Here is a 72,089-nt window from a genome sequence, read left to right as displayed (position 1 = left end):
TTGATATCTTGGGTATCAGCGAGCTCAAGTGGACCGGAATGGGAGAATTTAACTCCGGCGACCATTATGTCTTTTATTGTGGGCACGAATCCAAGAGAAGGAATGGGGTCGCTCTCATAGTAAATGGGCAAAGCAGTGCTAGGGTACAACCCCAAAAACGACCGAATGATTTCACTTCGGATCCAAGGTCACCCTTTCAACATAACAGTTATCCAAGTCTATGCACCGACCACTACTGCTGAAGAAGCTGACGTTGAGAGATTTTATGCGGACCTACAATGCCTTTTAGACCGCACCCCATCATCAGACGTCGTTTTTCTCATAGGAGACTGGAATGCTAAGGCCCGGAGTGAGGAAATATCCGGAATTACAGGCAAGTTCGGTCTTGGTGAGCCAAATGAAGCTGGGCAGAGGGTAGTAGAGTTTTGTCAAGAAAACAACCGGACCATAGCGAATACTCATTTTCACAAGCACGAGAGCGCCTGTACACATGGACTTCACCGGACGGTCTGTACAGGAATCAGATCGATTATATTCTTTGCCGGCAGAGATGGAGAAGCGCTATACAAGCAGTAAAAACAAGGCCTGGGGCCGATTGTGGCACCGATCATCAGCTTCTTGTTGCCAAAATTAAGCTTCGATTGAGGAAAACACAGAAAACTAGAAGGCCTTTCAGGTATGATCTGGATCAAATTCCATTAGAATATGCTGTGGAAGTGAGGAATCGATTTCAAGAATTAGATCTAGAAGACAGAGCCCGAAGAGATGTGGACTGATGTTCGTGATATAATACAAGAAGTTGCTACTAAGGTAGTTCCAAAGCAAAAGAAATGCAAGAAAGCAAACTGGTTATCTGAAGAGGCTTTGGAAATAGCTGAGGAAAGGAGGATGGCAAAAGTTATGGGGGAAAGAGAAAGATACAAGGTTCTCAATGCGGATTTTCAGAAAATAGCAAGGAGAGATAAGAATGCCTTCCTGACCATACAGTGCCAAGCAGTTGAGGACAACCGCCAATTAAGAAACACAAGAGTCTGTATAAGACAATCAAATATATCAAAGGAAGCTTCTGTGCTAAGCTGGGCGTGATAAAGGACAAACGAGGCAAGGACCTCACTGAAGCCTCAGAGATAAAGAGGTGGAAGGAATACACAGAAGAACTGTACAAGAAGGACCCGAATGTGCAAACCCAAAATAAGACGATTGTGATTACTGATCTCGAGCCGGGCATCCTGAAGAGTGAAGTTGAATGGGCCTTAGCCAGCCTTGCTAAGAACAAAGCTAGCGGAATTGATGGCATTCCAGCTGAGTTGCTTCAAAACCTCAACCATGACGCTGCTAACATTCTGCATACATTATGTCAGAGAAATGGACAACCCTGCAGTGGCCACAGGATTGGAGGAGGTCAGTGTACATCGCCATTCCAAAGAAAGGCAGTGCCAAAGATTGTTCCAACTACCGCACGATCGCGCTTATTTCGCATGCTAGCAAGGTGATGTTGAAAATCCTCCAAGGTAGGCAGCAGCAGTATGTGGATCGGGAGCTTCCGGGCGTGCAAGCTGGGTTTCGCAAGGGCAGAGGAACTAGAGACCAAATTGCCAACCTTCGCTGGATCATGGAAAAAGCAAGAGAGTTCTAGAAACCCATTTACTTCTGCTTTATTGATTATGCGAAAGCGTTTGACTGCGTAGATCACAGTTGATTGTGGCAAGCTCTCTAAGAGATGGGAGTTCCAATTCACCTCATCTGTCTCCTCAGGAACCTGCATGAAGGGCAAGAGGCCACAGTTAGAACTGGGCATGGTCTTACTGGTTGGTTTCCGATTGAGAAAGGAGTGAGGCAAGGCTGCATACTGTCGCCCTGCCTATTTAACCTATATGCAGAGTGCATCATGAGGAAGGCCGGTCTGGTCGAGTCTTCAGCTGGAGTGAAGATTGCTGGAAAACGTATCAACAACCTTAGATATGCGGATGATACCACTTTAATGGCAGAAAGTGAAGTGGAACTCAAGAGACTGCTGATGCGCGTACAAGAAGAGAGTTAGAAGTTTGGGCTTAAACTGAACATTAAAAATACAAAGATCATGACATCTTGCCCTATCAAGTCCTGGAGCATGAAGGGACAAGAAGTGGAAGTTGTGACAGATTTGCTCTTCTTGGGCTCCAAGATTACCTCGGAAGGAGACTGCAGCCATGAAATTAGGCGACGCCTGCTTCTGGGAAAGAGAGCAATGGTTAGCCTTGACCGCCTAGTAAAGAGCCGAGACATTAGTCTGCCAACCAAGATCCGTATAACTCGTGCTATGGTATTTCCAGTTGTAATGTATGGATGCGAGAGTTGGACTGTGAAAAAGGCTGAGCGCCGAAGAATTGACGCGTTTGAATTGTGGTGCTGGCGAAGACTCTTGAGAGTTCCTTGGACTGCCAGAAGATCAAATCAAACGGTATTGTTAAACCCTGACTGCTCATTGGAGGGTCAAATTCTAAAGTTAAAGCTCAGCTACTTTGGTCATCTGATGAGAAGAGAGGAGTCGCTGGAGAAAGATTTGATGTTGGGAAAGGTTGAGGGTCGCCGGAGAAGGGGTAGGCAGCGAACGCGATGGTTAGATGGCATCCTCGAGGCGCTGCAGATGAAGTTATGTGATGTTAGGAAGATAGTGAGAGACCGGAAAGCGTGGCGTGATATGGTCCGTAGGGTCACGAAGAGTCGGACACGACTGAACGACTGAACTAATTGGTCAGGTAAGTATAGTGTCAATCCATTGCGCCACTGAAGCAAATAGTGCCGCAGGCTTTACATGCACTCTTATAAATTCGTATAGTCAGAGGGAGTAGAAGGAAGAATAAACTTTTGTTTTTCCAACAGAAATGATGCGCAGCTCCTCCACCCCTCGACTCTATGCCTTAGGGGGGTTAAGGAGACTTTTATTTAAAAAATACAGACGGTTCAAGTCAGTTAATCGCGGACTACCATGCAGCCGCTGGGCGTTTTGACGGGATTGTGTTTGCTGTGTCTCAATTGTTAAACTTTATCTTGCTGTGTTAGTAAAGCAGCCATGCTTCCAGATCACACATCATTGCATGTTCTTCTTGCGATCTTCTTGAAGGGATTTTATTAGCAATGATGTTGGATACGAATCACTCTTTGTACTAAAGCATGAGCGCTTGCACACGATACATTACGCGCCTCTCGTCGAGCACAACCAGCGTTCAATCGAAAACATCAAAGTTCACCGCGGCGCGGAGGAGACCCCTCCGCTGCATAGCGAGCGGACGCATGGAACATCGGCTGCGGCGATTTTCGACCGTAGCGGTGGAACAAAGCGTCGAATCCCAAAACTATTGGACCTTGAAGGGCCATCAAGTCATCCGGAACGAAGGGAGACCACTATAAACCCGGTGGACCGAGGTTTCGACTTTTTGGAGCACTTTTGCTCCCATCCGTTGTGGAGCCATGGCGTCCCACGGCGGGAAGGCTGCTCCTGGCGAACATGGCAAACGCCAACCAGCAACGCGGCTACGACCCGGAAGGCATGACATGGACAACCTTGCCGCAGACCAGCCGAGAGCAAGCCTGCAGTGAAAATGTGATCCGGGCTTTTGAAAAGCGAGCCCAGAAACTCCAAGCCAGCGCGAAAAGGAAGGCCACGTCAGCACACGGAGGCCGCCATGCGCAACCCGACTCAGAACCCGGTGAGTGCGCAACCGGAGGCCCAACGCAAGTCAGAGCTGCATGGAAGCCCAAGTTTCTGTGCAGAATCAGACCAGACGACGTGGTGCTAATCATCAAACCACTAACGGCCACAAACTTGAAGAACTTGCAACACGGCGAGTTGGGCCTAGCCCTACGACAGCGAGTCGAGGAGGCCGAAGCAGGCAATTTTTACTTCGCTGTGTCCCCGGACCAAAACCTGATCATCGTGGGCACGTCGAGCATCCATGCGGCAGACGGACTGGTCTGCGACTTTGCAATCCGAACGCAAGGGCAAGACCTCTATCTGCGTGGACACGTAAAACAAAGTGAGGACAACGTGGAACACGGAGTCATCACTGTGGCCAATCCGGAGACCACCGAATCCCTGCGAGGGAAGGTGAGCAGCTTTCGCGGAGAGAGCAAAATCCTGGAGATCCGAAATTTCGGCGCTTCGAACAAAGCAAGGGTCACCTTCGAAGGGAAGTACAAGCCCAGAGCTGTGCTGTACAACGCGCAAGTTATACCGGTAGCCACTTACCGTCGCACCATACCAGCGTGTAACCTGTGTGGCACGGTGGGACATAGGGCAGACGCCTGCCCGACACCGAGGCAAGAAAACTGCGGACTCTGCGGAGCGCAAGCTCAGTTTGTGGAGGGGGTACGGGCCCCTCACGAGTGCAATCCAAAATGTGCGGTATGTGGCGGCGAACACGCCACGAACCCTAAAGACTGCACTGCGAAATTCCGAAGGAACGAGCAGCAACAATCCAGTAACAAGAACAAGAAAAAGAAGAAAAACAAGAAAAAGAAAACAGGGAGCGAGAATCTCCCGTCCCCTTCGATTAACATGGAGCCAAATTCTAAACAAAACAATCAAGAGAGGAACTAGGCCAGCATGGTCATGAACGGGAAGCAGCAGGTGAGTGAGGTCGCCCCTCCTTCTCCCAATACTACCTCTTCACCTACACCAAATTTGGTAGGGATTGAATTAAGAAAATAGATAGCAGCCCTAAAAGCTCAAATAGAGCTGCTAACCAGCAAACTAGAAACTGCACTAGCTAAATCTCAGCCGCCTCAGCAAGAGGAGGCGATGGAAAGCGACGCAGAGCCTAGCATGGAAAACAAACTAGAAGCTATGATGAGGAAGATACAGGAATCCATTCCCTCCATAGTATCACGGCAGATAGCGAACGCGATGACGATTCGCAAGTATGCCAACACAAGGAGACACACGAATCCCATAACTCACAAGATGCGTAGGGTGATCAGTGAGGGTGAGAAGCTGCAGCAGCTCCCCCTCCAGAATAACAATCTCCAGGCACAACATGGCGGGACGAACTAAGGAGAGTCCTATAATTTTAACACAGTGAAATAGTCGAGGCTTTAAATTAAAGACTAAAAGAGCGGACCTTAGGATGCACCTTACCACGTACGAGCATACTCCGGCAGTGGTGGCCGTACAGGAGCCAGGCGGGTACGCGAGCCTCACAAACTACAAAACGTTCCAACTCGACCCCCTAACATGCATCTTCGTGCACAAATATTTCACAGCAAATTTGATAGATCTGGAATTACAAGCCAACTTTTCATACGTGATGGTGACTCTTCCCATAAAAAAGGATGATCCGCCGCTCCACATCCTGAACGTGTACTGCCCACCTAAAGCAAAAAATGTAACCTTCTCCACATTCCTGAGTAGGGCTATCAGGGAAGCGGGACGAGATCCGTTACTAGTGTTAGGGGATTTTAATGCGCAGAGCCTCTCATGGGGCTACAACCGAGAGGACATACGAGGACGGAAGCTAGCGGAGGCAGCGTCCACATTAGGCCTAACCCTACACACCGACCCGGCGTACCCCACGCGAATTGGGAACTCGGCGCAGAGGGACACTTGTCCGGACTTGACTTTTTCAAAAAACGCGAGGCGAGTGGAGTGGACGAATACGGAGGAAACATTCGGTAGCGACCACTGTCTGATCAACATAACGATCCGCACTAAACCCCTTACCAGACCAACGGGGCAGACTAGGATGCCGGACTGGGCAAAATTCAGAAAAGAATATAATGTTAGTTCTATCCAGGAGCAGGGATACCAAGCCTGGACCAAACAGCTGCTGACCAGTCTCCGTTCGACGGAAACGCGGGTAAAGCTCTCCGAGGCGGTGACGGATGCGGAGACCCACCTCCACCACTTCTGGGAAGCCAGACGCAGCATGGTTAAAAGATGGCGCAGGCAGAAACATGACCACAAGCTAAAAACCCGGATCGCCACGATAACAAAAGAGACGGCAGAATACGCGGCGCAACTCACGGACGCTAACTGGGTAGAGAGGTGCAACGCGGCAGCTAGGCAGATGTCTGGCAAAAACTCATGGCGTCTCATCCGAGCTCTCATAGATCCAAACCAGACTCGCACCGAGTCGCAGAAACACCTGCAGAGAGCAATACACGCATTTCAAGGAAATGCGGCCCAGCTAGCGCTGAAGCTCTGAGACCAGTACTTGAGCACGACCCAAGACCCAAGGGGAGAAGCTTACAGGTACAGTGGAGACGAAAATGTTGAGCTAGATGAACCTTTCAAACTATACGAGCTCAAGGCAGCCCTTGCGAGAATGAAACGCGGGACCACGCCAGGAAGGGATGGGATCACGGTAAAACTCCTAGCAAACCTACCAGAGCACGCGTACCAATCCCTTCTAGAACACTTCAATTCGATCTGGACGGGTGAAGTTCCTCTTCCCACCGAATGGAAGACGGCACTCATAACTTTCATCCCAAAGGCAGGCAAAGCCATAGATGCGGACAACCTCAGGCCCATTTCTCTCACGCCGTGCGTGGGCAAATTGGTGGAAACAATGGTCAGAGACAGACTTTCCGAGTATCTTGAAAATAAGCGAGTCTTCGCCGACTCGATGTATGGCTTCAGGCCAAATAAATCGGCTCAGGGCGTCCTGCTACAGCTTAGCAGAGAAATATTAAAATTCGATAGAACATCCGAACGGGGATAAGGTAGTGCTGGCCTTAGATCTGAAGGGAGCCTTCGATAATGTGACGCACGAGGCCATCCTGACATACATTTCGGTGACGGGGTGTGGAAAGAACGTTTCGAGTATACAAAACGATTCCTCTCAGACAGGCAGGCCTACGTGAAGATCCAGAACGCAGACCACGGTCCCTTTCTATTAGGCACAAGAGGTACACCACAGGGTGCGGTGCTATCTCCGCTGCTTTTCAACATGGCAATGAAAAACCCTCCCGGTCCACCTGGACAAAACTCGGGTGTGCAGTACGCGCTGTACACGAACGACATCTCCATATGGGCCACGCGGGGCTCTCTCGGAGAAATGGAGGCCAGCTTGCAGGAGGCAGCCACCGCTGTGAATGAGTACGCGAAAAAATGCGGCCTTCAGTGCTCACCAACAAAATCCGAATTCGTCCATATTCTTCCCTCCAAAAAATGCACAGACAAGATAGAATTGCGACTTGGATCAGAACCAATACCCGAGAGAGATGAAATTAGAGTACTGGGCCTTTTCATTCACTAGCGTAAGCTAGCGACGACCACGCTCGACAAGCTAAAAAAAGTGGGAGACCAGGTGGGCCGAATGGTCCGCAGAGTCTGAAACAAGAAAGGGGGCCTGAGAAGCAAAGCTGCTTTACGACTGGCCAAAGCCTTTGTAACAAGCAGAATCCTGTACTCGACCCCCTATCTCCACCTCAAGAAACACGACGAGAACATCCTCGAGGTGATCACGCGCAAAATAGCGAAGAAGGCCCTCGACCTCCCTATAACCACGTCGAACCTGAGACTCCAAGGTCTGGGTATGACGAACTCGATCAAGGAGCTGAGAGAAGCCCACCTCACGAGCCAATACACGCGACTATCGCAGACACCGTCGGGGCGTCGCCTATTAACCCGTCTACAGATACAACACACGACTGTAACCGAGGAGAGAGTAAGGCTTCCCCACTAATATGTCCAAGGACGACCACGAGGGTAGGCGCATTACTAGGGCAGAGGCCTTAGCTAATCACTACGAAGGGAAACCCGGAGTATACTATGTGGACACGTCCGGCCCGAATCAAGGCGGGTGGTACACGGCGGCAGTGATCCACGAGTCCAAAACGGTAAACGGGCTCACATTTAAAGCCCGAAGCGTAACACAGGTAGAGGAGGTCGCCATCGCGCTAGCAGCAACACACTCTGATTCCAAAACAATCATAACGGACTCGCGAGGGGCGTGTAGGAACTTTCAACAGGGCTGGGTCCCGTACCTGGCCTACCGGCTACTAAAAAAGCAGCTTGGACCTGGCCTACCGACTACCGCAAAACAGCTCGTACGTGGAAAGTCTATCCCGCCACTTTATAGTATGGGCTCCGGCCCATTCTGGGCTAGGAGGAAACGAGGCAGCAGATGCCGCCGCCCGCGCGCTTTCTAACCGGACAACCTCGTCTCCTTCCTCCTCAGAAGAGAAAAGATTCCCGCTAGGGGGCCAACCGAGCCGGTCACGACTCGCATGGGGCTCCGCTTTCTGCCCCTTCTTGTGCCATTCCTCCACCGATCTGCACAATTCCTGTCACCAGGCAAGCAACGTGAGTGTTTCCGCTTCACTCTGAGCCATAGTTCATCGCCATCAGAGCAGAAGTAGTCTCACAAAAGCAACAACAAGCCGGCGCCGTGAGGCGGCCGCGCTAAATCTACCATCAGGCCTAGCTCGGCGTAGTCGAAGAATAGAAATAGAGCCCCCATCATGGCATACAGTGTGCAAGGAGAAGCCGTTAGCAAGGATATTTTCGAAGAACCGGACTGGAAAGAAGTAATTCGTTACCGGAAGTCGAAAAACGCTGGCGTCCAAAATCAAACCACGAAGAACGCGGATCCAGGACAACAACAGGAGACGGCGGACATGAAGACGCAGCGTCCCCTTTCTCTGTACCCCAGACGTCCTCTCCCACGACTACCGGAGAGCGATTATAAAATCATCTATAGGCCAATGGGAGGCGTCGACATTGGCAAATACTCCGAAAGGACTATCAAGCATGCAATCATCACAACTGCAGGCATACCTACGCAAGATATTGACAAAGATTCGGCAAGAACGCATCAAGTCAAGAACATCTTCACGATCTCCACACCGAGTCAGGACAACGCACTGAAGTACGTGCAAGTTAAGAAAATCCAGATCGAAGACAAAGAAATCAACATGTCCTCGTACATCGCCCCACCTGATCGTGCGGTGCAGGGCATAATATACAGAGCCTACGAGAACGAATCTCCGCGAGAAATGATCGCTGAACTGAGGAAACGAAACCCGAACGTACCCATAGTTCAAGCCAGAAACATGGGTAAAACATCGAAATCAATTTTAATCCATTTTGACTCAGAAGAATTACCCGAAAGCATCATTTACTTCGGAATACTGTTCCCAGTGATTCCGTTTGTACCCAAAGTCGAAGCATGTACTAACTGCAGAAGGGTCGGACACCGTAGAGACGTATGCCCGGAGCCCTGGAAGAATATCTGCCCCTACTGCGGAGAACCGCATTCGATGGAAACAAAATGCACCCCGGTCTGCATCATCTGCGGCGGAAAACATCAAACCGGAGATCGCGAGTGTAAGAAAAAAATTCGAAAGGAATCCAAGACATTATTGGAACAGGAAAGAAAGGCAATCCAGATCCACTGCCAAGAGCGACACGAAGTCACCGAGGGACCGTTCAGATTCGTTCCCACCTCTGGACCGAAACGGATCAACTAGCCACAGAGGCCGCAGCAACAGCAGCAGCAGCAGCCACCGCGAAAGGACGCCTAGCCCGGGGGCAAGCATCCTCAAACAGGTGAGCTGGGCAAATACGGCCTCCCACAGTCAGTCAAACCAAAACCTAGCGCAAGAGCTGCAGGTCCTCCATTCTAAATTTAATGAACTTTCAAAGAAAATGAGCATAATTGAAAAAGAAAATAAACGACTCAAAAAAGAAAATGACGATCTTAGGAACGCTATGCAACAAAAAGGAAAGGCGTATCAAAACACAAACGCGTCAGAGGAAACGATCACTCCAGTTCCCACTACGGAACAAGAGGGTCCAAACCCTAGAAAGAAACGAGCAGTAGCTGGTCACCAGCCCACTCTCGCGGAAACTGTTGAACAACCCACACTTCAGAGTAGTCAGCGCTCTGAGAAACTAGAGGCAGTAACAAATAACCGCTTTGAAAAGTTAGAAGTAATACTCGAGTCCATAATAACCACGCAAAAAGACTTCAACCAAAAATTCGCCATTATAGACAACATCCTGCAAGATATTCTCCAAAGAATTCCCCCAAAAGTTCAGGGGCAAACACCAGAGCTACAACAACCTCATGGCCCCGCCTAAGTATATAAGGGTATGGCAGTGGAACTGCCGATCATTTCTCAAAAAGAAAGGCGAGTTACTTCTTCACATGCAAAAGACAGAGAAAACGCCAGATATTATCGCACTACAAGAATGCAGGTGCGATCGACCGAAGTTGCCGGGCTTTAGGGTCTTCAAGCCGCTCCACGTCCAAAAGGACCCGTATACTGCCACGCTAGTCCACAGAAATTTAACGGTCATAAACCACGAGCTCGAAAACGTCGATATTGACTGCATACTGCTAGAAATTATCCCTTCGAAAAGGAACAAGGCGCCTTTATTCGTGCTTAATCTATACAGTAACCCAAGAGCTGGCTATCCACCAATTCAAAGAGTCATCGTTCAAGCCCTAAACATAGCCAAACACAACCCCTTAATCGTGGTGGGAGACTTTAATGCTCCCCATGTAGAATGGGGGCATGCGAAGACCACAGCTAAAGGGAGATCCTTAATGAACCTCCTCCAGCAACGAGGTTTCACACAATATACAGATCCCCTACAGCCTACTAGGATTGGAAACAGCGTCAACAGAGACACGTGTCCGGACATTACGGCCGGAAAAAACCTACCGAATGTTAGATGGTCTAACACTAGGCAAAATTTAGGAAGTGACCACTACATCATCGAATCCGAAATTCAGATTGGAAATTTCAAAGGTCGACCTAAAAAGCATAAAATCACAGATTGGGACAAATTCAGAGAGCATAGGAATAACTACGATTTTGATTCTATAAGTGACATCCAGGAATGGACATCCAATCTCCTAAAGGATGTAGGTACGGCCACGACAGAAATAGAAAATGAACTCGAAGTAAGCAACATTGACAATCGCTTACTTCACATGTGGGAAGCTAGGCACAGTATGGAAAAGAGATGGGCTATGCAAAAACACAACAAAAGGCTTAGGGTCAAAATCGCCAACCTAAACAAGGAAATTCAAGATCACGCGTCCCAGTTGGCTCAGCAACAGTGGCATCAAATATGCGACAACTTTAATGGAAACATGGGTACGCGAGATGCGTGGAATTTACTGCGACATCTTCTCGATCCCGAATCCAGCAAAGGAGTTAAGAAGCAGGAAATACAAAGAATCCTTCACGTTAATGACCTCACGAACGAAGAAATCGTTAACGCTCTTAAGGCTCGCTATTTCAACATCTCTCGTGACAAAGAACCCCTTCCGGAATATAAAGGCAACCCGAATCCTCAAATAGACTCCAACATTACGGAAGCGGAAGTTCGAGCAGCTATTCATAAAATCCGCACGCCCTCAGCACCCGGCGCGGATGGGGTCACAAATACTATGCTGAGAAACCTAGATGAAAAATCCATTTCCCAACTTACCAACTTCGCCAACGAATGTTGGAATAAAGGATCCTTACCGGAAACTTGGAAGCACGCCAAGGTAACCTTTATTCCGAAACCAGGGAAAAAACTTTCAATAGAAAACCTGAGACCGATATCTCTCACCTCGTGCCTAGGTAAATTATTCGAACACGTAGCCCTGGCAAGGCTTCAGTCGTACATGGACGAGTGGGATCTGTACCCTCATACTATGTTGGGATTCAGACCCCTTTTATCCACACAGGACACAATGTTAAGGATTAAGCACGAAATCTTGGCACCTGAGATGAATAACAGGTTGAGAGCCATATTAGCTCTTGACCTTACAAAAGCCTTCGATAATGTGAACCACAAAGCTATTATGGGTGCCCTATCCGAGCTGCAGGTGGGCGCCAGGATGTATAATTATATCAAAGCCTTCTTAACAGATAGGACAGCAGAAATTCAATTAGGATCTATACATTCCAACAAATTCCAACTAGGGGACAGGGGCACGCCGCAAGGCTCAGTACTGTCCCCATTTCTCTTTAATATCACTTTAATAAATTTGGCACGCAAATTGGAACAAATCCCAGATCTAGAACACTCTTTCTATGCCGACGATATTACTCTGTGGACAACGAAGGGTCACGCGGCACAATTGAGGACACGCTGCAGCAAGCAGCAGATGCGGTAGTGGAGGAGACGGAGAAAATTGGCTTGGAATGCTCATCTCAAAAATCGGAACTTTTAGTCATTAAACCAAAACGATATACAAAAAACATTAACACAAACATCAATATATACATTGATGGTTTCACTATCCCGAGAGTAGAAAAGTTACGCATACTGGGTATGCACATTCAATCAAATGGCAAAAACACGGATTTAATCCAAAAACTCCGAACGATAAGTAATCAAACATCTCGCCTTATTCGGAGGATATCAAACAAAGAAAGAGGGATGAAAGAAAAAGAGACACTAAAACTTGTGCAAGCATTCGTTCTCAGCCGCAATATATATTCCACGCCCTACTTATTCCTACAGGCCAAGGAAAGAGAAGCGATCGATTCCATTATTCGGCAGTCCTTCAAAACAGCACTCGGTCTTCCCATTTGCACGGCTACCGAGAAACTCATGCAATTGGGGATACATAACACACTAGAAGAAATGATCGAAGCACACCTCACGGCGCAGTACGAGCGGTTGACCGCAACATCGACCGGAAGACAGATACTGCAAAAGACCGACATACACTACGAGGGCAGACACTCACAGGTAACGTCGGTTCCCCGTCCAATACACAAAATACTGGTAGTCCCTCCACTACCTAAGAACATGCACCCTGAGTTTCACCTGCAGCGTCGGGTAGCAAGAGCCCAATCATTAGAGAAATACTATTCGAGTCTACCAAATACGACATATGTGGACGCAGCAGAATACGGGAATAAGAGAGCCTATGCCCTGGCACTAGTCGATCACAAGTATCGCTTACAAAATTCAGCGACGATAAACGAAGTACGAACGCCAGAGGAGGCAGAAGAGGCGGCTGTAGCTCTGGCGATTGTCACGACGGACTCTAAATACATTTTTAGCGACTCAAAAACAGCCATTAGAAATTTCGCAAAAGGTAGAATCCATCAACCAGCAGCCAAAATTTTGAATTTTTTTGATTACTCTAAAAACGCACGTTCGATTAAAATTTTGTGGGTCCCCGCACACGCGGGTCATCCTGGAAACGAGGCGGCGCACCAGTATGCCCGAGGATTCGTCGTAGGCCGGGAGGTGCGTTACCCCGAACTAAGATCTGCTCGCGAGAGAGACCCTACGTACAGAGGAATTACGACTTGGTATAAAAACAACAGACTGAAATATCCGGAGCCCCACTATACACTCAACAAATCACAACAAACACTACTTAGAAAACTTCAAACAAATACGTGCTTTAATCCGTATAAGCTAGCACAATGGTATCCAGGCGAATACAGCCCTTCATGTTCACTTTGCGGTGACCAGAGGGCAGATCTCGAACACATCATGTTTAAATGTGAAAGCATGCATCCGCCGGAGGGCCTGCAGATTACCAATTCGGAACAGTGGGAGGCCGCATTGCTTAGCTCTGATCCAAGCCGGCAAAACGCAATCACGGCTTGGGCCAAGGAGGTCGTCGAGCGCCATCGAGCGATGACCACCCCTGGGGCGGCTTGAGGAGAAGCGAACTCCCACGAAGAAAGAACTCTCCAAATTCTCCTCAATAAAGTTTTCTCCTCCTCCTCCTCCTCCTCCTCCTCAGAAGAATTCACACCAGCCTACACGTTCAGAGAAATTACGCAGCTGTACCAAAACAGACACAATATTTACCCCCACCCGTGTAAATGGTTAACAAGAGCGGAGGAACGTGTGTTTCTTCGCCTCCTTACGAATACCATGATGTGCCCGGCGTCACTTAAACACTTTGACAGTGCCTTCTCCGGGGAGTGCCCGCACTGCGGGGAAATGTCCTCGAACCTTTTCCACATGGTGTGGGCGTGCGCCTCCAACCCTGCCTTTGCACATAACCAAAACGCCACCCGGGAGGACTGGGAGGCGACCCTACTCGCCTACTCCGACCTGAAAGCCCAAAAGGTCTTGGTCAAACGAGCAATGGCGGCAGCGGAAGCCACTGGGATCCCGTACTAGGGACTCCACCTAGTGTTTGTGATGGGAACGGCACAAAGCTAGACCCCAGAGCAACCTTCACGTAACTATATTTTATTAAACGTTTTCACTACCACCACCACTCCCGCGGCGCTCTATAAATTACAGAAAAGGAAAGGCGCAGGATCTGTCACACTTGTTTCTGTGGACACCTGAAGTCCCTCGGAAAGGTCAAAGGTGAAATCAGCTTCAGACCTTTTTAGGAAGTATCGATCAACAGAAACGGCCCTTTTAACGCAAAAAGAAAATTTAAGAAATCATCATAGAAGCATTGAGTAAGAAACATATGATACTAGGGATCTACATAGATTTTTCAAAAGCATTTGACCTGGTAAATCATAATATCCTTCTTTTAAAATTATATAGATACGGTGTCCGCGGAACACCCGACGCGCTACTGAAGTCATATCTTAGAATCGAAAGCAGTACGTAGAAATAAATAACATTAAATTCTGTTTGCAAACTATTCACATTGGAGTTCCGCAGGGAAGCATACTAGGGCCGCTTTTATTTCTCATTTATGTTAATGATATGGCGCATTGTACGCCCTGTGGGCGTAATTTTTAACCCCTATCTTGACGACACAACTATCTTATTATCTGGGATCACGGAAACCGACATTGAAGAACGAGCAAATAGCGCGTTAATTGACATGGACAGTTGGGTCAAAGCAAACTCCTTGACAATTAACACTAGGAAAACAAAAGTTGCGTGTTGCTCACCGAAAGGCAAACAATTATCAGGTAACATAAACATATGACCAGGAACCGAACAAATTGGACTTGTAGTTTCGGTCAAAGTACTGGGAGTGGTATTTTCGAGCCACCTGACTTGGAATGAATATATTGACTATGTTCGATCGAAAGTATCATCAGCTGTAGGCGCCATGACTCGAATAAGACATCTCCTGCCTCCTAAAGTCAAATTGCTATTATATAATGCTCTCGTGTTATCCCTTTTTCCAGTACTGTAGCCTAGTTTGGTGTACCACAGGACTAACCAATTTATCAAAACTACATCTATTACAAAAAAGGGCAGTCAGGTATATCGATGGCGTAACCTATATTTCCATTCCATCAAAGAGCTTTTTTCGAAGTATGGTCTACTTTCGGTGTTCCAATTATTTTATTACAGATTAATATTGACTTATATATCTCACATAAAATTAAAGAGCAGTGCTATCATTTCACTTGCATACTTAAAACAACATCCTGGTAGCAGAAAAACTCGACATAAACAAAAATACCTTGTTCCAGTACCTCGCACATACTCATATACATAGTCACTGCATTATACAGTACCCAAATTGTTGAAAAAGCCACATCATGCCAGATTCGATCCAGTCTGCGTATCGAACCACGAAATCAGCCACTATTGTCGAGAAGAGCTGTTATGAATTTGTAATTTTTTGCATGTATCAGCAGAGCTTTCCTACTTCTTTCCTTATGTTCTTGCGCTGTATTTTATATCAATCCCTGGTTTGTACAGAAGGAACGGCACGTAGGCTTACCTGTTTTTTTATTTGTATAAACGTGTTCAGCTAAAATCTTCTTTTTTCACCTATCTGCTGCTCTTGCAATTTTGTAAGGGGGCCAGGACCCAGTCAAACTGTTTTTACAGCTTTTAGTCACTGGCCCCTCCTTTTCTTGCTAAAAGTAAAATAAACTTGAACATAGGGTTTTTACGAGAATGCGGGTAGTAGTGCTGCAGCACTAAAATAATAATTACAGGGTATCTTAGATGTCTCTTAAGAGGAGAATGGCGAAAGCCTACCCTTCCTATCCTATAATTTGCTGCCCATCGTTAGCCTCTTGTCGGCATTCATTGCAGTGCTACATATAATTATTGGTTTACAAGAAAGGAAAGGCGCAGTTTCTATCACACTTTCTCCGGCAAGTGTGTTTGTGTAGTTTGGACGGTACACCATCGCTCCTATCGTGTGGCGTTCCTTGGCGCGCGTTCAAGTGTGGCATTGCATATGGCAGGGACGCATCCCGCCTCGGCCAATCAGAACGCCGCAAAAGCGGGACACACTTTGTCCACGACAGCACGAGCCATTAAAGGCTTCGCCTTAATAATTAGGTTTGGTTTGGTTTGGGGGGTTTAACGTCCCAAAGCAACTCAGGCTATGAGAGACGCCGTAGTGGAGGACTCCGGAAATTTCGACCACCTGGGGTTCTTTAACGTGCACTAACATCGAGGGGCTAGATGGTCGATACCTGTTGTGGGCGCCACTGACGACAGCGCCCCAAGCGGCAAGCTAACCAGGCGGACCACCGGAAGACCCCGGCATGGGCGACCGCGCTAAGCAGAGCGAAAACGGGCGCCATTACCTGATGTATAAATAAACAGTTTTGCTTGTTATACCGGCTACGTCTACCACATGGTGGCAGTGGCGGGATAACCAACGCAGCGTGACATCCAGAAGGACAGCCAGCCCAACGTAAGCGGCCGCAGCGTCATGCCAGACACTCGCGGCGCGAACGAAGAGCGCGCGAGCGGCACTCCGAGAATGACGTTCAACCCGCTCGCCGTGGAACTGCCGACAAAGCTCGATTTCCGCAAGCCCGAAGATTGGACACAATGGAACCGCAGGTTGGAACGCTACCGACTCATCTCCGGTCTGACAGGACAGGACGAGACGACGCAAATCAACACATTACTCTACGCCATGGGCGAAGAAGCGGAGGACGTGCTCGCTGCTTTGAAACTGAAAGACGAACAGATGGCATCATACTCCGCCGCGGTGAGTGCTTTTGAAAAGCATTTCTACCTCGAAAGAATGTCATCTATGAGAGAGCGCGATTAAACTCTCGGAAACAAGAGCAGCATAAAAACGTCGACGCATTTGCGACTAAACTGTTCAAGATGGCCGAAAGATGCGATTACGGAACTCTCAAAGACGAACTAATTCGGGACAGGCTCGTGGTCTGCTTGCGAGACGTAAAACTCAGTGAGAGCCTGCAGCTTGACGCAGAACTCACTCTCGAAAAAGCAATCACAGCTACCCGCAGTTCAGAGAGCGTGAAACTTCAACACAACGAAATTCGCTTCATCGAACAGCCAGCTCTCGACATGGAAGAAGTTCGCGGCCAGACAAACGTCAAAACTCGCCGGAACGAAGCGAAGGTGCCTTTCAAGTCGCGCCCTCAACGTACACACAAGACGGGGGACGAACGCTGCAAGTGGTGTGATGGTGTGCGTGACCACACGAAGACAGTGTCCCGCGATACACAAGAAGTGCAACCAGTGTGGGAAAAAAGGCCACTACGCCCGCGTCTGCATGTCTAAGCCGAAGGACGAGACCTCGAGTATCCGACAACGACCAAAAGATCAAGGAGAGCTATATCTAGGCGAAATCAAAGTGGGAGTGAACACGCCGTGAAGGATTACTGCTACGTGAACAACTTGCCTTTTACCTTCAAGGTCGACACCGGCGCGGATGTGACTGCAACCGCACAATTGCAGCGGCCGTGCGCTGGAGCGTCTAGACGCCCACTAACTGAAATTAAGATCCTAGGTCCCTGGCCACGGCGATCGTCTGCGATGAAGGCCTCCCAGGCACTCCTCCGCTTTATGAAAAGCACAGGACTGATCGAAAGGCTATGATTTTTTATGCTACGTGATATGTGACGTGACATGTCTGTGATGTAACTGTACTGTCATCACCCATCCCTCTCTCATCCACAACATGTATACCCATATACCCCTCTCCCCCAGTGCAGGGTAGCAAACCAGTTCTTTTACCGGCTAACCTCCCTGCCTTTCCTCATCTTCCTCCTCCTCTTCCTCCTCCTGCAATCGCACACGACCAGTACGACAGAACCGTCATTGGACCCATCAAGTCAACGCAACAGCTGTTGATAGGCCCAGGCCAGACAACGATAGCCACTGTTGGCTACATCGATGCAAGAGTCACCTGGCGCAACACTGAAGTCCAAGAGGCAGTCTTCATCATCAAATGGATTAAAAGAACCGCTGTTCAGTCGACCAGCTATAGAATCACTTGGTATTCTACAGCGCCCTCTTGAGCTAGACGAAACCCTCGCACGATCAACTGATGCCCCCAACTTCTTGGCGTCATACCCAAAGCTAACGTCTGGGTTTGGAGTCATGAAGACTGAGTACTGCATCAAAGTCAAAAAGGATGCTGAGCCATACGCAGTCAGTTATCCTAGGCGCGTGCCTCTTCCACTGCTTCCACTTGTGAAGAAAGAACTAGAAAGGATGGAAGACTTGGGAGTCATTTAGAAGATCGAGCGAGCAACCGAGTGGTGTTTTCCAATGGTTGTCGCACGAAAAAAAAGAACAACGAGCTGCGCATCTGCGTGAACTATGGTCAACTCAACTAACAAATAATACGCGAACGTGTGCTCATGCCTACGGTGGACGAGTGTCTCGCAAAATTAGCAGGTGCAACAGTTTTCAGCCGCCTAGATGCACGAGCAGGATACTGGCAGGTGCCACTGTCCAAGGACTCTCGCGAATACACAATCTTCATTACACCAGTTGGCAGGTTCCAGTTCCTGAGGCTTCCCTTCGGAATCTCCACAGCGCCAGAGTTCTACCAACGAGAAATGCTCCGTGTGCTAGAACTAGATGGTGTGAGTTGTCTACAAGATGACATCATTGTCTCAGGGAAGACAACTGAGGAACACGACACCAACCTACTTATGGTGCTGAGGAAGCTGGAAGATGCCGGTGTTACTTACCCTCAACATGAACAAGTGCTCCTTTCGACAAACAGAAATAACATTCTTATGACACGTCGTAAACTCAACAGGAGTCAGCGCCGACCCGGAAAAGGTCAGGGCCATAGTCCAGCTCGACTCACCATGTGATGTGTCAGAACTCAGGTCTTTGTTGGGTTCTGCAAACCACCTAGCGAAATTTCTTCCAGAGCTAGCAGACTTTACGAAGCCTCTCAGAGACTTGCTCCACCAAGACGCCGACTGGCACTGGGGCCCAGCTCAGCAGCACAGTTTTGACAAACTCAAGCAAGCTTTAGGCAGGACGCCGATTCTCACTCACTACGATGCTCAGTCGCCTCACACAGTGTCTGTGGATGCTTCCTCATACGGTCTTGGGGCTGTACTTCTACATCAGTCGCACGAAAAGCTCCTATCTGTGGAATATGCATCACGCTCACTTGCGGATACAGAACAAAGATATGCCCAAATCGAAAAGGAGGCACTGGCAATCACATGGGCTTGCGAACATTTCCGCAAATACCTGCTGGGATTAACCTTTCAAGTGGAAACGGACCATAAGCCGTTAATACCGCTGCTGACGACTAAACGACTTGACGAGTTGAGTCCTCGCCTTCAACGTTTCGGGATGCGCCTTTTGGAGTACGACTACACCATGTCCCACACTCCCGGCAAAAGGCTGTACACAGCTGACCTTCTGTCCCGGAAGCCATCTGGGAAACCAGCAGACAAAGAAAGAATTCTCGAGAGTGCAGTGCGTGAGTTTGAAATATTAGCACTTGAACAGCTCCCTGCTTCAAACCAAATGTTGGACAGAATCAGGGCAAGCATCCAATCAGACGAAACACTTTCCAGGGTGGCTACCTTCTGCACTACATCATGGGCAACTGTGCATGGGCTGTCACCTGACCTGAAAAGGTACGTCGAGGTGGCTAGTGAGATTTCGCTCGTTGATGGTCTGCTATTCAAAGGCGACAGAATAATCATCCCGCCAGACATCAGAGTAGAGGTTCTGGAAAAACTCCATGCAGGCCACTTGAGCATAACGAGGTTCCGAGCGAGGGCAAAATAATGCATATGGTGGCCAGGCATAGGCAAGCACATTGAAGACTACGTGGAAAAGTGTCCAACTTGCAGAGAGCACAGAAAGCCAGAAACAGAACCCCTGCTTCAAACCCGATTGCCAGCACACCCTTGGGACACAGTCGGCATGGATCTCTTCACGCTGGAGAGGAAAGAGTATGTTGTAGTAGTAGACTACTCTCGATTTTTCGAGCTAGAACAGCTGCCGAGGACAGCTACAAAAAATGTAGCCCTAGTCTTGGAGCCAATGTTTGCACGGTACGGTGTTCCACGGACAATACGCACAGACAACGGGCCGCAGTTCACTTCCACAGAGTTCAAAGAACTAGTGCATCACTGGGGAGCCTCACACACAACCTCAAGCTCTTACTACCCGCAGAGCAACGGTATGGCTGAGAGGGCTGTGCAGACAGCAAAGCAGCTTTTGAGGAAGTCTTCAAACATACACGAAGCGCTACTTGCCTACAGGGCCACACCCAGCGTGGAAGGATTTTCACCAGAACTCTTAATGGGTCGTCGGCTGAACACCACAGTACCAACCACTTCGAAGCTGCTAGCCCCGAAGTGGGACGACAGCGAATTCAGACAAAATAATGACGCCTACAGAGCTCGTGCAAAACGATCATACGACACCCGGCACAAGGTACGGAGCCGAGAGCGCTTACCACCAAGCATAGCGGTGCGTATCCTCGCTGGAGCTGCATCACACGGCGTGGTAACACAGCCAACATCAGAACCAAGGTCCTACGTTGTACAAACCGACAGAGGAGAAGCAAGACGTACAGCAAGACACCTGCAACCGTTGCAGGACGCGAGCACCACAAGAAGTGGACGTGTTTGTAAGCGAACAGAACGCCTGGACCTGTGAGATCAAACCTTTCAAGAAGGGGGGTGTTGTGGGCGCCACTGACGACAGCGCCCAAAGCGGCAAGCTAACCAGGCGGACCGCCGGGAGACCCCGGCATGGGCGACCGCGCCAAGCAGAGCGAAAACGGGCGCCATTACCTGACGTATAAATAAACTATTTTGCTTGTTATGCCGGCTACGTCTATCACGGTACCATTTCCAGGGCTCCGCGGGTGGCAGCTGTCTTGCGGCCTAGCTGGGTGATCCAGCCTTGCTGGTCCATAGTTGTCGCTGGTCAGCGCCGCCTCCGATTGCTTGTGATGTGTGTGACACTATTCATTTTTGTTAGGTAAAGTAACATTCAGTCTTCTAGGTTGGACAAATGGAACGGCTAATGCTTTCTTAGGGTGGCGCCAACTCAAAAAAGAATAGCGCGAGCGGGCTCCAAATTAGATGGGCCAGACACACTGCGCCGTCAGCCACACTTAAATTTAGTGGGCGCGGCCATTTAGACCCAGAAAACTATAGATTGATTTACAGGAAAAATAAAGGCGCAGTATCTGTCACACTTCTGCGTGGATACTTGATCCGCGAGCCGTAAGGGAAGGGAGGAAGGCGGGAGTGTACGTACGAAGAAAGAGGTGTCCACAGTGAAATTGGAACATACTCTGCGTTTCCTGTCCTCTAAACCAACAGGGGAGGGCAGGGTGGCTGTTCCTGGCCTTAGGGGCTGTAAATGGTAGGCCCCCGCAGTTTGCGGCGGAGGCTCGCCTGCCACCGGCAGTTGTACCTGTTGTAGGCCGTCATCACATTCGCCATCGACCCGCCGGGGTGGCGCAGTGGTTACGGCGCTAGACAACTGTTCCCAAGGACGCGGGATCAAATCCCGGCCTCGGCGGCCGCTTTTCGATGGAGGCGAAAAGCAAGGTGCCCGTGTGCTGTGCGATGTCAGTGCCCGTTAAAGAATCCCAGGTGGTAAAAATTTCCGGAGTCCTCCACTACGGCGTCTCTCATAGCCTGAGTCGCTTTGGGACTTTAAACCCCCCAAACTAACCAACCAACAATCGCCACCGCTTCGGTGGCAGACAACGGCTGTTACGACGCGCGTCTTACTCTCTTCGTTTTCCTTTTCTCCTTTTATTCTCTTTTGTGTCATTTTTCTGCTAGAGGCAGCATAGGTGGCTCAGCTACGCAGCCAGTAGCAGCCCGTTCATTTTCTTTTCCTTCTTCCTACAGTCGCAACGACAACAGAAGCAGCCATCCCGCTGGCCGTCGCTTCTACCGAAGTAGATGTTATAGTCAATGACTCCAAAACAGCCATACGGAATTTCGAGCGGCCGCTGCCGCCGCGATCCGGCTGTCGCCAGTAATATCCTGAAAAGCTACCGTCCATTCCCTGGTATAGGACGATAGAACTGGTATGGGCTCCGGCTCACTCGGGTAGTCCCGAGAACGAGAAGGCTCAGGAATATGCCCGAGGTTTCGTCGGCCTGGCCTTGAGTACCTCGTCTCCCCCGATCGCGAGGGAAAAAGGCTTGCTCTCGTTCCATGATATAACTCGCCATTTTAGCCCGAGAAGGCGCATCTTTACTTCCCCACATAATTCATGAAGCAAGGCCCAGGAGATACTCTGGCGCCAGCTACAAACCCGCTCCCTCTCCTGCCCCAAAGTATATTCGTATAAGGTCGACCCCAAATGCAAGTAGTGGTCGACGCCACTTTAGACCACATTACATGGGGGTGCGTGGCCTATCCGCCACCCGCTGATTCGCTGCCAGCTCCATCTCTGGATGACTGGGAGGCCGTGCTGCGCTGCTCGGACCCGGACATCCAGGCTAGGGTCACTGAGTGGGCCGAAGAGAACGCAGCTGTTTCTTTTCTGTTAGGTTTCCAAAGAGTCCTGAGGCGCGAACACTTCGGAAACGAGCTGTTAGCAGCGAGAGCTGACAAGCGAAAGGCGAAGCCTGCTTGTCTTCGGTTAATTTTACTCCAGAATTCTTTGACGACTAGACAAACGCCACGGTTGCCCATCTACGCTCTGTGCCGGTTCTGTTATTCCCGGAGCGGCTGCAGGCGCCGCTGTTCATCATACAGTCAGGGCTTAAATTCAGGAGGGTCTTAAGGGGGAGGGGGGGGGGGGGGGGGGGGGGGTCTTACACCCTTCTTCAATATTTAAGAGGGGTCTGAGACCCCCCGCTCTAGAACGTGACTGTAGGAATACGAAACAGGCAACCCTTTTTTATTTTTGTCAGTATATAATAACTGGATGATTTCTTCTCTGTCGTTTCTTCTCTACAAGAACAGTTAACACGTTTTCTGTGACGAAAAAAAAAAGATTGCTCTTTGTGTACAACTATATATTTGAAAAACAGACCACTAGCCCCTTTCTCTCCAACTTTATTTCCCTTTCCATCAGTGCTCAAATCACTACGGACCCCCATAGGATGTAGCCAGATTTTAAGCAATGATTGCAGTCATATTGACATCGTCGCAGATTCCTTACCCGCCATCCGCAGTCTGCGGAGTGTTATAGATTGTGAAGTTTCAGCACGATATTCAGATCAGGACATGAGGTATTCCTTAAACAGTCTATGTGCGCTGGATTCGTAGGAATAGAAACCCTACTCTAGCGTTGGCGGACGGAGCAAGCTGGAATGCAACACTTAATCGTCCCCTTAATTGGCCCCCTCATTTCCGGCGACTAGATTTAACCTAGAAAAAAAAATTGGCAGTGGCTTAGCTTGGTTAAGGCTGGTAATTGCGAAAGCAATAGCTATGGCTACGCCTAGGTTCAGCTGGTGGTGTAGCTGGTTGTGGTGCTTGGGTTATGCTTATGGTTATGCAGTGATTCACTCTGGCCACGGCATATGGTTCAACTAATATTGTTTATTGCGGGGTGCTACCTGGTTATTCTACGTATAACTAGTAGCGAGGCAAGGAGTGCCGTGGCTGCAACGATATACTTGGTTGTGGGTGAGGTTAAGGCAGAATGTACAACTGCCGCTCCGGCACCGGCTGCAACGGCATTCTTTACGCCAGCAGAAATTAAAGCATCCCTGGAGACTGTGTTGGTTCCACCTGCCGCTAGGCCACCTCCTATAGTATCCAACGTTGCACCCCCGGTGGTAGCTGCGGCTGCAGCCCCATAATTCTTCTTAGCTTTAGGAGCATGTGGCACAACTGCAGCTCCGCCCGGCCGTAGATCAACATTGGGCTTAACTCTCGGTGTGTAAGAGCGTACCCGAACCGGCGCCCCAAACGTCGTTCTAAACTGTAGTGTGAAGATTCGGACCATTTTTTATTTTTCACAAACATGGGGGATACTTTCTGGTCAATCCTATAGACACTTTGGTGGTGCCAATAGTTGGCACGCCGCTTAGAAAGTCGCTCTTCTCGTTCTTCCGTCTCGGTAGCTCGCTGTTCCTTCCTCTTTGCATTCTGACGAACTGCCTTGGCCGTAGGCGACATAGCAACATCTGTTTGATACCGCGAGCCGGGGCCCGAATTTATCCTACTGTATGACGTCACCCCCGACCGCGGCTCTCCCCCACGAAGAGAGAGCCGGAGTTAGGCCGCGGTTAGTAGCTACCGCCTCGCGAGCCGACGGCGCGAGTTGGGGCCACCGTTTTTGCCGCAGATGGGATGACGTCACTCCGGCTGTAGCGCCTCTCGTGGAAGGAGCGGGAGTTAGGCCGCGGTTGGTAGCTACCGCCTCGCAAGTTGACGGCACGAGTTGGGGCCCCTGTTTTTGCGGCAGATGGGATCCGGCTGTTTTTGTGCAGCTGTGCTTGGCGGTGCGCCAAAGGTCACGCTAAAGGTCAATGGTGTAGCTACCGCCTCGCTACGCGAAGGGCTGAAAAATGATAGTATTGCTTTCGCAATAAAAAAATCCGGCGCTTTACGCGAGCTCTTTTCCCACCGCTTGGCACCGACCTCTCTAGCGGTCTAGTGCGCTGGGAAGAGGTTGCGCCTTCGGTTACTTCGAAGGTAGCGCCTTCGTGTCACCCTGATCGCCGCAGTAGCCTGGAATTGTGGCCGTCACAATATGTCAATCGACAACACCTGCTCCTTTTCTCCTGCTCTTGCCCCCAAGGCAGACACCGCACATCTTCGCTGGATATACCTTGTCTACATAAGAAACACCTGCTCCTATGCGGGTGTCCCCCAGGTCGACCGACATATAAGCATGCCTGGATACTAGGTCCACACCACCGGCATTTACTAGATTTCCTGAATCAGGCCTGTACCTATATTTGTGAACAAAAATTCTGCTGCAAGGCCCGGTATCGCAATAAAAAAAAAAACGTAGTCGAAGTACCCGGCCTCAAACCCGGTCATAACGGCCACGTTTTGATGGAGGCAAAACGAAAAAGGCGCCCTTGAGTAGATTAGAAGCGCAAAGAGGACGAAGAGGAGGAAGTGCGATATCAGCGCATGTTAAGAAGCAACGGATGGTCGAAATTATTTCTGAATCCTTCAGAACAACAACTTTCCATCCACACCCATTTTCCTCCCTGCTCCCCGAGCTCGGCTGACGTGTCGACAGAGACGAGTTACACCTCTCATTCTCGAAAAGCAAAACATTCAGTCTCATTTTCGGTCGCCCTGAGATAATTACCCGTGTGCGCAGCAACGGACTGAAACTTGCGGAAATGGCAAAGCAAAATTACACACACATTTCATGTCTGTAGACACGGGCAAGGAGACGCCATACACAAGCATTTATTCGTTGTGAACATGTCCGCCTTCAAGCATACCTCAAGGGCATTTCGACCCTCAGGAACCCTTCAGGCGGCGTCGTGGGCCCGACGCACCTTGTGGCCTCCCCGTGGCATTGGTTGCAGCGTGAGGCCCAGAGGTTCGCACAGCAGCTGCACATAGTCTATCTCCTCCGGCGGATGTTCTGAGCCAAGGTCCAGCTCTGTGCCAGCTTCCGCATGAACCAGCGCCTCCAGCGCGCTGCGGATCAGGCTTCGGATTTCCGGATGCACGCTGTCTTCGATTCTCAGGCGACGCTGACGCGCTGCTCGATCCTCGTCCGGGACCTCGCCCTCCTTTCGGTTTTCGGTAGTGCCCAGTCCCCGCATCATGTTCCTGCTCGCCACGTCGCCAGAATCGGAGGAGGCAAGGAACAGCCATCATTAATAAGGCCACTGTGGAGGTATCCCTTTTACCCATTAACTTTATCTACTCCCCTAATTTTGCTTTTGTAACAGTGCATGATGCCAACACACATTCTTCCATTCCCTTCACCCCTACTCCAACCCCGATAGTTTTTCTCACCACCAGAATATTTCCTTCCTGTGAAATGCGAAAAGCTTTGAGGGAAGGCGGCTTTACAGCAGAAGAAAATTTAATTTCGTACAGCTTCCTTGTGCCTTGTATTTTGTAGCAGGAGTTTGATAACTGACAAAATAACTCCAAATGCAGTTTCTTTTTTTTCTGATTGCCAACTCAAGACTCTGGCCAGTTGTCTTAAGCCCACTACGTGAGTGCATTTATTTTAAAGGACAAATTCCCGTTTTATAAAGAAAATGAATGAAACTTCACATTAACAAAAGCGCAAATATTTCTGCGTAAATGCTGTTCAGTTCAGTCGTTTTTCATTCAAGTCCCTTTTGCCGACCTTAAAGCTTAAATATAGCCTGAAGTATTAACACATTTCACCAGCACGAAGCGTTAAAATATTCACAATCACTACGTCAAACTTCAGATCCGTTATTTGAGTTCATTCAAGAAAAATTACGGCCTCTCCTGCAGTCCAGAGTATATGCAGGCATGAAATGGCTACTCTAAGTCGAAAAAAAAGTACAGAAACGTAACGTTGTCACAGCAGAATTTTGTGCAATGTTTGACTGGTAATATGTTATGACAACAAATTTCTGTAGAAAGATCGGAAGTTTGAGCAGTTACAACATGAAAGTACTGTAGAACTACAGACTACCGAAAAGTACTAGTGAAAACGTTGCAGGAACGTCTGATGTTAGGACAGATCTGCAGAATATTTTGACATATTTGACACTGTTCTGAAGGTTTATTCGGCTAGGCGAGCGGGGAACCGTGCACCATTGGGTAAGGAGCTGATGCCGTTGTTCCGTGCAGCGCCCCTCTCGGGAAAGGAGCGATCCAGCAGGCTTTTCTCAAAGGTCCAGCCAGTTGACGATAGGTGCATGGTGCTATGTATCTGTGTTATGTAGGACGTTACTAGAAATGCAAAATAAATATTCAGAGTAGCTTAAATGCAGAGCTTGAGTGATATTTCTACGAACACTAAGAAATTGACTAGTTTAGGTAGCATCTAGAATTTGAATGCTGGTCCTGTACGAGGGTGGAGAACTCGCTCGTTAAATCTCGATCAGCGCCCGAATGTTCTCGTTGCGGTTCCTGGATGACGGCTTTCGATTGTGGCTCGACGTCAGCTCAAGGTCGCCGACAATAGGAGCTAAAAGCATTTCGTGCTTAAAATGGGCAGGTAGCTGCGTTGCATGTTGGCGTTCTCAAAAGCTATGTCAAGTTAAAAAAAGAATTCGGTTAAGAACAGCCAGAATGAAAGAATAAAGGTGATACCGGGCAAAGGACCACTGTGTGATCAGCGCAGCCATTTAGGAAGACTGCAGCAGTAAGTCATGCCGCAGGAGGTGTCATGTCGCTGCTGAACACAGGTTTCTATAGGAGTCAAACATTGTCGCTGCTCTCACGACGAACCGGGGCTAGCGCAGTCCTATTTGCTTCCACTGTTGAAGATGGCGTTGCCGGGCTGTGGAGGTTTTTACCACGAGTATCTTTAACGTGCTCTGAAAACTAACACCGCGCAATACATACATGTGCTGCCTTGCTCTTCACGTCCATCGAAAAGCCGAAAAGCGGCGCGGCCGCCGCAGCCGAGATTTATCCCGCGTCTTCGGATTCAGCCGTCGAACGCCCTAACCGCGGTGATTGAGCTTCCCACAGCCGAGCTGTCAGCTCGTTCAAAAGCTGTCTCGTGGTGTTTAATTTGTATAACACGGGACGGTGCTGCCCAAGAGCTCCATAAATCTAGCTGGACCCCAGTGTAGCGTACTACTTACTTGAGCCACTTAAGAAGCGGTTTTTGCTTTGTATATGCAATCCGCAGCCTCTCATATGAGGCATTGTGGGTAGCTCAATGGAATAAGTTAAAAAACAAAAAAAAAAGAAAAAGAACGCAAGCCGTGTAATGATAATGAAACGCGACGGGGTCGCACTCGATCTCTACCTTACCCCTCATACGCAGCTATGGCGAAGTAACCAGCCCTGACAGTGCACGTTATGTAGCAACCTCGTCCTCTGTGCATTTTCCTCGGCTCTATGTTGCTAGAACACTATTTTGGCGCAGTTTCACCAGGAACGACCTGTTTCCACAAGCATGTAGGTGGTGTAATGCAACGGCGCATAACAACACAATCGACTCAGCACTCCGTGCAACCGCTGACGTTTGGAACGCCTGCGATGAGTAACGAGTCGCACAGAATGGCCTTTCAAGGAGGCCTCGCCAGGCTCATCTAGGGCACTCGGTGAGAACTGCGAACCACAAATAAAAGTACCCGGATTCGATCCCGATCACCGGCGGCTGTGTTTCGATGGAGGCGAAACGAAGTGGCTTCCGTGTGCTGTGCTATGTCAGTGCACGTTAAAGATCCGCAGGTGGTCGAAATTACTTCGGAGCCCTCTACTACAGCACCCCTTTCTCTCTTTCCGCTTTTACTTCCTCCCTTCGGCGCGGTTAAGGTGTCCACACAAGTGTGACAGATACTGCGCCTTTCCAGTGAACCAATTGTTATTAACAATACCCTTCTAGGTGCGCCTGACTATAACACAGAAAAAATCTACAGATGACAATTGTGTTATGAGGTGTCATGACGTATAGACATTGCACATTGCTGCCTTAATTTGTTGCAAGTATAGCTAATCAGCAGTGACTATGCGTTGCTGTAATGCAAATGTGTAGCTGGCGTCTATGCTCCACTAAGCGGCAGCCGCATAAGGCCACTAAACCATCGCGCTGAACGAACGCTCCTCTGTATCCCCCGTGGTAGCACGATCGCTTTGCGACTTAGAGCGACGGTCCGATTATGCTTCAGCGATTTTTTTTTTTTATTTTAGAGAAAATATTTTCCTTCCCTCATAGGCATTTTGCAATGCTGTATGGCTGAGGCTGCGACACAGCAGACGACGCCAAAGCCGTGGAGAACCTCTTGTTACAGTACCTGGCCATGCCACTTCAAGAGTTTTTTAAACGTACGAGGTCGGAAACTGCACCTCAGAAAGTTGCATACATTTTTTGGGTCCCTCTGGAGGCTATTTAAAAAAGCTAATAAAAGCTAAATGCTATTGTCGTCATTGTATTCTGAAAATCGCGCCATTTTCCTTTTACCTCTACGGCTGTCACATCTAAATTATTTAAGTATTTTAATGCTTGAAATTTGGACGCAGTTTTCTTTATTGACCGCGAGCGCCGCCACTATTCGTAAGCACCCAATGTTCGACGAATTTTGATCGCATTTCTTTTTACATATGGGCTCTGTAGAAGCTTGTCCGCTAAATCGTACACATGTCCTTGTCCACATAGGTAATTTCAAAGCTATCTCGAAATACGCCGTATACCGCTGCGTAAATTGCTGGCATGTTTCGCATGTTTCTGAGTTATGGGATGTTCAATAAATCGGCCGGTGCCGTTACTACACACTTACAGACTAACATTTACCGAAGCTCGAGCTTGACATTACATCAAGCTTCTGGAGAGGATTCATGACCAGTAAAGGAATCGAAGAAATATTCTATAACGTACCGACACAGACTGACTTCCGAGTTCCTCCTCGCCTGCAGGTGCTCCTCAACGAGGACCAGCTCGTTCTGCACGGCGCGTGACGAAGGCGCCAAAGCAAGTGCACGCCGCAGCATGTCAGCCGCCTCTTCCATGTCGCCCAGGTTGCGCATACCGACGCTGCAGCGGTACAGCGATTTCACGCACCCCGGGTTGATCTTGAGGGCTTCTCGGGAACACTGAACGGCCTGCGGAAGAGAGACGCAGCAGTCGCACTGGCTGTTTCATTGCCCCGCTGTCGGCTCATGGGCTCAGTGACAGCCGCGGTTTATTGGGAGCTCTCCGAGTCGCAGCTTTGAAGGTCACGAAAGATGCCGTTTGACCTCTAAACCGAAGGAATGACCTGACGTCATACAACATGACTCGTTACAGCCGCGCCGCTTTTGCTACGTATATCCTGACCTAACTGAGCGCCCAAGTCGGAAGCAGCAATGCTGGTGGTGGTTGGACAAATACGAGACCGTCATATTATGGTGCTTAAAGACAGCGGAGCCAATACAGTTTCGGTTCGATGAAGCCTAGTGAGGACCTCACATGAGCAGCCTTTGCAGTCGTCGTTGTGGCCAGCATGGTCAGAAATATCTGAGGGCAACCTCAGGCGAAATCGAAATTAATCAGAGAATATCCGTGCTTGTAAGCTTGATTCGAGAAAGTATAGGGGAAATGAAGAAAAGGAGACTCAGTGTTACATCATTTAAGTTTCATTTCGTAGGTGGTCTTAATAGAAAATTCATATTTAACTCGGAAATGTAAGTCCAACAGGCCAGGCAACCATTGATATGTTAAAACGCTTTTTTTTTTTTTTTTTTTTTTTGTCGTGCGACGTATGTCAGCACACATTTTCAAAGGGCAGAGTTAGTCCCATACCACTGGTCGAAATGCCAACCATCAACCTACCATTTCGAAAAGTGGCTACAGACACTGATATTGTGGTTCCAATCTCTCGTATCCCTCAAAAGCAATAGATATGTTCCAGTCTTTCTAGTATCCATTAAAAGCAATATATATGGCCTTTGCCTGGTCGCCGTGGCCTCCCGTTATTCCGAAGTTGTTCCATTAAAACTATCGACAGTGTCCAAGTGGCGGAAGGTCTATTGAAGATGTTTCCTCACTATGTAATTTCAAAAGAGATCTAACTCATTGTGATTTGAACTACACGTCGGAACTAATGAAAGCTAACCGCCTTCTGTCAAGGGACTTTGCTAACAACGCCATATCATCCCTTATGTAATCTGGTAGAACGGTTCAATGGTACCCAATATGTAATCAAGAAAATGAGCCAGAAGAGACCACCCGATTGGGATAGATACCTTCCAGCTTGCGTACCGCGAAGTACCGCAGACGAGCGTTGGTTTTTCTTCGAGATTTTGTATAGAACAGTCCCTTCACAATACTCAGGGAACTGTAGGCAAATAAACTGCTTGCAGATCTCAAAACAACACACATTTGCGTGCTTGAGTTACGGAGGAAGCTAGAGAATATCAAGGTCTTGAGAGGTCGCGAAAACGATGTAAAGTCTACTACGACAAGGAAGCCACTCATATGGACCTCCAACCAGGCGACAGGGTTCTCATCCAATTGCCCACTAATACAGTGAAAAGAACCTTACCTAGTGAGACTAAGAAATATGATTTGAAATGAGTTGAAAAAATAGGAAGAAATAATTCCAGCTAAGGATGGTCCCAAGGTAGTACGCACTGTAGTGACAGAACCATACGATATTGCCGAGGAAAGTCCTTACAGTTGGAGGAAATGTACTGGATGAACAACGGTTTTAAGAAACTCATATTTGAATGCAGACGGTTCTACTAAAAAGCAAGGCGCACATTTTTTGGATGTCCCGGGAAAGAATTATGTGATATGCTACAAATAGGCCTCTCTACAACATCCCAATCAGTGTGAAGAAATACCAATACCCGTCAATTAAAGAGCGCATGCAGGAGATGGCAGAGCTTCTTATAATTAGGAGAGCATAGTCTGCAAACAACGCCCCTCTTATGGTTGTCAAAAAAAGCCCGATGGCACTAACAGAATGTGCGTGAATTTTCGTCGGCTAAATTATATCTTGGTACCCGATGCTGAACCTATTCCAAGAGCGTATGTGGTGTTCGTTAAGGTAGCCAACGAACAGTATTTCTCTAAACTGGATATAGCTAGAGGGTATTGGCAAATACTAATGGTGGAATCTTCGAAAGAGAACGCTGCCTTCTGTGTGGCGGGCCTATTTTTGTTTTGAGTTCATCCTTTTGGGTTCGAAGACAGCGTATACTTTCATGAAGCTGGAAGGTTTTGAATAGGCTTCAACATATGGAACACCATATTGATGACATCCTTGTAACGATAGATACACGCGGGAAGAGCACGTAATTACACTAGAGGAGCTCTTTTACAGAAGTCAGCAATCCATATTGACTGTAAAACCAACAAAATATAAGATCAGATTTGAAGCCATTTCTTCCCTCGGACACAAGCCAAGCGTTGGTCGCGTGGCGACAAAAAACGATACCTTGCTAAAAATATTAACAGCCAAGACTGACAACCAAGAAAGAAGTGCAATCGTTTTTTGGTTTAATGGGATACTATAGAGTTTATTCCCGACTATTCGCACATAGCCTATCCGCTTATCGAACCCACTGGGAAGGCTTCCAGCAATACGCTGAATTGAAAAGTTGAACACGAAAGCGCTTTAGTGACTTTAAAGCAGCACATGGTGAAACCACCCTGTCTGCTTGCTCCGAATTCGCACAGAAAATTTGTTCTTCGCACTGATGCATCGGACAGAGCATTGGGAGTAGTATGTTACATCTAGTATTCTCCGATAGCACAGGAGATGAACTACTAGTAAACGCTATTCCATCATTGAAAAGGAAAGTTTGGTTGTGGTATGAGCAGTGAAGTAATCTTTCATATATGTCTACGTGAGACATTTCGAATTCAAAGTGACTATCAACCGCTTGAATATCTGATCAAGGCCAAAATGGAAAATAACAAAGTAATGAGATGGAGTTTGGCCTTGCAAGAGTACGTGTTTAATGTGCAGTATATTAAAGGCACAGACAATGCTGGAGCAGACTTCATGAGTAGAGGCGACTAAACAGCTGTATATGCATTTCTTTGTCTTGGTTGTGTGCTTGTACAATAAAATTTTGTGTGTGTGCCAGTATGTTCGAGGACATCGTAAGAACAACGGCAGTGTCCTAATAGCGTTATGTAAAGGCAATTTCAGTGTATGGTGTCACTTGTGTGACTGCGTTCATGACAACTGCGGTGTTCCGAGTGCTGGTTCCAGACTGGCCGAAGACATTTGGCATGTGGGAAATCGTGACGGCGTCGAAGGGATCGGCAGTTTTGTATAAATTATTTTTTTTAAGAATAAATTATATTAAATCAGCTATCGTAATGGTACAGCTGGTACCTGATCCATTCTTCCGGCCCGAGCGTTCTCCCGAGTTCCGCAGCACACCACATGGTGTCATGTTTGAAATTAATGATTTGGTACCAATTTGAGAGCGAGGCCTTTATTCGCGCCTTGAGGTAAGGCTGCACCAGAAAGAAATAAAAATATAGAGGGACCTAATAGTATAAAGACCCAGTTTAAGCAAGTCCTATGAACGTGCCTGCGTGCGACGTAGGGATAACATGCCTGCCTCGGCATACATGATAGCTGCAGGATGGTTGCTTCTGATTCTATCTTCCAACCTCAAATGACCAACAACAGTTGGCAGCTCCTCTCTAATTTCCGATGCCATCTGGTCTCTTTTAGTGGCACAAACCGCCGAGGAATCAGTGCTCGTCCACATCAGCTGCCGGCTATCACATGCCATTGCCATGCCTGCGAATTTTCGCTCACAGCGCCGGCGTCTACACAGACGCCACAGGGACGCCGACGCCGGATTTTCGGCAAGTCTCCTTCTTTTACGCTACTGTGTTGAAACTTTAGCGTCATACTACAGTTCACCCTAACTGTACGAGGCTACGGCGCTAAATGATCCCTACAATATCGTGGTTTCTTGTGGCGTATCCCACCGCAGATATCGACGCACTTGTTACCCCATTTTGCTTTTTACCCTAACCGAACGAAGTGAATTGATGGCGTTGGGACGACTATTTGGATCGCTACCGAAAGTCGGAAGGTTTTTCACTTTAAGCGGAGTCAGTACGCTTACGTCATGACAGCTTCACGACCCTTTTCGATCGATCCGAATTATCTAGCGAAGCTGACTCTCCTTTTTCTACCGAACGCGCTCTCACATTAAAAGCTGCTACAAAGGAGGCATGCATGCATGTACTTGTACATTTGTCGCGCTAAACCTTACAAACTGACCGAGACCACATCGAAAACTTACGGCTGGCGGATGCGCAGTGTAGTAATTGTGAATATAAATTTTGAACAACCAGTGCTTGAAAACAAAATATTGACAGTGGCGTACATTTAGGTCATCGCGCACAAATGCGGCAACCTAAAGGTTCTTTCTGTCAAACGCACCCGCTTGTAGTCATGTGTACGTAGTGCGCACTGGGCCTCGTTGGCAAGCAGTGTGGTGAGCATGTTCTTGCGCCGGTCGCGCCCCTCTTGGTCCCCGGGTTCGACGGTCCAGCCCATGGCTCGCTTCGCTAGCGCGTAGCACCGCATGGCGGATGAGAACTCTCCAGCCTCGTAGTACCGGTTGCCATTTCTGTGCTTCAGTGCACACATCTGCGAACAGGACAAAAAGGCGGTGAATTAAGGGAAACCACAGAGTTACAAAGCTACACGACTAAAAGAAGGCATCAAAGTGTAAGTTTTATAAATACAGCATTATCCGCAATGGGAATGACGTGTGTGCAGAGGAATACAGCGCACAAGCTCGGACAAGACGGATGCGAACCTAACTCAGTTTGCCCCTGTTAGCGTCCGTCTTGTCTCTACTAAAGCGAAAGCCTTTATAGGCTCGTGACTAGCCAGCATGTCCGTGCGTTAGCGAGAAGTCTCCGCGAGATTCCGCGTGATACCGCGTGACTAACAGCATGGCCATTCGTGGCGTCATGACGATGCCACATCCGGTTATGTCTTAACACCCAGAACTGACGTCATGATGACGTCACGACAGGTCATGACATCACCATGCGTTCACGCATAGACAATTACTTAGTGTCTTATCCGGTGGTGGCAGTAGTTCTCTGTTTATAATTCTTGGAGTCGAAGAAAATATCAATAGCAGAGAGAGCTGGGAAGCCCTGCTGCGGAGCGAAGACCCCGCTCGGCAGCAATAAGCCATCCGCCTGGGGGCCGAGGCCGCGAAGAGACAAAATCTCTTTGTTAGCCTTTAGTCGCGGAGGCTCCAGCCCTCATCCCCTAGGCCTCCGTGCCAGGGGTGGGGAGTACGGGGCCTCCATTTAAGGTGGACAATAAAAGTTGTTATTCATCCATTCATCCACGCATAGACAAAGCTGACCCCGCCGGGCGTCCGATCCAGGCGTCCGTGCGGCGCCTTTCATTTGCCGCGTCCTCGAACGCCGCACCATACAGCATACAAATTTCGCAGGATTCTATTTCGCAATCATCCTGATGATGTCATCAGAAAAATAGAAATCCTGTCTCCATCGGGAATCGAACCTCCATCCCTTGAATCCCCAGCCTACCTCTTTAACAAACTGCGCCACGCCATCACCGCCTAGGTGGTGTTGGTCACGCCCGGGAATGTAAAACGCACATCATAATTTTCATTGCCTGCCGTGAGGACGATAGTAGCGGGATTCTGCGAGTGAGAGATACCGCGCCTTTCCTTTCCTGTAAACTAATTACAGAACGCCGGTAAACTTTAAAGCGTTCAACAGAACGCTGGTTGTGTTCGACAAGGGGCGCGCGATCTATCGAGTGCAGCAGTATCGCTCAGGCTTTTGCATTTCTCCACTGCAGATTCTTCAATGCTGCGATTTTTTTCTGAGCTGTTGTTCACTGTATCACAAACCGACTTACCACCAACCACGTATTATACTTGTGTTTTAAACTTGTTTGGTTTGGACATTAATAACAAAATATGCCAGGAATTCCTTTGTAAATCTTCATTTAAGCCGAATATCAAGTATTCTCTTTTAATATACATACAGTATATAATACATACGCGTGCATCACTTAATTTGAGCCAAGGGCTGAAGAAAAACGAAATATTACAGGCGGCCAAGAGAAACCATGCAGTTGTATATTGTTGTTAACCGCCTTGCACACCACAGGCAATTTGTACTTTTGACATTGAATGATAGTTAATTTTATGCCAGGATTTTCAAATTTTTACTTCAGGGGAGAAATGAGATTGCTAAGTGGGAGAGCACCTTTAGAAACCCCAATTTCATTTCGCGCTATGAAGGAAACCTGATTTGTATCTTCTTTTCCCAGCTCCAAACAAAACCTGCGATATATGAAAAGGAAACACGGGATGAGCGCACGTCCATTCTTTCCGCAAAACATTACCACATGAAAAGGGTCAATGCTCGCGACATACCAGCGGTAATAGAAAAACCAGATTTTACTGCAGTTTTGAGAGATCTACGACATGGGATATGTGTTTCTAATGATTTGAGTTAAATTTAATGCCATCCTGGTTTCCCATGAAACATTCCTAGCTGTGAGGAGAGCGGCCACACGACCCCGTTGTTTTGCCACACCACCTTGACAACAGGCAGCAAGCACAAGAGGAAGTATAACAATGAAACGGGTAGAGCATGGGTCTACTCCTCACCGGGCCGTGTACTTGCACTGGCTAATCGCTAGGCGTACACTACCGACCAGATAGTGGATAACATGCTTTCTTCAGACTCCTTCAGCAGCGAATCATACATTGGTTTCGCGAACATCACTAGACTTCAACCAGGCAAACATGCCGCAGTGACTATACCCACCTCATAGACTGCGTCGAACTTCAGTAAGAGAACTTCGACTCGATTGAGGCAGTCCAGGACTTCGTCGTCGTGCTCGACCACAAGGAACGACAGAAGATGGACATCGTACGTCAGTGTCGCTCGAGGTGGAATGCGCGGAGGACAGCCCAGCTCGCCGAAACCATACTCGGGGGTCACCACCACGCGGCACCGCTCGCCCTGGCGCATTGTCAGCATCGCAATGGCCAGTCCTCGTACTGTCAGGTTGCTCACACTGTGGGCGAGAGCGAGCAAAGGCGCGAGCGTTACTTGATGCAGGATGTGGCACAGTTCGCGTCACACGTCTGTAATAACAACTGCCGCATCGATCCCTGTCGTCAGTCGTGCAACATCTACGGGTCACAGATCGAAAAGTATCGTTGTACCCTCAGCGACCACATAAGTTCCACTGGTCTCCCTTCAAGTGTTTGGAGGTTAGCTCCACCGGTCTTCCCGTGAGTTGCATCTGGCTTTAGTGTAAATTCAATACCCTTTGTATTAGGCTATTTGAGACGGCTATTACAATGTCTCTCCGCAAACTCCAGACGCGCACAACTTGCATGTGGTCGTTAGTTACCTTAATTCCCCTCCCCCCCCCCCCCCCCCCAAAAAAAAAAAAATAAAAAAAAATAAAAAAAAAATAAAAAAAAAACGATGCAAGGGATCGAGTGAAAAACGGTAGGGTCTTAACTTAGTTGAACCGAGTAGGATGTTTTTGCTGCGCTTATGCGCACAGTGGAAGCTGGAGACGCGGACGTGTAATCCACAGAGCGGGTCTTCGGCAGCACAGTCCATTGGCCAATATTGAAACTTTGCCAATGTCCGACCAAGCATAGTTTCAGTACATTGCCAGCATAGTGCGAAAATTGGGCCAATGGTTTGTGCCACATGGGATATGACAGCTTGCACGCGCGGCGATCGGCTGCTATTATATAGGTACGGTGTTCCGTACTCGCTTCGCACGACAAATTCCTGGGTTTGAGTCCGCTCGACTCCGACATTTTTTATTCGTTCGAGCTCGCCATATTTAGCCCACCACGTTCTTAATTCGGTTTGAGCATATGTGAATAGTGCTTTCGAACTAAAGTTATTCGGGATTTAACGTTGTTAGGCTATAACGGCCCCGTAAGAAAGAATCGTTTGCATTACGCGCGCGAGGACACGCGGATTGTGACGCTATAATCTGACAGGCCAATAAAGAGTCAGGCACAATGACAATTGACAAGATTCTTATGTCGCTATGATGTCGGTGTGACTGCATTCGGGTTGACACTGGTTCATTGAACCACCGGTGCTCATTTATGAAATGACGTCAGCTCAGGAAATACGGTTTTGATCACAATGATGCCATCTACTGGCGCGGTCTAGGTTATTCTTCGATCGTCTTGAAAGAAAGGTTAAAAAAATTCGGGAGGTGTACATTTGAACCTGCCTTCAAAGATATGACGAGGCAGCTCTCCTCTATTTCACGCGTACTCATTAGAACAGAGCCGTAATCTGTACCACCACATATGCGACAGACAATGCGACTGACATAAAGCCTCGGTTTACCGAGCACTTTTTTTTTTTTTTTTAGTGCTTAAATATGCCCTTTCGGCAAAACAAATCTAAGTATAAAGACGCAGGCCTGTGCCAACTATACATGCCAATAACTCTCCAGGCTATTATGAAAGAGCACTAACAAGGGTTGAGGGTGAGCTTCGGTTCGCAAGCTGAGCCAACGTTTCTACAAGAGAATTGTCTGTCTCGGCAGCGTGAACATCCCTAATGGGCGTTTAAGATTTTCGTTCCGAAGAAGAAAAGCCGGGGAGGGGGAGGGGAAAAGAAGCAGGGCGAGGAATGACAAAATATTCTTCTTCGGTATGGATTTCTGAGCCCGGAACTGCCGATCACGTGGCCTGAAAAAGAAAAAAGTCTCCAACAACAGGAAAAACTACAATTCAGGGACAGGGCGGAGACAGGCATTCCAAAGGTTTGTTACTGGTGTGCGGGCATTAACATCCCAAAGCGCCTCAGGTTATGAAGAGACGCCGTAGTGGAAGGCTTATGAATTTGGACCACCTGGGGTTCTTTAACGTACACTGACATCACGCAGTACACGGGCGCCTTGCTTTTCTCCCCACTCGAAAAGCAGCCGCAGCGGCTAAGATTCGATCCCGCATCCTTGGGCAAAGCAGTCGAGCACCCTAATAATCACTACACGGCGGGGCCCCATTGCGAAGGGTCCTGATAAAGTGTACAGCTGCAGGGGAATAGTTACTACGAAGTTTCCGCAAGATGGTTAGAAGGATAAATACAATAATAAATTATGTGAACCATACCTGCCACGCCTGACATTATCTGAAGAAAAGGATTAAAATGCGGACCAAAGTAATAGTCATAAGATGGAAACATGTCTGGAAAAACACGAGCAGGTTATGCTATTGCGTAGGGGGGGCTCATACTATGCAAGCGGCCTCCATGCATAATAGCAGCACACTCACCTGGATCGGTGAGGAGCATTCCTTAGCCACGTCGAGTCGAAGGGCTCGTCAGGCTTTTCGTCAGCGTAACCAGCGTAATGTAAAAATACGCTTGCGTTCTCGGGCACCGTCGGGCCGCTTCCCGGCTCGATTATCTGCAGTGACACGCAGTGACACGTTCACTTCTGCTGAAGCAGCAGCAGCGATCGCGGAGCTCAGCGGTAAATGGAGGTGCAATAGCTTTCTCTGTGCCCCTAATACAGGAATCCAATATATTCGAAGCCGTTAAAACTTATGGAAGACATTAAGCTCCACCTTAATATTATACGCAACGCAATAGCTTAAGCTACCAGCTCACATTAAAAGCCCCTGTATCAACGCCCTCTCTAGACAATAATAGTGACGGAAAAAATTCTGAACTAGCTTAGCTCGGCTATGCAGAATATACGTAGTAAGAGGTACATTTTCCTGGCTGAGCTTGTTGTGGTCACTGTATGTTTAACCCCAGTCTCTCGCACACACTACGCATGTGTCCGAACGGATTGTTCACAAAGTCTGCTTCAAGTGTCCGGGTCGCAGATGCACTTTCCGTAACCCGAATGGTGTGATCAGTCACAGGGCGGGCCTTCACATCCTCTTATGGTTCCCGTTGACTGGCGTCTTCTATAGGCTTCATCTCGGCGGCTATGCGCCGTCCGCTCGGCAGTCTGGCATCTCCTTTTGGCAAGCCGCTCCTCTCTGAGGGCGTCTCCGCTTCTCTCTTCGCCTTCTTACGCTCATTCTCTCTGTTGAGTAGCCAAGTGCCAGGCGACAGCCTCAGGATCGGAAGAGCTAATATTTTGTCTATACCGTCGTTTAGCAGTGGCTGGACTCTCCTTGTCTGCATCCATGTCAAACTTTATGATCGGCCTTTTATACTCATCTCCCTTTTTATGCGGATGCAACGCGAGGTTCGGATGATACAGCGGGGAGCGGCGACGAAGCGCGCGTCGCGCCTGTGGCGTCTCTCTAGCTACCATCATACATGGCAAAATTACTTTTGAAATGGAATTAAATTACATTAATTATTACTTTGCGGAAAACCACAGCCACATTACTCATTACTGCTCCCAAATGTAATTACTTCTAATTCAATTACTTTTAAATTTCATCCCAGAGAGCTATTCCTTTCCTCTTTGCTACAGCACTTGCCATTAACAAAACAAGACAGCAGCAAAAAAAAAAAAACACAATTACAACAGAAGCAGAAGCATGGTCGAACGATCGTGAAATGACCGGCCAACCCATGCGTCTTGCTTGTCCGGAGCTGTCTTCGCCATTGGAAGGCCCGAAGAAGCTAGGTTATTGCTTCCGCAGTTCCAAGAATCGACGTCGGCACCTTGTGCTCACTGCTCAGTGATACTCAAGCCACTGTGGCTCACGCCATGGACCCTTTCGCCTATCTCCCCCAACCCCAATCCTCCCTCGCCCCGTGGTGACGAGTGTAACCAAGCACCACTGTACCCTAGCCCATGCAACAGGGAGTACCACTGCGCAGCGCTCCTAACCTGTTTTCAACTCCGGCCTTTTTGCACCATCTGGCCCTTCGGCATTCTCTTGGCGCCTTGCATCCTGCTGCTTGGAGAATTGTTGGCATGGGATAGCTGCACTGTCACTCTGCTACACACGAGGTCTCAAACGCACTGTCTGCTCAATTCTGTCTCCTTCTGCCGACCCGTTACGCTGGCTTCGGCTTGCCGCATGTCGTTCCTGCTTTCGCGAAACTCTACTTTGTTGTGTATTGGAGTAGTGGCGCACTCCAGTAAAAGTAATTTCGAAAGGAAATAATTACTTTTGCTGCGAAATCACTACTACTAAAAAGTAATTCATTACATTACAAATTACTTGTCTCTTAAGAGGAGAATGGCGAAAGCCTACCCTTCCTATCCTATAATTTGCCTCCCATCGTTAGCCTCTTGTCGCATTCGAATTATCGACAGTATGAATTTACTGTGGTGTGCAAGTCCGGCCACTTACACCAAGACGCTGACTGCTTGTCCCGCCATCCCGTAGATCCTCCCGATTTGTCCGACCATAATGCTGACGACTACGTTTTGTCCATCTCGGACTTTATCAATATCGGCTCCGAACAGCGTCGTGATCCTGCCCTGCAACTAATTATTGACCAGCTGCGCAACCGATCCTTCCGCCAGCATATTTGTGCTCCATAACGAGACATTATACAGACGCAATATGCGTCCAGATGGCGCGGACCTTTAACTGGTCGTTCCGGCTCATCTGCGCTCTCCTGTCCTCGCCCAACTTCACGACGTTCCTACAGCAGGACACTTGGGAGTATCACGCACGTATGACAGTGTGCGACGCAGATTTTTCTGGCCTGGTCTCTACCGCTATGTCCGTCGCTACGTCGCCGCTTGTGAGCTGTATCAGCGCCGTAAGACACCCTCGCTTCAAACTAGTGGGCCCCTGCAACCAATTCCAGAGCCAACTGAGCCGTTTTCTCTCTCGTGTGGGCCTCGATCTTCTTGGGCCTTTTCCGGCATCGACGTTTGGAAACAAATGGATTGCTGTGGAGACTGATTATACCACCCTATATGCTGTAACCAGGGCTATCCCCACCAGCTGCGCCTCCGACGTTGCCGACTTTCTTCTGCGTGATGTCATCTTGATTCATGGCGCTCCACGTCAACTGCTCACAAATCGCGACCGCTGTTTCCTCTCTCAAGTGATTCATGACCTTCTCCGCTCATGCGCTACTCGTAACCAGTTTACCACGGCCTACCATCCGCAAACGAACGGTCTTACTGAGCGCCTCAATCGCACACTGACCGAAATGCTATGTATGTGTCCGATCACCATCGTGACAGGGACGTCTCCTTACCTTTCGTCACGTTCGCCTATAACTCCTCACGCCATGACACCGCCGGATACTCTCCCTTTTATCTACTCTTCGGCCGTGACCCTTTACTCCCATTCGACACCTTGCTGCCTCTTGACGACTCTTCCTGCAGCTACGCTTCGGATGCCATCGCCCGCGCTGATGCCGCCCGCCACTTTAATCGAGAGCGTCTTGGAGCGTCTCAGCGCTTTCTAAAGCGTCGTTATGACCATCACCGAGACGCCCACTACCCTCCTGGTTCTCTCGTACTTCTTTGGCTCCCAGCTCGCCGTGTAGGTATGTGTGAGAAACGTTTGCCTCGTTACGTGGGCCCTTACTCGGTCTTGCGGCAAGTCACCGATGTGACCTATGAGATCGCCCCTCTACAGCCCAAGAATCCTTCCACTACCCCTCATCCAGAACTCGTGCATGTTGCCCGTCTAAAACCATATCATTCGAGTTCTCCTGTGTAGGACACACCGGGACGGTGCTTCTTCGGTGGGGGGGATACTGTTACAGAGCACAGTATCGAGACGACGACAGCGTGCTGATGTGAAGTAGGGAAGACGACGACGCTCAGGCTTAGCTGACTTCGTTCTGTGGTGTGCGTCTAACAGTGAACTAGTGTTTACCGCTGTGTACTTTTCCTTAACAATATCTATAGTGGCTAAGTAGAGGTGGTAAGCAATAAAAGGAATCCATACGTAGTTGGATCGCGATACATGCAGGCTAGCAAGTCGTCAGCAAATATTTTGAGAGGCTTTATATTCCGAGGTCGGTGCACGCGCTGGATAGTCTGCACAGCCGAAATTACAGCCGATATGCATACTTAGCCAAATGCGAAGTATGTGCGCAACACTGCATACCTTTTTTATACTTTTCTATATTAGTTTGTTATGCATTCGTTTTGCTTTGATAAGAAATGTTCTCGTGCATTTGATTTAACTCAGTACATTGTTTACTTAAATTATATTGAATTGCTCTACAGGAAGCGAAAGGCGCAGTATTTGTCATACTTTTTCTGTAGACACCTGAACAACAACGCTAGAGAAAGGAGAAAGCGGAAAGAGAAAAATTAGCGGGCCTCTTAGAAGTCTCTTAAGAGGAGAATGTCGAAAACCTACCCTTCCTATCCTATAATTTGCCTCCCTTCGTTAGCCTCTTGTCGGCATTCGTTGCAGTGCTACATATAATTATAATTGGTTTACAGAAAAGGAAAGGCGCAGTATCTATCACACAATCTCCGCGGCAAGTGTGAGTTTGGATGGCACACCATCGCTCCTGTCGGCCAATCAGAACGCCGCAAAAGCGGGACACACTTTGTCCACGACAGCAGGAGCCATTAAAGGCTTTCGCCTTGAAAAGAGGTGGCGAAGTTTGGGGCTTTGAAGCAATTTCCACCACGTGGGGACCTTCAACACGAAGCGACTCTCGTTCGGCCCATATTGTAGCATGGCGTTTGACAACGGCTTTTTAGATGTAATTCTATCTAGCATGTATCATTTAAGCAATAGTATTATCAAGCTAATTTACCTCATGCGGCAGCATATCAGACTGCGAACAAGACTGCGCGATTTGCTAGATGAGCATCTTGAGGGTGTCCAGATTCACAACATAGATTATTCGGGGAGTCTTGAATGTATAGAGCGCCTCCGGAACGATGCAGCATACTTTCACACTTCAGAACGCTGGCCAACGTTTGACGACCGGCCACCACTTCTGGTGCTCTGCGAAACGAGATAAAGTTGCGGTAAATAGTGTTCACATGTGTTTCTATGGGTCGCCCTCCCAACTCGCATCCGCGCCTCGGTAATGAGATTTCATACTTTCACAATTCATTCTGGGATGTATGCGGTTGCTCTGCAGCGAATAACCACATCATAGGTGCCCCGTGAAATGAGAAAACTTTGAAATCTTTTGGTTCCATGTATTCCTAAGGGCGCTAACCCTACTTTTCACCCCCAGTGGCTGCGGCGCCGCGAGCGCCCCCTTTGTTTATAAACACGGTGTTGGTCTCTATGAAGCTACGAAGCTGACCCCGCCGGACGTCCTTTCATTTGGCGCTTCCTCGAACGCCGCATCACAAAGCATACAAAAGCAGACGCAGTACTGCAGGCATCAGCGGCGTTTGAAATTGATTTACAGGAAAGAAAAGGGCAGTATCTGCCAATTCTGCGCGGACATCTCCACCGAGCCGTAAGGAGAAAGGTGGGTGTGAAAAAAAAGGAAGAGGTGCCGTGATGGATGGCTTCGTATGAGCTTCGGACCACCGCTTAATAGACGCTTTCGCCTCATCGCTCTTTAGTGGTCCGAATTGCCTCCTAGCATTTTTAAGGCGAAAGCCTTTAATGGCTCGTACTATCGTGGACAAAGTGCGTATCGCTTTTGCGGCGGCTGTCGCGTGGCGTTCCTTGGCGCGCGTACAAGTTTGGGATTGCCGATGGCAGGAACGCTAGACAAGACGAGACCACAGGCTTTCGCCTTACTTTAGTCGTTAAAGTCCCTGGTAATTTTTAAGGTGAAAGCGTTTAATGGCTCATGCTGTCGTGGATAAAATGTGTCCCGCTTTTGAGGCGTTCAGGTTGGCGACGGGATCAGGTTATAGAGATCTCGACCAATCAGAGCACCAACACAGTATGCTCGAATGCGTGCAAGTACAATATAATTACTATAATTGAGGACTAGTAAGGAATTTCATTAAATAATGATAGTTTAAATATATGCTTAATTACTAATCAGTTATTTGACTAATTAACTAACTACTAATTAGTGCCAGTTGCGTAGCAGAACGGGATACTCAGCCTTTCGCCTTTCACTACTTTAGTCGCTAAAGTCCCTCGTAATTTTTTTTCGACAGCGAAATGCACAGCTTTCGTGCGTGAAGTGAGCGCACGTTAAAGGACTCCACTCCCTTTGGGACACTAAGCCCAACATATCAAACTAAACGTTCGTAGGGGTAAAAGCTGCGTTCGCGGCTTGAAGCCCCAGTGCTGAGGAGCAGAACGCCGAAAGCCATGAACGCTGAACTCTAGGCCCATGCACCGGCATCTGTAATTAACTAAAATCGTCGCGGGAACGCGAATCACCCTTGAAAATGCTAGAGGCTGCGTAGGCACAGGACGCCGTTTAACTTTTTACACTCTATTTTATGCTATATGCGCAGTACCATCCGGTGCAAATAAACCGCAACTAGCAAGACTGCATAATCACACAAGTTTAGCTAATGAAACAAAAAAATGATGGTGCTAGCGCTTGGCGAGTCTGCGGAAACGCGCATGAAGAGGGTGTTGTAGTCTGCTTAGGTTCTTATTGAATCAGAGACGTATGCCTGAATTCTCACCCATCACAAGAGGTTATTCAACGTGCACCGACACCCCACAATACAGCGCGCAACCTCAGCGTCTACCCTCCATCGAAACGCGGTTGTTAGCGGCGGAAATAAGCCATGCCCTGCATACTCACGTAGGCACCGGTATAGAACCTGTGCTTAACGTTGCATTCTGCGTTCAGTCCAGGCATCAGAAAAGTGTCGAATGGCTTCTAAACGCAGTACAGTATGAGTGAATCTGCGCTCTTTGGTTCGAAAGGTCGTCACTGGAGTGGTATGAGCCGATTTGAAAATTCCAGAACGAAAGATAGGACTTCGGGGCGTCGGTGCACGGCAGAAGCAAAAAATGTTGCCTCACTCCGTCAACCAGGCTAAAAACTCCTCCTTCATAAATAATTCAGACACAGATCACAGATCTGGGCCACGACACCACGGTTGTGGGCAGGTAGCTCGAAGATCCCAAAGCAACGCGGCTGAAAGAAATAGTTGCACAAAGTGCGTTTGGTTTCCTCATTTAGGCTGCTCCTCCTACGCGGCATACAAGAAATAACGTCAACGCTTCAAGTGATTCATGATTCAAGGCCAGATTACGTTAGCATTGCGACGCTATAGGAAGAGGAAAATTAGGAACGAGAAATTTAGGAAAATTAGCCCCTCGTTTTGACAAAGTGTGGCTCTCGCTTACCCTTTTCTGAACTCCGCCGTCCTGGGTAAGAAATTCCATGATTCCTTCAACTTGTGACCGCATTATCATCAACTAGCCTTGTCAGATGGACTATATCGCGTAACACGAGCGTTGCTGTCCTGACACATCGGCGTCCGACACACAAAGAAGGCAAAAACAGCCCATAGAGACGGACGCAGCGCTGGCAGCGACTGACTGATGCCGCTGCGTATTGCCGTTCCCCGATAGCAGCTCTTATTCGTTTTGAGCCAATGCACTAAAGATGGCGCGACGGACGCAACTGGCATGAACTGCAAGCAATTTTAATCCAGCAAACTATTTTATTACGTAAGCATTTCAGTTTATGCACTTCAATGTATAATCAAACAAACATATAGGTTTATTGACTGCCTTTTTGTTGTGTTTTATTTTTTAGTAATGCAGCCCGGGGGCCACTTCCGTTGCTGCAGTTTTCAGGGAATGACAATATGCGCCGCCGCTAACGAGTTAAGACAACGTGACTGCGTAGATGTTGTGGCTGTAGGAAGAAGGAAACGAAAATGCACGGGCCTGCTACTGGATCTGTAGCTGAGCCACCTCCACTGCCTCGTGCGGAAAGAAGAGAGAAAGTAGAGAAGAAACAAAAAGAAAATGGAGAGAAAGACAACAACAGCCATTGTCCACCACCGAAGCAGTGACGGGTGCAATGACGGCCTACAACAGATAAAATTCGGTGGCTGGCTAGCCCCCGCCGCAAGCGGCGTTGACCTACCGTCCCAGCCCCGTAGGGCCAGGAACTGCCACCCTTCACCACCTCCGCGTGACTGCGTAGATTGATTTATAAAATAATAATAATTAATAATAATTGGTTCACAGGAATGGAAAGGCGCAGTATCTGTCTCACTTGTTTTCTGTGGACATCTCAACCGCGTCGTAAGGGAAGGGAGGAAGGTGGGAGTGAAAGTGGAAAGAGAGAGAGAGAGGAGCCGTAGTGGAGGGCTACGGAGTAATTTCGACCACCTGAGGATTTTTAACGTGCGCTGGCATCGCACGTTAAAGAGAAGAGAGGAAGGTGGGAGTGAAATTGGAGAGAAAGGGTAGCTGATATTGCGCGCGCTTCCCGTAGCTGATATTGAAATCAGAACTTGCAGTTCCTTTTTCCGGTGAAGTGTTTCCCTCCGCATATGATACACGAAGATGTACAGGTGTGATCCTCTCCCTCACTAGGTGGTGGGTGAGCTATTGTTGTCCAGGTACAGCCAGGCCCCGCCGGGGTGGTGCAGTGGTAAGACGCCCGAGCACTGTGCCGGAGTACCCTGGTTCGAATCCGACCTCGGCGGCTGCGTTTCGATGGAGGCGAAACGAAGAGGCGTCCGTGTGCTGTGCGAGGTCAGCGCACGTTAATGATCTCCAGGTGGTTGAAATTACTCCGTAGCCCTCCATAACGGCTCCTCCATCTCTCTTTCCACTTTCACTCCCACCTTCCTCCCTTCCCTTACGGCGCGGTTGCGGTGTCCACAGAAAACAAGTGAGACAGTTATCGCGTCTTTCCCTTCCTATAAATCAATCAGTCAGGCACAGCCAGAAAACATGAACGTGCCACCCAAACCTAAACTGTCTAATCTTAGGCCCTCGATACCTACTGATAAGGCTATGGAAGTAGATATCAGCCAGAGACCTAAACGTACAGCTGAATCAGTGATCGAGCCCCCCTACACTTTCTCCCCCAAAAAGAAAACAGAAACGAAAACTAGCGACTGGCCCGTGATGAATGACAAATCAGGAACTGATTACAAATGTGACGTAGAAAAACTAGAGAAAATGTTGGAAGAAAAATTTGATAGCAAATTTCAAGAGTTGGTGCAACTACTCAAAGTAGAAATGAAAATTTGGGCATAAAAGATTACTACCCACGTACTTCAGAAGGTTCAAGAGCAGCAAGGCCCCCTGCCAGCAAGAAATTAACGTATGGCAGTGGAACTGCAGAGGCTTTAAGTCTAAAAAGGACCTACTGCAGATTCTAGCACAAATAATAAACCTGACATCATTGCCACGGCCGCTCGATGGAAGCTTCCATCGAGCGGCCGTGTCATTGCTCTCCAGGAGAATAAAGGACATACCAGCCTGGCCGGATATAAAACTTTCATTCAGAATGACGCGGGTACCAACAAGAAACAGCTCACAGCAACCTTAATACAGAGAAACATTACAGCCATAGAGCATGAATTCGATAGTGTACAGGCCAATTATACGTTATTGGAAATAGTACCCAAGAAACGTGGAGATAAAAACCTGTTCATTCTAAGTATCTATAGCCCGCCACGGGATAAAAGCACCAGCCTATCTGATCTTTTAAAGAAAGAAATTACGCTAGCCAAAGGGGCGCAACTCCTCGTGGTAGGGGCTTCAACGCTCCCCACGTGGAATGGGGATGCACAAAATCTAAAAGGAAAGGAATTAAGCTATGGGAAGCCACGAAAGACTTAGGACTGTCTCTTCTAAACGACCCTCCAGCATTTACACGCGTAGGAAGTAGCGTAAGCAGAGATACAATGCCGGACCTACCCTTCACTAAAAACATAATAGCAGCGAAATGGCTGAACACAGGAAACCCAGCAGGCAGCGATAATTGCACCATTCAAATCACCTACCACACTACGTCACACAAATCAACACCAGCCAAATACAGAATTACGGACTGAGACAGCTTTCGAAAATTAAGAAAGGACACAGCCTCTAATAATATAGAAGATCTAGAAGCATGGGTTACACAACTCAAAGAAGACGCTACTATTGCCACCCAGGATATAGGAGCACCGGAGGAACAGTTTCTCTCTGATTCTAAACTCTTGCATCTCTGAGAAGCACACAAAAGCATCCTAAACAGATGGGGGTAACAAAGGTGTAACAAGAAATTAAGGGCCAAGCTAGCATCAATCGAACGACAGATCGAATCCCACGCACAGGAACTAGGCAAACAACAATGGGGACAGATCTGCGATGGGCTAAACGGCCAACTTGGGAACAAAGGAGCCTGGCTTCTGCTTAGACAACTCTTAGATCTCACGCCCACTAAAACAGCAAGTAGATCTCACATGAATCAAATCATATACGAATACCCAGATACAGATACAGATCTGCTAAGTGAACTCCGAAGCAGATATATCAATACCTGTAGCAACACCAATGCCACCTACGAGTACAAAGGGGTTCCTAATGAAGACTTAGAGAGATCGCGAAAGCGGAAATTTGGGCCGCGATTGGCCAGTCACGTACTACCTCGGCGCCAGGACCAGATGACGTAACCAATAAAACGTTAAGAAACTTTTTTTTTTTCGAAACAGCTAGCACCTCATACAAACTTATTCAACAGCCAAATGCTCTTACACGGTAGGGGTAACATTAATAGATAGGAAACGTGCAGAGTGGGTCAGAGAAATAAGTCGAGTTACTGACATTCTAGTGGAAATCAAGAAGAAATGGGCATGGGCAGGACATATAGTGCTAAGAGAGGATAACCGATGGTCGCTTAGGGTAACAAACTGGATTCCAAGGGAAGTAAAGCGGGGGCGGCAGAAGATTAGATGGGCGGATGAGGTTAAGAAGTTCGCAGGGGTCAAGTGGGGACAGCTAGCAGAGAACCGGGGCAATTGGAGGAATATGGGAGAGGCCTTCGCCTTGCAATGGGTATAGATAGTCTGGCTGATGATGATGATGGCATCTACCAACAGCTATTGCATGGTGATCGCAAGCCCCAAGGATAGAGTAGGTCTGGCGGCCCTGGGTAGATCGTAATCACTAGGTCCCGGCGAGGTGTCGTATAGCAACAACAACGTTTAATAACTATTGGACGACTTTTGTGTCGTATAGCAACAACGTTTAATAAGTATTGGATGACTTTGGTTTAATTTTGCATCTCGTAATAACGGCTAGACAAGCAGGCCCAAGAGAGATACAAGGAACGCTCACAGAGCAGGTATCACGACGTGTACAGCGACCCACTTCGGCAAAGCGACCGCTGATTTTATGCACAGGCAGTCCAAAATCAAAAGGGGACAGCTTCCGAAGGGCGCATATGTCGGCCAAGAGTAATGGCCTGGCTTGCATCGCCCTCGTCAATAACCTCCTTGCAGTAGGGGCGGCGACTGTCCCCTTAGAGCGCCGCACTTTGTAAGCGTTTGCCCGCACGGCGACGCTTCTGAACAAAAGCGTGCCGGAGACGTCGGGTGGCGGTCGGCACAGCGCGGAAAGAGCCCAAATATGCGTAGCTTTGACTAATGCTCTTGCGCCCGCTGCAGCGTTATCTGTGATCCCACACGACTGTGGCAAAACGTAACAGCATCACATTATGTTAACAAGGGCCACTGTCCACCCTTCGGTCGAAAATATTTTCTTCCCCGGTGACTGTGAGACTTCGTCCCCAGAACGCAAGGCAGCAAAATGTTTTTGAAAAGAGTAATATAACGCAGTTACAGCCACCGCAATCACCAGATTCAGACATGTTTCTCTCCTCCCGCTCTCTCGCAAAGATTTTTCACTCTCCTGCCCGGTCATCTAGCCTCCGCAAGCCAAATTCCCCTTCCTCCTCCGCATTTGGAAGGAGGTGGGGCGTGGTACTCTGCGTGCGCGGAAAAAAAAAAAGAAAAAAAAAAAAACGAACGGAGGGAGGGAGGGAGCGCACGCCGCTGCATTCAGTCCGGCCGTGGCGAGGGAAAAGCGCGCAGAGAACGGCGGGTACGCCATCCTTCACACGTAAGTCAGCGAGACAGACCAGTGGATGTCGTTGCTTTTCTGAGCGGCCCGACGGGCCAACGTAGAGAACGGGGAAGCTAGTTTCCCGAAGGAGATGGATGACAGAGCTTTGATTTGTATTTTTACTGATTTGCGGCGGCACGCGTATCGTTGTAGCATTATGCACAGACTATCTCCGGCACCTGATAGAAGCACTGGACTCCTTTGCTTAGAAGGTAATAACCTGTACAGTGGTCCTTTAAGACGAACATGTGGGAACCTTACAGAAATTTACAATCGGCCACTTCGCAAATTCGACTGTACACAAGTGTTTGCTGTTCCGTTAAGTGTTCAGCGTGATCAAAGAGCGCACAGCGGCCGCGAAACGTTTTTGTTTACATTCGTTGCACGTTAGCAGGTAGGTGTTAAGTGTTTCGGCAATGATCGATCTTGATTGTATGACATAATGCAGTAAATTTGCTTCAGCAGAAGAAGGTGACACGATCGATGAGGGATGCCATATAGTGAACGGAATAGCATCGCCCACTTGGTGCTAGTACGCTAAAGCACTGCCGAAATCAAATGGTCTATAACGCCGCAGTTGCCACCACATGCTTCTTTGCCCACGCATGGGGACGAATGCGCCCATGTACTGTGCAATGTCATTGCCCGTTAAGAACATCAGGCAGTCGAAATTCCTCTACGACGTCTATGACAGCCTGAGTCGCTTTAGGACGTTAGACACGGCTGTGGTCCCTTACAGTATGTTTGGTGTACCATCCAGCGTAAATAAAACGAGATGGATGACTGCACAATAGCGCAACAAACTTGTTTCGCTGCTGAAAAAAAAAAAGAACAACATGGCTAGCAGGCGTCGTTTGGGTCTGCGTAGGTTCTCATTGACTTAACGGAGACATTTTGGATTTCCAAATCTTTTAGCGCGTCAGTGCTGCGACAATTGATCCCACTTACACATTGGCTTTGTCTTTTTTTTAGAGTGCGCTACGCGGAAGTTCGCATTTTTTTCTCGCTCGTACTCATCGGCGCACAATTAAGGCACCACATTCAGTGAATGACCGCCTATAACATATATATGTATAAAGCCCGGCCCGGTTAACCAAGGCATGCGAACATGCCTTACTCGGGACCCAATACTCCGAGTCGATTCCGTTGCTATCTCACCCTCTAGTCTCAAAGTAGCGGTCCGAGTTGACAGCTGTTACGAAATCGACGCATGGCTTTAAGCCGGGGCGGCAAGAATAAGTGTAGATTTCGCTACAATAATCTAGGCAGAAATTGCAGGCCGTGGTATCAGCGTGACAGTGGGCTGACAGACTGGAGACTCACAAGCAGCGCGATCAATGAATAAGGTTGCCTAAGCTGTGTACGTATGGTTTACTCGTTTAGGCGCTCCTACACCAAATATGAGACACGAATAACAGCCATCCAGCACGGCGACGTCAGGAGCGAGGTCTAACATCTAACGTATTAGACCAGCAAAGAACAGTGGAACAAAGAAAAGCACATGGGACAGCACTGGACTAACAACTGTGGTATTCGAACAAACAGCCAGCTTGTTGTTGCGACTGTAGGAAAAAGGAAAAGAAAATGCGCGGGCCTGCTACTGGCTCTATAGCTGAGCCACCTCTGCTGCCTCGTGCAGACAGAGAAGAAAATAGAAAGAAAGAAAAAGAAGTAGAGGGAGAGAGAAAGACGCGCGTCGCAACAACTGTCGTCCGCCACCGCAGCGGTGGCGGGTGCAATGACGGCCTACAACGGGTACAACCGCCAGTGGCAGGCCAGCTCCGTAGCAGCCACCCTCCCCTCCCCACCGAAACGGCTAGCTTGGGGAACCAAATGACGCATGCGTATCAAACGCGCAGAGGGTACCGCACATACGGGACGATTCATCACAGTACTACGAGCACGTTGACATTCATGGGCTCACAAAACATAGCTTACATTGCTTAGAACTTACACCCGCACATTGTTGTGTAATAACCTAACCTCAATACTTGTGAGTAGCAGTGACGGTGCTGTAACACACGTGTCATTGTCTCTAAACCTAATGTGACAGGTCTCCACAAACCTCTCCTTCCTGCTCTTTCGTTTTCCTATTACTGAACGTTTGTCAAAAGATGTTAGATTAGCTCGATGTTAGATTCGCACCAACCGGCCTTAACGATCGTCATGCTGAACGATGCCTAAGCTAGGAAACTCGGCTCCTCGATCTAACAAAAACAAAATGGCTCTCGCTTACCTCTTTCTGAACTCCGCCGTCTATAGTGATCAGTTCCATAGTTCCTTCAATTTGCAGCTGCATCACGTTGTGGTTTCTACGTGGTCATAGGCCACCAACAACCGCGGGTTCGAGCGTCGCGCGAGCGGAAGCCCCGATCAGCTGTCACCACGCGCACACTGTCACACCGCAGCGCGCACTGAACCTCCGCAGGGAGGAGAGCGCCTCGCTGCAAAACACAAGCCTCCTAGTCACCCAGAAGACGTTTATTGAACGCCGTCCACCAGCGGTACACAAACACTCAATCACCGCGTCCAAGGAGCGCGCGAGGAGCAAGGCTCCACTGCGAGCACGCAGTGACAATGAATGCGCGCCGGAAGCATGCAAGGGCGTGCTGCGATCTTTCTCTCGCAGTGACCGGAGGGTTCCTTTGAGAGAGATTGGGCAACCACCGCAAGGTACGCCTGTCGCGGATCGTTGGATCACGATCGACAGGCTCGAGTTTCGCTCTCAGGTACGACCCGGAGCGGACGAACTCGAGTACACACTGGTCTGCGCGGACAAAGACCGGCAGACAAGAACAGTAGCGTCCGCACCTTGCAATGTCTCGGAGGGGTCTCTCCCTAAGCTCCGCTCGGAGGGTCGCGCGAGCGCGGCCGTCGAAGCGGTGCCGTGTTCCCGCCAAAAGGCGCCAATGAGAACAGCCACTGGGACGCCAGGGCGGAGCTGTGGCTGAGTGTGTGTGCGGGCCGACGCCCACAGGTGGGCCACTGGCAGGCAGATAATCATCTTCGGCGATTTCAACGGCCACATAAGTGCCTTGGATGGATACACCGACGCCAATGGCCGATTGCTTCTAGGGCTGGTGGAACAACTTGATCTGTCGGTGATGAATCTGGACCCACAGTGCAAAGGACAATTTACGTGGTGCGCCCGCGGTAGTTCCACATGCATTGATTATGTGTTGGTTTCTGCCCATTCTCCAAAGCTCCACATTGATGAAGATGGGGCAGCCAGTATTGGGAGTGACCACAACCGCCTTCTACTAGAGCTTTCGCGCTCAGGAAGACATAATGCTCGTACACATCATCGACGAGCGAAGTGCCTATACCTTCCGAATCGTGCGCTGGAGGCGGTCTCCGGAGGGTTCGAACTCAGATCGCAGCGTATGCAGGCCACAACCTATGAAGAGTATGTGGCTGCTCTGCGGGGTGTTATGGAGAGTCTCATGGTGAAGGCAAGACAGCCGGCGCGAGGTACACGGAATGCGTGGTGGGACGCGGAAGTAGAGGCAGCATGGCGAGCACGCCGTCAGGCTAACCGAGTACACCGCCAAGCCGTCAAGTCACAAGACCCCAAGGCCTCTGAGGCGTGGACGCAATACATTGTACTCGAGTACAAGCTCTGGTGCAGGTGAAAGTGGCCGACCGTAACTTGCGCCTGACGAAATCTTTGCGCCAAGACGGTAGGTCAGCAACGCAGAAGTTTTGGGGGTATATCAGCTCCTTAAACAAAATCACCCAACCCTCAGCTCAGCTCACGGACTCTGCAACGGGACTGCCAGTGACGAACATGACGGAATGCCTCACCGCCCATTTTGCCAAACTGTACGGACATACAACTACTCTGGAAGACAAAGACTTGAGTGGGCCGTCACCGTCGTGTTTTGGTCCTATCGCAGACTTACCGGAAACGAGGGAGCCGGAGTGGACCATCTCCGGGCGTACGCTAGATAGGGCCTTGACGCGTCTTAGTGCCAGCACTGCTACGGGGCCAGACGGACTGCCAGCCCAGGTGGTCATGATCCTCGGTCCTGAGGCTAAGGAACAACTAGCCGAGCTGCTGACGAGCATCATTGCAGGGGCGCAAATTCCTGATGACTGGCGGGCAGGGAATGTCATCCTTATCCCAAAACGAGGTGGGACGCTGATCAACTAAAATCGTACAGGCCCCTTACAGTCACCAGCATGGTGTACAGAATGTTTGCGCGCATCCCGAATGATTGGCTGAGTGGCTGGGTAGAATCAGCTGGCCTCCTGACCGAGCTCCAAAACGGTTTTCGCCCTGGTCGCCGCTTTGATGACAATCTGTTAATACTAACGGAGTGCGCGGAGATAGCGAGGAAGGAGGGGCGATCGCTCTGGTGTTGCTTTCTTGACGTTGAGCAGGCTTACGACAACGTGCCTCATGAGCCGCTTAGTGGAACTGAAGCTTCCGGGGCGGCTGGTGCAGACCATCCGACGGCTCTACGAGGACAATAGGGTCGTCGTTCAGTTCGGTCCTGCTGTATCGGAGCCCATTATCGTGATGATGGGCTTGAGGCAGGGGTGTCCCCTATCACCCCTCCTGTACATCCTGTACGCAGCAATCATCGAGCAAGAATTACTCAGGTCAGGCATCAGATTCCAGCTAAAGTACTCTCCCCTTGGCATGGACGACACTCGCCGACTACCGGGCTTAGTCTTCGCGGACGACCTTGTCTTGATGGCGGAGACACCCCAGGATCTGCAGAGTCTTCTGGATATCTGCCAAAATGAGATCGGTCGCCTGGGTTTGGGGTTCAACGCTAGGAAGACCACGGTTGTCCAGATGGCAGGACTTGACGGGGCGGAGACTGAGCTGACGCTTGGAGGAGAGGTCCTTATCCGAAGCTCGGGAGCCAAATACTTGGGAGTGGAGCTCTGCGACTCTGCAGCATGTATTCCCCGCACGAGGCCATGTTGCGACAGACTGCACTGCGAGCACAATGCGTCCTGCGTCGTCGGTGCCTCGGGCTGCAACCGATTTGTGATGGTACGTACGCGACCTGCGGAAGATGGTCCATCTCCCAGGTCTAACGTTTGCGAATGCGGTTGTGTGCTTGGGAGCGGATACCCGTGAATGGCTGGAGCGACAACAGCGAGAGGTTGGCCGCACGGCGCTTGGATGTCATGGCAAGGTGGCGAACGAGGCAGTACAGGGAGACTTAGGTTGGTCCACCTTTGAGGCTCGAGAGGCGTGCAGCAAGCTGGCGTTATACGGGTGTCTTCGCTGCATGCCTCGAGCGCGTTGGGCTCGCCAGGTGTTTGACCACCTGGCTGCCACCTGTCTCCGCACGCAGTGGACTAAGCGCGTGTAACAACTGGAAAAGAAGTACGGCTCTTTCCAGAACCATATTGACACCAATTCCGCAACAAAATGGGCAGCGGAGGTCCGTCGGCGTGTCGGGGCAGCAGAGAGTGTAATGTGGCGGGACGCAATAAGCAAAAAGACCACGCTCGCGTTGTACAGCCGCCACAAATTACCTTCCAAGCCCGCAACACTGTATGACAACAGTGTCGGGAGTAGCCTCCTATTCGAGGCAAGAGCGGGGGCTTTGCGGACCCTGGTGTACAGAAGCCGGTTCGACACAACTATACACGACACGGCGTGCAGAGTGTGTGGTGCGGCGGACGAAAGCACAGAGCACGTGGTTATTCACGGCCCAGCCGCCACAACGAGAGGGAGCCACGTTCCCGAAAGCGCTTGGCTTCTCGACCCCATCTACCAAGCAGCCGCAGGAAGAGGACGCGGGCGGCAGCGTCAGAGTGGAAGCAGTGGAGACCACCAAGAAGCGCCTAACCGAGTGGTGAAAGACTGTGCGCCGCCGATAGGAGGTGTTTGGTGGCAGCTACTGCTTGTGTGTATGTGTGTGTGTGGGTGACCGATGTGACTTATGTGCGTGTATGTGTGTAACTGCGCAACCCAGTGTATGCGTTGTGTAACTATTTGCACTCTGGCCGGATACTGTGTGAGTGTCCACTCGATTCAAAGGGCATGACCACCAGTTCATCATCATCATCATCAGTGACAAGTCGTCCGAACATCTCTCCGCTGCCTCAGGCGGGAGAAAGGGAAAAAGGAGAACAACAGGAAAGCAGGCGGCGGCCGCGCAAAGGGCAGCCGCAGCAAGCCCGAATCCCACCACGTTCAACTTCAATAGGACTTTTCGTTGGATACGAACGACGCACACCGCGCGCACCGGCTTTCAACACACAAATACAGGCAGCAGCAGCAGCAGCAGCAGCAGCAGCAGCAGCAGCAGCAGCAGCAGCAGCAGCAGCAGCAGCAGCGCACTTCACGACACCGGGCAAGGTTGATGTAATATGGCGGCGAAGGAAGGCCTCGTTCTAGTAACGTTGGGCTTCGTCGACATCGACGCCAATACCACGTGACCAGCGTCCTCTGGATACTGAGGGACAAGTTAATTTCATGACGCTCAATGACGTCACACCTTTTAAAACTTTTGGCGCGAATTATAATATAGGAGCGCAATTTTTGGGCTTATTGGTTCATATATCTTCAGAACACTGTAACGCGACAGAAGTCAAGGAGCTCGAGGCGTTATTTTCTGTTCTTGTGCTCTCGCCTTCTGTTGCGCTACAGTGTTTTGAAGCGAATTATGAAGCGGGATTTTTCTGTACCCACCTTGTCGTATTCAGAAGGCCGTCCTTTTCATTGGTGCCTTTAAGCTCTCAGCACACTTTGCCGTTCATTTGCACTCGAATCATGCTGCTTGACTGCAGTTTACAATAAAATGATGCGGCTAGAAAAACAAAATACGGCGCAGGATGGGGGCAAACCATTCACCTCTTCCAAAGTAGCAGGCTCAGCATATGTTTTATTACGGATTTTGCGCAGATACTTTCCGCGGAATACAGCAAAGTATAGCGCTGGCGTAGCCGCATAACTCGCGATATCAATGACGAGCAAGTATGTCTTGTATATCTGAAGCTTGCACAAAGCCTGAGTAGTCCACCATGCTGTCGTTGGAAGCAGACGACGTGCAGCGCATCCAGGCTTCAGTGAATCGATAGAGTGTCTTGTCGTTTTCGACGGTCCACCAAGCAAGCACGCTGCTACTCGCGCGCTGCCCTACATGCTTGCAATACATTGGCAGATTCCTGTGGAACATATGCGTCGACGCTGTGCCTGAAAGGTTGGGCACGTTATGAAGAGAAAAGGCAAAGCAGTGCGACGTGGACATATCCACGTTACGCGCAGACGACCACTCTGCAGGTCTGGACTTGTGACCGCCCATCGACATCGCCGACATTCATGATGTCTGCTTCTAGCGACTAGTTTGCTACTTGCCCAGATTGGCGTCGATCTCGAGTCTATTTGCCTGTGCGAGCTATTCATTTTGGCGACGCCCAGACAGAGTTCCTTTGCCTTCTCGCACTCGTGCAGGAGTACTTTCGGAATCGTGAAGAACTCGCAGTCGGCCTGTCCAATATCGCCAGCATCGTCGGCGCGCATTTTACGCGACCATATATAAACACGTCTGTGCTGCAATGCGGTCTGACAACGATGGCAACATGGAGGATTACCCAGCATGCATTCCTTCACGCAAGCTCCCTATATACGAGCTTAATTATATCAAAGTTAACTTACGAACACAATGATAAAACATTCCAATAAAATGTACAACAAACACAGCACAGACCAGTAAGAATAATGAAACACATACGTAAAGCAGACTACACATGCAGACGAGAGCTCAGGTACGAAAGTCCAGTGAGAAATAATGCAGTGTGACGTCGACAATAAAGCCGCGCTGTTACTCGATGCACCAGTCCTCCGGATGCAACGAGCCCCCCTTTATAAGCACCAAGCACTTAAAAAAAAAAAAGACGAAAAGCGTGTTTCAACGGCAAAACACCTGGCTCCACGTAGAAAGACAAAATGACTGACAACCAAATTTGAGGGCTTTCCAATAAATAAAAACTTGCTTGCAAGGCAAAAACGGTTGGGACGAGCGCACATATTTGGGACAAGGACTTCGTACCATTCCCCGGGAGCACTAACGTAGAGCGATAAGAACTTATGCTACTTCTTTGCTTACTTCATCGTAACAACTGCAACAAGGCTTGCAAAGTCTCACTACCAATTCAACACATGTCACAGTCACAAATACGGGACTCAGCAAGAGCGTTGAATTTTTTTTTTTTAATTTGCAGTACTTTAATAAGGTAACTTACTTCTTTCATAAAATAAGTTATTCGAATATTTCTTCTTTTCTGTTGATGCATAGCACTTCAATTTTTAGGCTTCTGGTTCTTTGAGTTGTTTTTCCTCAGATTGTGCCTACCTACAACTGCGCTAAACAACTCTTGGGGTCCAGCCTTCGCCACCACTTCCGTCATGTCCCGGGTGCGAACTTCACGTGACCAATTATGTTACAAACTCTGCTTCTTCAAACTGTGTAAAAGGTGAGTACATTTTCAACTGAATTGTCGCTTAGTTTTCGCATCCTCCATGAGTCTAACAGTGACAAAATAACCGTATTTTCATAGCAAGAAACAAGTAGAGCCAGCTGACGCTGTCATGTGACGGCATGTGGTTGGTTTTATTTGATAAGGCGAGCTCCCCGACTTTCAGACGTGGCCATGGAGGAAGGAATACACCCAAGAGGCCATGACGTCTGAATTTTTTAGTCGGAAGTGAAGACTCCACCATATGCAAGCTAGTATGCAAGTCGACCCTGTCCCAGCGTGATTTCGCATGCGTCTAGACGGCGAAGAGCGAGCACGTGACTATGCGTCTCAATGCCACGTGTTCAGTGCTCTGCGCATGCACGGCGAAGGCCAAGAAAGCGCAGGCGGTCTCGTGTTGCGTCCGGCCGCCAACAGATTCCAGACGCGAAGGACTTTACATCGATCAGGAATAAAGCATTGCTATGCCCGACTGCTGCGCGCTGGAGTGGTGGTCGCGGACGCCTAGGACATGGCTGGGCTTGGGCGGCAGCGGCACGCGCTTTCGTACGACCTGCGCACCGGCCGCAGTTCCTGGCATAGAACAACCTGGCATACTGGCATAGAACAACCGCAGACGGTTGTTCTATGCCAGCTGCGCTCTTTGCCGCCACTAGGGGCGCGACTGACCTACCCCTCCCTGGCCGGTCGCTTCTGTGACAGGAGCCCATGCGCACATGATGTCTCGCCTTCAAGTGCTAGTGTGAGAGTAAAGGGGCCGAAATTAAAAAAAAAAAGTACATTGCGAAGGGTCTTTTATGGAGTTCTAACCGGATAACATATTTTCTTCAAAAAGCTGGCTTCGAAAAGCTACACACAGAAGAAGTCACCCTTCCGTTTCATAAAACCACGCCGATATATATAATGTAGATTGAGGGCATAAAGGGAGAACCTGTACTTTCATTTATTTCGTACGCTGATCCCTCGCAACACATAAGTTGGACTCGAAGGCTGCTTTATGCAGTTATGAAGAAGCTGTTAAAGCAACGTTAAGGGACCCGATCATAGGATAATGCAGACTCAGCGGTTTGCTTTGGCTTCATCTCCAGCCGAATTATATGTATGGACTTTCTCGAAGAGTGTTACTGCATCAGCAGCATATAATATCGACGCTGAATGGTGGTGCAGTGGTAAGACGCCCGACTACTGTGCCGGAGTAGCCGGATTCGAACCCGACCTCGGTGGCTGCGTTTCGATGGAGGCGAAACGAAGAGGCGTCCGTGTGCTGTGCGATGTCAGTGCACGTTAAAGATCCCCAGGAGGTCGAAATTACTCCGTAGCCCTCCACTACGGCTCTTCTTTCCACTTTAACTCCCACCTTCTTCCCACCAATTACGGCGCGGTTCAGGGGCCCACAAAAACTGTTTGTGACAGTTACTGCGCCTTTCCCTTCATTTGAACCAATTATAATTATTATTATTATTACGCGCGGTTCAGGTGTCCACAGAACAAGTGTGGCAGATACTGCACATTTCCTTTCCTGTGAACCAGTTATTTTAAATAATTAGCTAAATTACTTACCTGCCTAAATATTTTTCGGCAACAACATTACATCACCCTCCATCGATTGACACTACTCATTAATCTCTCAGTTCCGTTCAGTCGTGTCCGACTCTTCGTGACCCTATGGACCTTATCACGCCACGCTTTCCGGTGTCTCACTATCTTCCTAACATCACATAACTTCATCTGCAGCGCCTCGAGGATGCCATTTAACCACCGTGTTCGCTGCCTACCACTTCTCCGGTGACCCTCAACCTTTCCCAACATCGTCTTTCTTCAGCGACTCCTCTCTTCTCATCAGACGACCAAAGTAGCTGAGCTTTAACTTTAGAATTTGACCCTCCAATGAGCAGTCAGGGTTTATGGTCGACTGATTCGATCTTCTGGCAGTCCAAGGAACTCTCAAGAGTCTCCGCCAGCACCACAATTCAAACGCGTCAATTCTTCGGCGGTCAGCCTTCTTCGCAGTCCAACTCTCGCATCCATACATCACAACTGGAAAGACCATAGAACGTGTTATACGGATCTTGGTTGGCAGTCTAATGTCTCATCTCTTTACTAGGCGGTCAAGGCTAGACATGGCTCTCTTTCCCAGAAGCAGGCGTCTCATAATTTCATGGCTGCGGTCTCCTTCCAGGGTAATCTTGGAGCCCAAGAAGAGAAAATCTGTCACAGCTTCCACTTCTTGTCCCTTGATGCTCCAGGATTTGATAGGGCAAGACGCCATAACCTTTATCTTTTTAATGTTCAGTTTAAGCCCAAACTTCTCACTCTCTTCTTGTACGCGCATCAGAAGTCTCTTGAGTTCCACTTCACTTTCTTGCATTAAAGTGGTATCCTACGCATATCTAAGGTTGTTGATACGTTTTCCAGCAATCTTCACTCCAGCTGAAGACTTGTCCAGACTGGCTTTCCTCATGATGCACTCAGCATATAGGTTAAATAGGCAGGGCGACAAAATGCAGCCTTGTCTCACTCCTTTCTCAATCGGAAACGAATCAGTAAGACCATGCCCAGTTCTGACTATGGCCCTTCATACAGGTTCCTGAGGAGACAGATGAAATTAATTGAGACTCCCATCTCTTGGAGAGCTTGCCACAATCTGCTGTGATCTACGTAGTCAAACGCTTTTGCATAATCAATAAAGCAGAAGTAGAGGGGTTTCTGGAACTGTCTTGCTTTTTCCATGATCCAGCGAAGGTTGGCAATCTGATCTCTAGTTCATCTGCCCTTGCGAAACCCAGCTTGCAAGTCTGGAAGCTCCCGATCCACATACTGCTGCAGCCTACCTTAGAAGATTTTCAACATCACCTTGCTAGCATGCGAAATAAGCGCGATCGTGCGGTAAATCGAACAATCTTTGGCACTGCCTTTCTTTGGAATGGGGATGTAAACTGACCTCCTCCAATCCTGTGGCCACTGAAGGGTTGTCCAAATTTGCTGACATAATGCATACAGAACGTTAACAGCGTCGTGGTTGAGGTTTTGAAGCAACTCGATCAGCTGGAATGCCATCAATTCCGCTAGCTTTGTTCTTAGCAAGGGTGGCTAAGGCCCATTCAACTTTACTCCTCAGGATGCCCGGCTTGAGATCAGTAATCACAACCGTCTTATGTTGAGTTTGCACATCCGGGTCCTTCTTGTAAAGTTCTGTGTATTCCTGCCACCTCTTCTTTATCTCTGAGGCTTCAGTGAGGTCCCTGCCTCGTTTGCCCTTTATCACGCCCAGCTTAACACAGAAGCTTCCTTTGATATCGGTGATTGTCTTATACAGAGCTCTTGTGTTCCTCAATTGGCTGTTGTCCTCAACTGCTTGGCACTGTATGTTCAGGAAGGCATTCTTATCTCTCCTTGCAATTTTCTGAAAATCCGCATTGAGAACCTTGTATCTCTCTCTTTCCCTCATAACTTTTGCCAGCCTCCTTTCCTCAGCTATTCGCAAAGCCTCTTCAGATAACCATTTTGCTTTGGGACTACCTTAGTAGCAACTTCTTGTATTATATCACGAACATCAGTCCACATCTCTTCATGCTCTCTGTCTTCTAGATCTAATTCTTGAAATCGATTCCTCACTTCTACAGCATATTCTGATGGAATTTGATCCAGATCATACCTGAAAAGCCTACTAATTTTCTGCATTTTCCTCAATCGAAGCTTAAATTTGGCATCAAGAAGCTGATTGGTGCCACAATCGGCCCCAGGCCTTGTTTTTACTGCTTGTATAGCGCTTCTCCATCTCTGCCGGCAAAGAATATAATCAATCTGATTCCTGTACAGACCGTCCGGTGAAGTCCATTTGTACAGGCGCCTCTTGTGCTGTTGAAAGTGAGTATTCGCTATGGTCAGGTTGTTTTCTTGACAAAACTCTACTAGCCTCTGCCCAGCTTCATTTGGCTCACCAAGACCGAACTTGCCTGTAATTCCAGATATTTCTTCACTCCCCATCTTAGCATTCCAGTCTCCTATGAGAAAAAGGATGTCTTATGATGGAGTGCGGTCTAAAAGACATTGCAGGTCAGCATAAAATCTCTCAACGTCAGCTTCTTCAGCAGTAGTGGTTGGTGCATAGACTTGGATAACTGTTATATGTTAAAAGGGTGACCTTGGATCCGAAGTGAAATCATTCGGTCGTTTTTGGGGTTGTACCCTAGCACTGCTTTGCCCATTCTTCTGTTTACTAGAGAGCGACCCCATTCCTTCTCGTGGATTCGTGCCCACAATAAAAGACATAATGGTCGCTGGAATTAAATTCTCCCATTTTGGTCCACTTGAGCTCGCTGATACCCAAGATATCAATGTTCAATCTGTCCATTCCTCTCTTGACGACATCCTGTTTACCTTGCGTCATAGATCTTACATTCCATGTTGCTATGTGATATATCTCCTTGCAACATCGGACTTTCCGGTCGCTTCCCGACACATCCACAACTGAGCGTCCTTTTGGCTTTAGCCCAGCAGCTTCATTCGTCCTTAAACTACTAGGAATCGCCCTTTGTTCATCCCCAGTAACATGTAGGACGCCTTCCAACCTGGGGGGCTATTCTTCCGGCGCCCTATCATTAAGGCTATTGTGACTGGCCAAAGGGTTTTCTTGGCAGGAAATACTGGAGTGGGTTGCAATTACCTTCTCCAGTGAATCACATTTTGTCAGAACTCTCTGCCGTGACTTGTCTATCTTGGGTGGCCCTACACAGCAGAGCTCACGACTTCATCGAGTTTCGCAAGCCCCTCCGCCACAGATCCGCACAGCATGTCCTGCTTCAACTCGACCGCGAAATACTGAACCCCATCACATGCACAAGAAACGAAAAAATTGTCCTCGCCCTGGATCTCAAAGGGGCATTCGACAATGTAACACACGAGGTCATACGCACTTGAGTCAAACGCACTGTGGCACGAACACTTTCAACTACATCAAACAATTTCTCACAGACAGACTGTCTTATATCCGAATACAGGATCAAGAACACGGACCTTCTTTGCTCGGCACGAGGGGCACTCCGCAAGGCGCAGTGCTGGCCCCTCTGCTATTCAACGTTGCAATGATGCGCTTACCTGCTCTGTTGGGTGCGGTCTAAGGGGTGCAGCACGCGCTGTACGCCGACGACATCACCATCTGGGCCACGCAAGGGCGTCTGGGGGACATGTAGACGAGCCTGCAAACGGCTGCTAGCATAGTGGACAGCTATGCCCGCGGCTGTGGTCCCCAATGCTCACCGCAGAAATCTGAATTCGTACATCTGCGCCCCTCGCGCTCATGCTCGACTCAAATCAATCTCACCTTGCAAAGCGGTCCCATTCAAGAATCTAAGGAAATCAGAGTTCTTGGGCTCTTTATACACAACAAGAGACGATGCGAACCAATTAATACTCGCCAAGCTCGGGCAGGTGGCGGACCAGGTGGGCCGCATGGTCCGCCGGGTTTCCAGCAAGCGCGGTGGGTTACGATGCAAGGACGCCTTGCGGCTGGCGAACGCATTCGTGACCAGCCGAATCTTGTATTCGACTCCCTACCTCCACCTGCGGAAACAGGAGGAGGATACTCTCGAAGTTATCCTCCATAAAATCATGAAACGAGCACTGGACCTCCCGGTCTCCACCTCTAACCAGCCATCTCATGGCGCTGGGTGTGGTGAATACTTTCAAGGAGCTTCGGGAGGCCCACCTCACCAATCAGTACACGCGTCTAACAAAGACTGAGCCGGTCGCCGTCTTCTTGCCCGACTTCACATCCAACACACCCAACTCACAGAGGAGAGATGTCGCATTCCCGAAAAATGGAGACGCGCCCTCCATGTGCGGCCTCTCCCCCCCCCCCCCAACATGTCCAAAGAGGACCATAATGGTCGGCACCTGGCGCGGGCGGAAGCCTTGGACCGCCATTATGGAAGCAAACCAGGAGTTTTCTATGTGGACGTCTCCGGCCCAAACCCTAGGGGTTGGTACACAGCCGCGGTCATCCACAAGGGCAAAACAGTAGATGGCCTTACGTTCAAGGCCCAGTCATCAACACACGCAGAAGAGGTTGCCATCGCCCTCGCAGCCTCTGACTCCTCCTCCAAATACATCACAACCGACTCGCGAGAAGCTTGTCAACGTCCAGCAAGGGTGGACTGCTCCCCTAGCTTACCGCATATACCAAAATTGCAGTCGAGATTCGGATCCCGCGTACCGATCTCTCGTTTGGGCTCCAGGTCACCAAGGTCTCCAAGGGAATGAGGCAGCCCAGCAAACCACCTCATATTCAATGGACATTCAGTGAACATCCACTACTAGATATCTGATGTCCATATGATGTTTGCAAAAGTTGATATTGTATTGTCATAACATCCATAAAATGTCCATTTTGACACTTGTGGACCCTCATATAATGCCTACAGCATGTCCACACACAATATTGATGAGACAATAAATTATATTGTGTGGATATTAATCAATATATTTTTAGGTGCTATGAGTTGTGCATTATGAGTACCCTACTTTATAATAAGCGAGTAATTGCTCAATAATGTCCACACAAGCACCGCCATGTATATGGCTCCACTTGGGTGGACGTTATTGTGCAGCTACTACCATCCTGCAAATATACTTCTCCTAGGGGGATTAAGTACATTTGAAGGGCACTATCTTAGCTTAATTGATTTCATACTTTGCAGCGACTGCAGAATGTCACTAAGAAAAATGGTTGTTGTACTGTCATGTTTATTTGTTCATTCATCATGTTTTATTTTGCCTCTGTGATATCAGGTCCGGGGTGCACATTGATAACCTGTAAATATACATGACCTGTAAATATACAAATGCACATATATAAATATATGCTCAATAGTAACGGCAGCACATTTAACACAAGCATGAAAAACGTAGAATGGTGGGTATGCTGCGAAGGAATCATGTTCATTGATGCAATCTGAGCTTGGCAAAATCAACTCAGCAGCAGTCGGAATGCACTGGCAGTATATCCTAAGCAAGCACACTTGTGGAGACAGCACTGCATTCACGAAATATCTTGAAGAGCCATGGCAAAAACTCACATTGTAAATATACTGCAAGAAGTGGTACAGCACTTTTAAAAACATGAAAAAAAAAAAAACGAGAATCAGTATCCTGCGAGGGAAACATGTTCATTGGTGTAATTATACTATTAATATGCACATACTTACAATGTAAACATACGCCGGGCTTCGCAAACAGTGGAAATGATTTTGATGCAATCTTTCAGTGTTCCCAGGGCAACATTCAGCTTAATTTAAAAAGCATTAAGTGTAAGAAAAAACATACAAGACCACCAGGATCTAAGTATGACACAAGTTAAATGAATGGAAATTTCAAGGAATGGACACCAAAAAATTTTAGACAATGTTAAAAAATAATTAAATTCAGGAAACTGTAGCTGACTTCCAAACAAGAGCAAAAGCATAGCAAAATTTAAGCATAAGAACTTTAACAGCTATCAAAACTCAAGCATTTCTGTAATTTGTAGATGATGTTAAATATTTCTTGAATGCTTGCCATAATGTGTGCGAGAGAAGCAATGAATGAGCGGCTCTTGCAGTTTTTTTTTTTTCACCATCACAAGGCAAGGCCGGAACTGCCTTCTAGATCTAGGCCACGAAGCTGTCCACTTTACTAGTAAAAGGCAATGTATATGGTAGGTGGTGGGACTGCCCTGCGAAGTGTTTTATGCAAGTTCAAGCTGTTCTAGACTACCCAAACCCCAAAACTGCATCTATTTGCCTCTAGCTTGGCTGCCCCCTTTATTGCACATGTCCCACACTCGCAGATTGCTTTCTAGAAGCAAAGAAGCGGCACTGGGTATTTCTTGATCACTTGGATGGTTCAATCATCCTAGCTCTAACCATAATGACTAAACGCCGTGTATTTTTATCGATGTATACCCCTAACCGAAATGCTAACAGACTGGTGAAATCACCGCCACTAAAATTGCACAGTAGTACCAGAAACGAACCCTAACGCTTTGTTTGCCAAACAGTGACATAAACACTCACCATTTCAGCTATTCTCTTGCACAGTAGTCTGGTACTTGGCCAAATTTGGGCGCTGGAATACGTGAAGCGCACAACAAAACGGCCACCATTGCAAGGAAAACACGAACACTAGAAAAAGTACTAGCGAACGATCCACCAAACCAACATAGCTGAGGAGGCTGCCACAACAATGCTGGCGGTGGCGCGCACGGCCGGTGGCGGTGGCCGTGGCTACCGTAGCTACTACTAGGCTGCCAGCTGATAGAGTTCTCTTGTTGGTTTATGTTTCGCAACTCGGACGTTTGTGACAGAGCACGTGAGGAGTATCTACAAAGTTTAGTCTTCCGCACGTTTTGGCATGCATGAAAAAAAAAACAAGAAATGTGCCAATCAATAGCCTAAATAATTTCTTCTTCTGAAAAAAAAAAGAGGACAAAAAATTAAGCAAATATCTCTCCCATGTATGAGGCGACGCATGCGCAATATGTTTGTGTTTATAACTTCAAGTTAAAGGGCAACTCCGGAAGTTTTTTGACATTCGAATATTCTAGTAAAAATTTTACTGTATGGTCTCCTCTCCTTCCTGACGCATTCTACAAAATTTGGGCGCCGTATAATAATCCGTTCACGCGCAACACGGCTGGGAAACACTGAGTTTCTGACGTCACAAACAGTATACCGGCATTACTGTCCACTTCCCGCGTGATTATGACATTGTGAGGCTTATATTGAACTACCTCAGACATTTTTGCAGTGCGTCATGCTTTCTATAGCTTAATTTCACCATCCAACACGCGTACGACTGTTTTTGTAATACTGAGTGTGACGTCACCTTTCGTCAACTGTGACGTCGTTTCTGGCCGTGAAAGCAGTTTCGGTTTGGATTTGCTGTTCTTCCTTTTTAAAAATACTTCTAATTGGAATTTCGAGAAACGGTGTTTTGTGTTGGAGTCGGGACATGCCGAGGAATATAATTCAACCAAAAACACAAAATGATGAAAAAATCACCGGAGTTGCCCTTTAAATACACATCCACTCAAAGCATTTAAGCAGTTTACACAGATTTCTTTCCACTGAAAGAACATCCACGAAATAATATCTTCTGAATATCCACTAAATGATTATCTTCATCGAATAATCCTCTCAATATTGACAAGGGACATTGGACATTAGGACCATTTGTGGACATCCTCTAAATATTCATGGTTAGCTGGGAGCCGACGCCGCCGCCCGCGCGCTTTCTCTCCGGGCATTTCCCACGGGACCCGACGCGGACCAGGATTTTGATTTCAGCCCAGTTTACAAATTTAAAGAAATATGTGAATGTTACAGATCTACGCACCAAACTCTTCCCACCCCGTGCAAAGGGCTGGGGAAGGCTAACGAGCGGGTGCTCCTGCGCCTGCTCACCAATACAATGCTGTGCCCGGCTACTCTAAAACATTTTGATCCGCAATTCGACGGGCTGTGCTCGCACTGTGGGGAGGTCTGACACCTACCACATGGTGTGGGCCTGCCAGAAAAACCCATCTTTGCCCCCTATCCCCAACCCCACCCGAGAAACTGGGAGGAGGAGGAGGAGGAGGAAAAACATTTATTATGTAAACTTCCTTTTCTTCCTGAGTGGAGCCCTCAGTCCAGGGCTCCATGTGCCGCCTCAATCCTGCAGGCCCGCCAGAACAGCTGTCGCTGGTCTTGCGGGTTGGTGCTGATGAAGCGGTCTCAGAAAGAAATAAATACACGTCAGTCCATAAGCCCATGGGCCACGGCAATCCTCTCGGCCCGCTCGATTAGCCGGCGTTGTTTGGCCAGCTCCGTGCGGGACAAGGCATCTTCCCAAGATGAGAGGGTGGGGTGAGGTACAGGTGGAATGCCACCGGGTGGCTTTGGACAGGCCCAAACAGAATGGTATAGTGTAGGTCGGTGTTGTTGGCAGGTGGGGCATTTATCTGGGTAGCGGGTGGGGAAGAACAAATGTTTGTGGTACAAATTTGTATACGTGTGAGTCTGCAGTTGTCGCCATGCCACAGCTTCGGCCTTGGTGAGTGTTGGGTGCGGCGGTGGCAGAGTTCTTCTTTGTGTGCGGTAATATAGTGTAATGTGGGTGTAAGACTGTGGAACTGTGCTGGCGTCCTCTGTATCTACTTCCCCCTCCGCTTCCGTCGACAGCGCCCGGAAGGTTGCTGCTCGGGCGAGCGCGTGCTTACTCTCGTTGCCAGGAAGGGAGGAGTGACCAGGAGTCCAAACAATTTTAACAATGGGAAAGGTATGATAGTTTATAGGTGAGAGCACGCGTGAAGCCTCGAAAGATAATGTATTCTTCGCGAAGGCGCGACACGCAGCTTGTGAATCTGTGATTATTGTGTATGTCGGACTGGTGGGATGTTTGTAACATGTGTCCATGTGGTGTATGAAGGTGAGTGCTACCGCTATGGCAGTCTCCTCAGCCGTCGTGCTCGAGTTCCTGCCACGAACGGAGCCCGTAATCTTTATTGAGCCGTTGGCGTCCGTAACAGCTAGCGCCATAGCGTCTGTGCCCGATGGATATCTCGCCGCGTCGACATATAAAACAGTTTGGACACCTCTGTACTGGCGCAGGAGTGCCTTGACTCTAGCGGTCCTACGACCAGTGTGGAGTGCGGGGTCCATATTCTTTGGAACTGGCGCGACCCTGATCTTAGCTGCCAGTTTGGGCGAGATGGCATGGTACCTCTGTTGCAGCGGTGTTGTCGGCTCCGGGTAGCCTAGTCTACGGAGAACAGTCCGGCCCACTCTAGTGTCTCGAAGGCGCGTGAGTTGGCCATTCCTTTGGGCTTCTATCAGCTCTTCTGCGGTATTGTGGAGGCCAAGCTGAAGCAGGCGATGCGTCGAGGTGTACGGGGGAAGTCCGAGGGCTGTCTTTACTGCCGATCGTAGAAAGATGTTCAGATGATTGAGTTCAGTTCGATTGAACTTGTGATAAGGGGCGTGAAACGTCATACGGCTGATTAATAGCGCCTGCACGATTCGCATGGTATCCCTTTCCTTGAGCCCCCCACGTCTGTTGGAAATACGGCGGATCAAGTGCGCCACCTGCGCGAATTGCTTCTTCAGCAGCTGTATAGTGTAGGTCGCTCTGCCGTTGCTCTGCAGATACAGGCCCAGTACCCTTAGTCGATCCACTCTAGGGATGGGAATTCCTTCGAGATGCAAGTCGATTTCCCGGTTGACTACTTGGGTCCTCGCTCGTGCACGAATCACAAGCAGTTCTGATTTCTCAGCCGCGCATGTAAGCCCGCGCTCAGTTGCGTACTGCTGTGTCATCTCAATTGCTTCTTGAAGGCTGTCTTGGATGTGGCCGTCAGAGCCTTTGGTGATCCATAACGTGATGTCGTCAGCATAGAGCGCATGATGCAGATCAGGAATTCTTGACAGCAGCGGAGGAAGTCCTGCCATCGCCACGTTGAACAATGCGGGCGACAACACCGAACCCTGTGGGGTGCCTCGACCAGAGAGACGTATCGGTTCAGAGCGTACGTCTCCGATACCCAGGGTAGCAGTTCGATCCATGAGGAAAGCCCTAACGTAATCATAAGTTCGTTTACCACAATGTGAACTTGCTAGTCCCTCCAAGATGGCATCGTGCGACACGTTGTCAAAGGCCCCCTTCAGGTCTAAGGCAAGGACAGCACGGGCCTGGGTCCTGCCGGGATGATCGATCACTTCCTCTTTAAGCTGAAGATGAACATCCTGAGTAGAGAGATGCGGCCGGAACCCGAACATGGTGTCAGGGAAGATGTTGGTTTCCAAGTGTGGGTGCAGCCGCCGGAGCACTACATGCTCCATCAGTTTCCCAACACACGACGTCAAGGATATGGGTCGAAGATTCTGAAGGGCGAGCTGCTTGCCAGGTTTCGGAATTAAATTTATGTCAGCATGACGCCATTCTTGCGGGAGTATACCGGTCTTCCATACGTCATTATAATAACTGGTCAAGGCAGTTATTGATTCGTCGTCAAGGTTCTGGAGCATCTTATATGTAATACCGTCCGCCCCAGGGGCAGTGCTCCTTCTCAGGCTCGCGAGTACTGCTCGAACCTCTGATTCCGTGATGTCCTCGTCCAGGGGTGAATACTCATTTTGATGAGGGTAGTCTCTATATTGCGGTCTGGGACTCGTCAGTATATAGCGCGCCTCCAGGGCATGCAGCAGTGCAGTGCTATCTTTCGCTTCCTTATGGAGGAGTTTGGCAACCGCTTTAGAGGTTTCCTCTCTGGTTTTGGATGGGTGGAGAAGGCCTCGGAGGAGTGACCACGTTTTGGCCGTTCCGAGTGTTCCCTGCAGCCTTGTGCAGAGCCTGTGCCAGTTGGAACTCGTGAGCTCTTCCGCATAGCGCTCTGCCACAATTGTAATTTCCGCTATACGCTTCCGTAGCTTGCGATTGTGTCGCTGCTTCCGCCACCTTCGGACAAGTCCTCTTCGAGCTTCCCACAGATGGAGGAGGTGCGGGTCGATCTCAGCTAGGTGCCTTTTCTGTGGCCTTCACTACGGAGGTGGCGTTCTTCAAATCCATCTGAAGCTGTCTCACCCATTCAGCCAAAGGGAGTCGCTCGCCTTCTTTCAAAGCAATTCTTTGTTTTCGGAAAGCGTCCCAGTCCGTGAGGCGCAGCTGACGACCAGACACGCGGCCCACTCGCACTTGCATCGCAGTCTCAAGGATAAAATGGTCACTGCCCAGAGACTCTTCTAGGTTGGTCCACGTGCACGGATGTTGCGTGCGAACTAGTGTCAGGTCCGGGCTAGTGTCCCGGTTCACGCTGTTGCCCATACGGGTGGGATGGTCGGTTTCAGTCAAAAGAGAAACTGGGAGGCGACCCTGTCCGGCTGCTGCACCCTAGAGGCCCAAAAGGTCTTAACGCAGCGCGCCCGGGCTGCTGCAAACACCAATGGAGTGCCTGTCTAGGCATCCCACCTAGTGTATATACCTCTATGTATTATAATAAATGTTTTCACCACCACCACCCACGACACCGTGATCCATGAAGGGGCATTAATCTCTACTTCTCA

The 72,089-nt window shown here is 48.8% G+C and overlaps 1 protein-coding gene across 1 annotated transcript; it reads right to left on the bottom strand.

Annotated features, from left to right (window-relative positions):
* Nucleotides 1-25,526: 25,526 nt before the first annotated feature.
* On the bottom strand, nt 25,527-45,870 carry LOC146184968 (inactive peptidyl-prolyl cis-trans isomerase FKBP6-like). Its single transcript, XM_084605851.1, has 6 exons — nt 45,832-45,870; nt 38,962-39,095; nt 36,461-36,713; nt 34,068-34,277; nt 29,546-29,769; nt 25,527-25,833 (listed from the first exon to the last, which is right to left on the bottom strand). Exons 1-6 carry the CDS (start codon nt 45,868-45,870, stop codon nt 25,527-25,529), a joined length of 1,167 nt encoding a protein of 388 aa, XP_084461977.1.
* Between the last annotated feature and the right edge of the window lie 26,219 nt (nt 45,871-72,089).

This window comes from Amblyomma maculatum, chromosome 6, assembly GCF_055883805.1.
Source record: "Amblyomma maculatum isolate TAMU_Amacu chromosome 6, ASM5588380v1, whole genome shotgun sequence".
Taxonomy (NCBI): domain Eukaryota; kingdom Metazoa; phylum Arthropoda; class Arachnida; order Ixodida; family Ixodidae; genus Amblyomma; species Amblyomma maculatum.
The sequence above is the reverse complement of the archived record's forward strand: the minus strand, read 5'-3'. Positions and strand labels throughout refer to the sequence as shown.

What these genes read in the sequence shown, in the direction of transcription:
- LOC146184968 (XM_084605851.1), bottom strand. Translation starts at nt 45,870, where the DNA reads ATGGAATTTCTTACCCAGGACGGCGGAGTTCAGAAAAGG. An exon ending in ACGGCGGAGTTCAGAAAAGG is followed by an intron (nt 39,096 to 45,831) that starts GTAAGCGAGAGC and finishes GTGTCACTGCAG; the next exon opens with ATAATCGAGCCGGGAAGCGG. An exon ending in AGTTCGACGCAGTCTATGAG is followed by an intron (nt 34,278 to 36,460) that starts GTGGGTATAGTC and finishes TCCTGTTCGCAG; the next exon opens with ATGTGTGCACTGAAGCACAG.